The 70,808-nt window shown below is 35.4% G+C and overlaps 7 protein-coding genes across 14 annotated transcripts; 5 read left to right on the plus strand and 2 right to left on the minus strand.

Moving 5' to 3' along the window:
* Positions 1-3,638: 3,638 nt before the first annotated feature.
* Positions 3,639-4,058, plus strand: LOC131023545 (uncharacterized). Its single transcript, XM_057953091.1, has one exon. The coding sequence runs from the start codon at positions 3,639-3,641 to the stop codon at positions 4,056-4,058; it is 420 nt and encodes a 139-aa protein (XP_057809074.1).
* A 28,043-nt stretch (positions 4,059-32,101) lies between these two features.
* LOC131023546 (uncharacterized) lies at positions 32,102-32,581 on the plus strand. The gene has a single exon (XM_057953092.1). The coding sequence runs from the start codon at positions 32,102-32,104 to the stop codon at positions 32,579-32,581; it is 480 nt and encodes a 159-aa protein (XP_057809075.1).
* A 2,691-nt stretch (positions 32,582-35,272) lies between these two features.
* On the plus strand, positions 35,273-41,090 carry LOC131020102 (uncharacterized). Of its 2 annotated transcripts, XR_009100609.1 has the most exons (6): positions 35,297-35,944; positions 36,468-36,504; positions 37,977-38,213; positions 38,308-38,355; positions 40,046-40,166; positions 40,421-40,531. XR_009100609.1 is itself a non-coding variant. In XM_057948768.1 (5 exons), the coding sequence occupies exons 1-5, from the start codon at positions 35,640-35,642 to the stop codon at positions 40,820-40,822; spliced, it is 1,029 nt and encodes a 342-aa protein (XP_057804751.1). In that variant the 5' UTR covers positions 35,273-35,639; the 3' UTR covers positions 40,823-41,090. The 2 variants fall into 2 exon arrangements, 1 of the variants encoding a protein (XP_057804751.1); XM_057948768.1 differs by lacking the exon at positions 40,046-40,166 and having other exon boundaries at positions 35,273-35,944; positions 40,421-41,090.
* A 387-nt stretch (positions 41,091-41,477) lies between these two features.
* Positions 41,478-43,040, minus strand: LOC131020103 (L-ascorbate peroxidase 3-like). Of its 4 annotated transcripts, none has more exons than XM_057948773.1 (9): positions 42,883-43,040; positions 42,681-42,805; positions 42,548-42,594; positions 42,451-42,474; positions 42,290-42,338; positions 42,130-42,212; positions 41,982-42,061; positions 41,806-41,908; positions 41,478-41,733 (listed from the first exon to the last, which is right to left on the minus strand). In XM_057948773.1, exons 1-9 carry the CDS (start codon positions 42,972-42,974, stop codon positions 41,551-41,553), a joined length of 786 nt encoding a protein of 261 aa, XP_057804756.1. In that variant the 5' UTR covers positions 42,975-43,040; the 3' UTR covers positions 41,478-41,550. The 4 variants fall into 4 exon arrangements, with proteins under 4 accessions (XP_057804756.1, XP_057804753.1, XP_057804754.1 ...); XM_057948770.1 differs by having other exon boundaries at positions 42,409-42,474; XM_057948771.1 differs by having other exon boundaries at positions 42,548-42,597.
* Positions 43,041-45,068: 2,028 nt separating this feature from the next.
* Positions 45,069-51,836, minus strand: LOC131020101 (cell cycle checkpoint protein RAD17-like). Of its 4 annotated transcripts, none has more exons than XM_057948765.1 (13): positions 51,678-51,836; positions 51,282-51,506; positions 49,731-49,788; positions 49,211-49,290; positions 49,080-49,127; positions 48,940-48,996; positions 48,697-48,799; positions 47,608-47,918; positions 47,177-47,528; positions 46,732-46,857; positions 46,056-46,254; positions 45,915-45,975; positions 45,069-45,488 (listed from the first exon to the last, which is right to left on the minus strand). In XM_057948765.1, the coding sequence occupies exons 1-13, from the start codon at positions 51,834-51,836 to the stop codon at positions 45,285-45,287; spliced, it is 1,983 nt and encodes a 660-aa protein (XP_057804748.1). In that variant the 3' UTR covers positions 45,069-45,284. The 4 variants fall into 4 exon arrangements, with proteins under 4 accessions (XP_057804748.1, XP_057804747.1, XP_057804749.1 ...); XM_057948764.1 differs by having other exon boundaries at positions 45,069-45,500; XM_057948766.1 differs by having other exon boundaries at positions 45,069-45,500; positions 51,282-51,681.
* An 81-nt stretch (positions 51,837-51,917) lies between these two features.
* LOC131020104 (rac-like GTP-binding protein RHO1) lies at positions 51,918-55,192 on the plus strand. Its single transcript, XM_057948774.1, has 8 exons — positions 51,918-52,058; positions 52,144-52,507; positions 53,272-53,359; positions 53,490-53,599; positions 53,733-53,796; positions 54,431-54,495; positions 54,628-54,693; positions 54,804-55,192. The coding sequence occupies exons 2-8, from the start codon at positions 52,409-52,411 to the stop codon at positions 54,903-54,905; spliced, it is 594 nt and encodes a 197-aa protein (XP_057804757.1). The 5' UTR covers positions 51,918-52,058; positions 52,144-52,408; the 3' UTR covers positions 54,906-55,192.
* A 4,905-nt stretch (positions 55,193-60,097) lies between these two features.
* Positions 60,098-64,669, plus strand: LOC131023726 (la-related protein 1B-like). Its single transcript, XM_057953290.1, has 6 exons — positions 60,098-60,811; positions 61,003-61,519; positions 61,597-61,741; positions 61,827-61,917; positions 63,641-63,712; positions 64,008-64,669. The coding sequence occupies exons 1-6, from the start codon at positions 60,401-60,403 to the stop codon at positions 64,155-64,157; spliced, it is 1,386 nt and encodes a 461-aa protein (XP_057809273.1). The 5' UTR covers positions 60,098-60,400; the 3' UTR covers positions 64,158-64,669.
* Positions 64,670-70,808: the final 6,139 nt, after the last annotated feature.

Here is a 70,808-nt window from a genome sequence, read left to right on the forward strand (position 1 = left end):
TCTCATGAGCTATATGGTTCTACAACAGTACAACTTATTCAATTAGAAATCTGTTAATTTTTTAGAGGAAAAAAAATTGTTAATGTATACGTATTATAATATTTATGGCTCTTTAATTTCTTTTCGACACGAATATTTAAGAGACTAAAATTAAGAGGAAAATGTTATTTTTAATTGATCTTAAAATATTAACTTCTGCCGGCGCCGATAGAGGAGGCGCTAGCGAAGCAGAGATCTGAGGATGCAGAGGTTGAGGGTGATGCGGTGGAGGCACGACGGTAGTGGAGGCAGTGAAGGGTGGAGGGCGAATGGTAGTGGTGTTGGTGAAGGTGGTAGAGAGATGGGAATACGAGAAGGGTATTGCTCATAAAAATCAATAGCCAATAAGTAAGCCGACTTTACGAGAATTGGCCATTGAGATCGAAGCGCCAGCCATAACATCCAAATAAATTTGGCTCACGTATATTGTGGATTGTGATTTAATATATTTGTTCCGTTATTATATTTTAAAAAATCACATTGACTAATAGAATGTTAACGGTTTCACACAAATAAAATGTTAAGTGACTTTTTGACCACAAATACAACCTTTTTGAATTAGTAATGAAATATTAAGATTAATAAACTCTGATTGAGCTCAGTTAATCCGAATTCTATAATTAATTAATAATGATTTCCTCTCAGTTTTTAGTAAAAATATATGGGACCCTTATTCCACTTTAATTATTTTAACGCTCACATAAAAAACGGGACCTTTATTTCACTCATAATTAATACATCCAATTATTTTATTAAAATCTGTGTTACTCTCAATTGAATACTAAAAATTGGGATGGGGGAAGTAATTGTTTATTGAGAAAGCCGTCAGAGTCAGAGGAGTCTTTGCCAAAATATATTTGGGGCTTAGTTAACTCCAATTATGATGAATTCATATTTACTAAATGATTAATTATTATTTAATTAACATTTAATCATTTGTTGATTTTTTGTGTGTGTATGCTTTAATAATGTCTTTAGATAATTTATAATGGAACTAATATATTTTAAAAATCATTAACATTGTTTTAGTTTTGTATTAGATTGATTCTAAAAAAAAATTGTATTAGATTGGAAGTGTAGTTTAAAATATTAGAGTATCAATACGTTAATTTAGTTCATCTTTATGTACCTTAATAGTTATAACATTTTTTTAAATATTCTCATATTTTATATATGGTACAAATATCCTCTAAGGTATTCATTTTTTAATATTCTCATATTTTTAATACGAAGATGAAGAAAAATATGTAAATTGAATCAAAGTTGTAGGACTCGCAACTTTTCATGAGTTAATTATTGTCTTTTATAAATTGACCCACTTTTAACTGGACAAATCAAAATATAAAACCAAAATATAAAACATGCCACTTTTAACTAGAGAAAGAGTGTATTTGGCTAAAGATATAATTCTAAACTATATTTAATTTTGGGGGTATACCTCAAAGGGTATTTGAACATTATCCTAATTATATAAAAAAAAAGTATTTTGAATTGACTTGGCATCGCCATAAAAGTTAGCACCAAAGTGATTTTGAATGCAGATGTGGGTTACAAACATAAGGAACACTCTTATAATGTACTAAAACTTTTCAATGTCAAATTCTTTTGCAACTCCAATCATAATACCACTTTTTCTCGGATATTTTGAAACTGAGTTGAATTATCACACTTTTTACTCCAGAATTTTAAACATGAACAAACTTCAATGATTGTTACTTCAAACTTTTTTCAACAAAACTCACGCCTTCCAATCGATGAATTAGTTTTTTCAGAAAATAATAAATATATATGCAAGAAAATTAAAAGGGCACTTTCAAGGGCCTATCAGTGAGCACTATGAATATTGAAATGTTTGAATTTGAGTTAAATTCATAATTAAGCATCGATTTTTGCTGACAGCCATTGAAGGTTTTTATGATTGAAAGGCTACCAAACGGTATGTTTTGGTCTATTTTCTCATTATTTTTCTGGTTAATATGGAGTTCATACAATTGGGCGAAACGAATTTCATTCCAATATAAACATTAATTTATGTATGCATTCTTTATGAATTAAACCACAGGAAAGTAAAGGATTTAAATTTCAACTTAGTAGACCAAAATAAAATTCAACTTAGTAGACCACCAATTGCCGTTATAGCATGGTTTGTTGTTTGTTTTTTTCTTTTTAGAAGCGGATCTTGTAAAATATATAAAATCTAATATATTAAGTAGGAACCTAGTTAATTAAACCATTGATCTTTAATGATACGATACGATTGTCATGAATAGAAGCATAATTTTAATACACCAAAATTATAATTAAATAGCAAATACACCTTTAACGTTTATTAAAATTCACAATTATTATATATCCAGAAAATATAAAGAGCAACTTATCCACTGAACCAAAGCTCATTCTTACACCTTTAACGTTTATAGTAAAGAACAAATAGATCTCTAACATTATGTTTTGTATAGCTAGATCCTTAATATATTTATAAATTGTGGTAAATAAATCTCTAGCATTCACAAATTGGGGCAAATAAGTCCATCTATCTAATGGTTGTGAACGTTAGGAACCTGTTTACCCCAATGTGTAAACGTTAGGGACCTATTTGATTTTCAATGCAAACATTAAGTGTATTTTTGCTTCTTAGCATATATAATAGCACAAAAAAAATTATTATATGTATTTGTATCTGTCTAAATAAATACTATACAACTTTCCTAACATATAATCTATCTAATTTTCTAATCAAAATTTTGATTTAAATGTCTAAAACATAGAGAGCTTAAACAGATAATTTAGATAAATAAGAATGAAAAAAAATATGTGGAAACTATATAGGGTAGATGATTGAATTATATTTTCATATTATTTTTAATATTTTTATATGAATTCTTCAGTCGGTGATGACCACTAAATTGGTGCGCGATTCAATATTTTTCCAACTTTCGATTTTTGGGTAATTAAGTTGGAGTGCTTTGCATGTCAATAAATTCATGTTTTTCAGTGGCCATCTCATAATAACCCAAAAGTTCTCTTTCCCATCGCAGAGAAAAGTTTTTGAGATAAAAATCAGTGAAAGAAACTATAAGTTCAAGAAAATAATGTACAATTTTAATCTTTTCTTTTTTTCGTTTTTGAGTCGGGGGCAAAGAATGGAGATTGAATTTGAACCCGATACATCTCCCTTTGCACATAGAAGATTTATCGTTAAGAATCCTATTTTGATAAAATTACATAACTTATAATATATGATTGAAATCAAAAGTTGCAACTTACAGATGTGCACACATAAAATCTTAGTAATTCAAATTTGGAGATTAATTTATTCTACGACATATATATAGTTCATTCTATATATATTTGATTTATGAGGAAATGCTGTGTGTGAATTTAGCGACATTCTATAAAACGCATTATCTCCCCTAGTGTACTATACTCCCTTATTTAAGGGCACATTGTCTCTCTCTCTCTCTCTCATATACTTGGCCGGCCACTATACCTCCTGAATATTCCCAAATCCCCAAATTAATTTCTTTTCTAATCAGTGATTCACATCTCTCAATAACCGATCTCTCCAAAAATAGAAAACCGAATAAATTGACACAAAAATGGCCACTCTGCAGAAATTCAAGTTCCTAGCAACCCAATGTGCCGTCGCTGCAAGTCCGACCAAGAGCCCGACGACGAGCCCGGTAATCCACCTCCGCCGCCGCAAAACCCTCCGAATGCTTCTCGGCCGCGGAGGGAGGAGGCTGCCCCAGCGCTGCGATGACGCCTCGCCCGATCGCAGCGATGAAGAGCGCTCGCCGGAGAAGAGCGTGAGCCACAAGCTCAAGGATTTGTTCGTCTCGTCGCCGCCCTCATTCAGCGAGAGGGCTTCCGAGAATGCTGGGGAGAGGCTGCTGCCGGCGGGCGGAGGTGGAGGTAGGAGAGGCGGGGCCCGCTCTCTGCGGCCTCTGTCGGCGACGTTTCGGCAACGGTTGTTGAGGAGGGCTTGGCGGCCGGCACTTGTCGCCATACCTGAGTGACAATTTATTCTATTATTACTAAAATTGAGTTTTTTTTATTCTTATAATGCTTTCAGGAATCATAGTTAAATATTTTGATCGTTTAATTTCTTAGAGAATTCAGACATTTCAAATCATAATTCTTGTCGATGTAATTTTTTTTAGAATTACTCGTCGATGTAATTTAGGCGTATCCAGTTTTAGGGATGTAATGCTCTTGTTATAATATTTCGTATTAATTTGAGTTTATTCGATTGAAATTATAGGTATTTTAATCTTGTCTATAGTGATTCTGATATTTCAATAACATTTTAAAAGATTTAATTTTACTGATCAATTCGTTCTCGTTTTCGGCTTTTTATAATATTATTACTATTGTTCTTCAAAAGTTTTTCGATTTGTTAAGCTTTAAACCCTGGTTTATAATTCAAACAAATTAAAACAACTTACATGAAAAAAAAAAAATCTAAAGAATAATAAGAGTTAGATAAAAGTCAATTCTTTCACTAAAAATCATTTTGCACTCCCACGCTTATCAGTTATCAGAACACATCATCAAACAGACCCACATAAAAATATAATAAGCATATAAACATATATTAATAAAATATAAAATTAAATATTTTAAAAATAAGATGATTAAATAAATTTAAAATAAATCAATTCACAAAGTAAGTAAATAATAAAATAATTTGAATTATTTTTATCTATCTATCCTATAACTTAAAATAAACTCCTATAAATCAATCTAAATTTTTGCATCAATAAGTAATAATGTCTCAAAGTAAGTTGTATATATATTTCTAGAACGTCGATTATCTTTTTCTAAAAATTGTACCAAGTCCATTATATATATTGTGTAATGCGTAACATAATTTAGTTGCATTTTGTGTCCATAATTTAAAAAAAAATCGTTAGCATATTATATTTTTAATCACTTCAATTAATCATATGAAACAAAAATTATTTGTTTCGAGTAATCTTTAAATGCATGCATAAACTACTTCGATAATGGAAATTAATAAGTGAGTCAGTCTCTTGTGCCGCCGGCTGCTGGCCTCTTTTCCTTTTTTAATTGTTTCTATAAATAAATGTTGATTGAAAATAAATACTCACTCCGTCCCACCTCCATAGTCCCTTATTCATTTTTTAGATGTCCCACAAATGGTCTACTTTTCAAATTAAATTAATTTTTTTTTTACCAAAGTAACCTTATTTAAATATAGTCAAACATAGAATAAATAAGGGCAAAATTGAATAATTACATATATTTTGTATTTTCTAAGTACTATTTGAATTTTTCAAGTACTATTTATTGTATTTTCTTAATATGTGTGAAAAAATGAAGTGGACTATGGAGGTGGAACGGAGGGAGTATTAAATCCCTAAAATTCCTAATTAACAATTAATTGGTAATTATTATTCAATATTCCTCAAAAAAGATTTATTTAAGTATGCAATTAATTAATTAATTAATGTTTATGTGATAAGTAACCTCCCAAAGAAATAAACGAGTTCTTAACTATCATCATATAAACAATAATTGATTTAATTCCCTTTTTTTTTTTCGAGGGAACCCTTTGTTGTGTTTGTTATAAGCTGATATTTATGTTTTCAGTTTTGTTGTGTCAATCCTAAGTCGTGTTAGGCCATGAAGCATGATTGTAGTCTGTAGATGATGGAAAAGCATTGTGGCTGAACATTGTCTACACCAGATCCCCACCCTATGCACTACAAGTCTACAATAGACAAATATAAATGGTTTCAAGCTTTAGGAGAAGTTCACTTTTATAGTTTAAAATTTGATAGATAAAAATATTAAAATTAATTTTTTGTTTATTTTGATGGATTGAAATTTTGAAATTTGGTAAGGTTTTTGATAATTTCTATTATTCAAACTATCTTCTATTCATAGTAGTACAAAAGATAATGCTCAATCATATATCAAACTAGTCATTTTTCATATTCACAAATATATAGATTATGGAGTCACTTTTAGGAGTTAAAGTCTGAAATACTATTTGTTATATGGGTCACTCATTCAGACGAGGCACATGTTTTTTTGACATACTAACAGAGCTTTTGCATCATTCCTAGTTTCCTACGATTTTTGACATGGCACATGTTATAACATTCAATATCTTTCAAATGGGCTTTAAGTAAGACTATAGGGGGTTAAAATTTAAATGTTAGAAATATATATATATAGGGGTGGACTAAAATAAAAACACATCTTAAAATATAAAATGGAAATTATTTTCAGTCCTTAGATCATCAAAATCTACGGTTGATTCATCACCTTGTTTGGATGAATTCATGGTCTTGAGTTCAAATTCTATAAGTGGCGAAAATTTTATTTTTCGTAATTCATATATTTTCACAGCGAATTCATACATATTCTATATAGAATTCATATATTTTAATTAATTCGTATTTTATATTTTAAGAGCGCATGTTTTTATCCTAACTTCTCCCTATATACATATATAGTTTGATTATTGATAATTGGGTAAAAGATATTCATATTCAACTGATTATCAAAATACTAAAATTTATATACATATATAGTTTGGTTATTGATAATTGGGTAAAAGATATTCATATTCAACTGATTATCAAAATACTACTCCCTCCGTCCACGAAACAAGTTCCCACTTGCCTCTAAATTTTTGTCCACAAAACAAGTTCCCACTCTCCTTTTTGGACATATATACCCTCCCTTACTTTTAAAATTACTACACTTTATTTATTGGGCTCACCTTATTCCACCATTACTTATGTAATTAGTCTCCCCAAAATTAATTATTATTATTATTATTATTATTATTTTATTATTATTATTATTATTATTATATATTAGTAGTATTAGTATTATTATTATTATTATTATTATTATTGTTGTTGTTGTTGTTGTTATTATTTATTATTATTCTTAGAGGAGGGAGGAGAGGAGGGGGAGGAGGAGGAGGAGGGGGGGGGGGGGGGGGGGGGGGGAGGAGGGGGAGGAGGGGAGGGGAGAGGGGAGGAGGAGAGAGGAGGAGGAGGAGGAGGAGGAGGGAGGGGGGGGAGCAGGAGGAGGAGGAGAGGGGAGGGAGGGGGAGGGGAGGAGGAGGAGGAGGAGGGGGAGGACGAGAAGGAGAAGAAGAGAGGAGGAGGAGAGAAGGAGGAGGAGGAGGAGGGGGAGAAGAAGAAGAGAAGAAGAAGAAGAGGAGGAGGAGGAGAGGAGGAGGAGAGGAGGAGATGGGGGGAGGAGGAGGGGGTAAGGAGGAGGAGGTGAGGAGGGGATGTTAATTATTATTATTGTTATTATTATGATTATTATTATTATTGTTATTATTATTATTGATATTATTATTATTCTTGTTATTTTTTATCGTCATTATTATATTATTATTATATTATTATATAGATTATTATATTGTTATTTTTTATCGTCATTATTATTATTATTATTATTATTATTATTTTATTGTTATTGTTATTGTTATTATTATTATTATTGTTATGATAATTGGGTAAAAGATATTCATATTCAACTGATTATCAAAATACTAAAATTTATATACATATATAGTTTGGTTATTGATAATTGGGTAAAAGATATTCATATTCAACTGATTATCAAAATACTAGTAGTAAAATTTAATTCAATTTTAATCAAATTAATCAAACTAAATTTAAAATTTCTATTTGATTCGATTTGATCTTTTGATTTTAGAAAATTATGCTCACCTCTGCATCTAGCGGTGCACTTTCCCCTCGAGAATTGCATAAACAGCTTCAATTGCGGCTCATTTGGAGTTTACAAAGGTGTTTTACTAAGTTTCCTTTAAAATATGTTATACGCTTCAATATTTTATTTTCAAAAAATTGATAAGATAATTTTAAGATATTATAAATCATGAAAGTGTTTCAATAATAAATGAATTTAGACTTAAATAAAGAACTGACAGTCGGAGAGAAAGAACTGAAGAGAGAATCAAAGAGAGATAAATTGAAAAGCTATTTTGAAAATAAGATTATATAATATAGTGCCAATGAGGCCTAGTTTAAATGGCGAAATTGAAGCACTCAAATACTTTCCTCTGTGAAAGGTATTAAGTTCAATTCCGTCTTGTGCGGATAGTTTTTTCACTTTTGCGTGGATAGTGATCCTGCCTGCGTGCGGTTATTTTTCTATTTTTGTGTAGTGTAGAGGTCCCGCCTGTGTGCGGGTTGCTTATTTGACTTTTCTGTGGCGTAGAGATTCCGTCTTTTTTCACTTTTGTGTGGTGTAGAGGTCTCGTCTGCATGCGGATTGCTTACTTGACTTTTGTGTAGTGTAGAGATCTCGCCTACGTGCAGATTGCTTATTTGATTATATCTTTCGGGCTGTCCGCACCTATTTTCAGAAATCTTACTTGTCGAGTGGCTGTAACTCAAGCCTTATGGTTTTGCTCCCCAAGAAAGAAAAGGTCCAATCGGTCACTGATCTTAGACCGATTGCTCTCTCCAATTTCTTCTATAAAATTATCCCCAAGATCCTAGCCACGCGTTTGAGTGTGGTGGCTGCCAGATATGTGACCGCTAATCAATTTGGCTTCATTAGTGGTCGTTCAATTCATGATTATATTATGCTTGGTTCGGAGGGGGCAAATTGCATGTGGCGCACCGGTGGTGGCATTAATATGGCATGTAAAATTGACATCACTAAAGCTTTCGACACTCTTCGTTGGGATTTCTTTCTCAAAGTGTTGAAAGTGGGAGGCTATGTGTGACGCCCCAATTTTCTTATTAAATAAAAGAAGTACAAATAATAAGATTTCAATATTTAAATAACTAAAACTCAAATCCAACTGAGAACAGTAAAATAAACATCATAAACAAAATGAGTCTTTATTCCAATTGACAATAAAATATTATTCTTCTTTTATCTTTGACCATCATTCGCCCCGCCTCTCATCGCTCGAGTCATCTCCTGAAAAAAAGATATTGTTTTGGGGTGAGTACAATAAACTCAGTGGGGTGCATTTATCCATATTATAAGAATCACAACAAAATATGAGTGCAATAAAAATTGTCTGCTCTTTCATATTGCCCGAAAGCAATAACTTTCTGTCTCTTAGCCCGAAAGCTATATAACTTTCTGTCTCATATAGCCCGTAGGCTATAACTTTCTTTCTCATATAACCCGTAGGCTATAACTTTCTTTCTCATATAACCCGTAGGCTATAACTTTCTGTCTCATATAGCCCGTAGGCTATAACTTTCTTTCTCATATAATCCGTAGGCTATAACTTTCTGTCTCATTTAACCCGTAGGCTATAACTTTCTGTCTCATATAGCCCGTAGGCTATAACTTTCTGTCTCATATAGCCCGTAGGCTATAATTTTTTTTTTATATATAACCCGTAGGCTATAACTTTCTGTCTCATATAGCCCGTAGGCTATAACTGCTTCTCACACATATAAATTGAGTAAAACGTATAATAAGGATAAATGTTAAATGCAACGTTATAACCCCACCTTAATTTTCTCTTTGTCACGTGTAAAGTAATTAAAGATTAAGTCTTGCGCGCCTCGCCTAAAATGAATTATAAAATCATAATTAAAAAAAATACTTACAAATGCATATACCTTATTAAATATAATTTAAAAAGTGTAATTCTTGAACAATATATATATATATATATATATATATATAAACTTATTAAACAAATAAGGCATTCCAGCTGACTACTTAAACATATGAACATATATACACTATGTAAAATTTATCATAACATATAGTAATGTCTAATTTAATTTCCAATGAAACAAATCTAGTTTGTAGCTACAAACACACGTCACCCACTTTTTAATATATATACATACACTTATGGAGAGAGAAAACATAGTGGTGATGATTGATAAGAAAGCTTCTGACAATTCTTAATAAGGGAGAAGAATTCTTTTACTATAAAAATCGGCTATTGCATAGGTGTGGCCCAGAAACTAAAATGCAAAATAAAGAGAAAATAATTATGGATATAACCAAGCACATAGATATTTAAGAGAATATAAGGGTTATGACAGAAGTTTGTCTCTCACTTTTCTTCTCCTTTTTTTTGGCGAGAAAGGCAACAAGTAAAAATAAGGAGGCACAGACTCGGGAAGAGAGAAGGAAGAAGATGAGAACACCAACACAGATTGAAGAATTACAAAAATAAACACAATTTTAGCAGAGAAGTTGTCGGTCACTGGCATGAGCCTCGGTTCTACCTTCTGTTCTAAAAGCTATAAGAAAAGAGAGAAATTTTCTGACCTCTACGCTGCTTGATTGCTTTTGGTGTGAGAAGAATGATGGTAAAGAGGGTGGTATTTATACAAAAGCTTCCAGGTTTAATTAAGGTATAATGAATCAATCAGTTTCGGTCTTCCATAAATGGCCTATGTCTGAAAGGAAAAGTGAATTTCAAGATCCTTCGTTCACGCAGCTGTGAAGAAGAGAGAATAGGAAAGTTGCAGAGAATTACTTGGGGCTCAATTAATGGGCTTATGAACAAAATAAGAATTGGGCTTTAAGAATAATACTTGGGCCATATATAAAAAAAAATAAAAATAGATGGTATCTTATATAAAAGAGAAATCCTTAAAAATAATAATAATAATAATAATAATAATAATAATAATAATAATAATAATAATAATAATAATAATAATAATAATAATAATAAATGCTTGAAGTGATTAAATGCTCATGCTCATGCAATATCTAGGCGCGGCTTATAAGACTTAAAATTTAAATTATTGAAAAGAAATAAAGAAGAGAAGTTTTTTTTTGTAGTTAAAATATTTTGGGGCACTACACTATGATAGTAAGTTTCTGAGGTGGATTGACATCCTTCTTTGTTCGGAGCGTCTGTCTATTTTATATAATGGCAACTCTCATGGCTATTTTGCTTGCTCCCGGGGGGTGCGACAAGGTGATCCTCTGTCGCCTATCATGTTTGGTATTGCCGAGGATGTTTTGAGTTCTCTTTTTCACAATTGTGTTGTTTCTGGTCATTTGGCTCCCATGAGTATGAGACATGGGAGTCCTTTTCCTACGCATCTCTTATATGCAGATGACATTCTTGTGTTTTGTAAAGCGACGGTGGATAATGTAGCTATCATCAGGAACATCTTGCACTTTTATGGTTCGCTCTCTGGCCAAATTTACATCCCGGCTAAATCCAATATCTTCTATTTTGATAAAGTTCCTTATTCTTTGAGACGGACCATTGGCCGTCACCTGGATTTTCTGATGGGTGCGCTGCCTTTTCAGTATCTGGGGGTGCCTCTTTTTGTTGGGCGGGCTCGTGCCTCCTTTTTGCGTCCGATTCATGACAAGATTGTGAATAAATTTTCCAAATGGCGGGGGAAGCATTTATCGATGGCGGGTCGGATTTATCTTGTTAAATCGGTTATTCAGAGTTCTCTAACTCACTCTATGATGATTTACAGGTGGCCTCGCTCCCTTCTGAAGGATTTGGATGCCCATTGTCCCAACTTTATTTGGACTGGGGATGCTCAGAAGAAGCCTACTTGTACGGTGGCTTGGGCTAGGGTTTGTGCTACCAAAGAGGAAAGAGGGCTGGGTGTTCGCTCTTTCTCTTTGATAAATCGTTGCTTTCTCATGAAAAGGGCCTGGAAAGTGATTTGTGGTACGGATTTTGGTTATGACATCATGCGCGACAGGTACCTTAGGCCGTTCGGTCAGACAAAAGCGGTGGCAGCTCCTTCCTCGATTTAGATGAGTCTCCACCCCGAAATTCCTCAGTTAATCAATGATGCTTATTGTAGCGTGGGCAGTGGCCAATTTGTTAACTTTTGGACGGATGATTGGCTGGGTTTTCTGATTGCTGATAGATGTGGTGTGCCTCACTTCATGCGGGACTTTCTTACTCATTCGGTTGCTGATTACTTTTATGATGGTATCTGGCATTTCACTCAGAGTTTCGCGGATGTCTTCCCTGATATTGTTTGTGAGATCCTTCTTGCTCCGGTTGGTGACGAGTATGACACCAGATACTGGAAGCCATCTCTTCATTGGAATGTTACTTCGGCCTTGGCTTTTGCTCATCACTGTCACAAATTTCCTAAAGTCAAATGGGGTACCTGGCTTTGGGAAAAACATATTCCTGTCCGTCGTTCTCTGGTTAGTTGGCGGATCCTTCATGGCAGAATGCCAACTTTTGACAGGCTTATTCAGCATGGTTTGGTTATGCCCAATCATTGTGTTTTTTATATGGCTGAGAGGGAGTCCATGGATCATATTTTTTGGGAGTACTCGAAGGTGCGTCCGCTTTGGCACAATTTTTTGGATTGGTTTCAGCAGTCTCATATGTTAGGTGCTTCGGACCTTCACAGCTTCTTTGTTCAAGCTTGGAATCAGAAGATGAGTTCTCAGATTGCTTGCTTCTGGAAAGCGGGTATCATTACTTTGATTTGGAGTTTGTAGTGCCAACAGAACAGATGCATTTTCGAGGATGGGAGCTTTGCACCTATGCGTATCCTACATGTGGTCAGGGTCGCATTTTTGGATATGGAGAGTAATTTCAACAAGTTAGGTTCAATGCATAATTCTTGTGATGATCTTTTAATGGTTAAAAAAAATGGTGTCAAGTCGCGTGCGTCTCCTCCTCCGGATTTTATCAATGTTTATTGGTGGCCTCCCGTCAATAACTGGATTAAGGTTAATACCGACGGCTCGGCTCTTGGTGCTCCTGGTAGGATCGGTGTCGGTGGTGTCTTCAGAGATAAGTTCAGTTGGGTTCTTGGTTGCTTTCATGTGAAAGGTGGCATCGGCTTTGCTTTTGAAGCTGGACTTCTTGTCATAATTACGGCAATACAGATTGTTCATGCTTGACATTGGCGTCATCTCTGGATTGAGTCGGACTCAACTTATATTGTGCATCTCTGCAAGAGAGATCGCGCACAGTTCCTTGGCGTTTTGCTACTGTCTGGAAAAGGATTCTTTTGCTCCTCTAGGATTTCCAACTTCAAGTTTCCCATATCTATCACGAGGGTAATAAAGTGGCTGATATTTTAGCAGCGGATGAGCGACAAGACGGCTGGTGGCCTCATGAGATTGATGTGATTCATGCTGCTATTAGATTGGATATTTCTTGTCATAGTCACATTAGGATGGCGGGTTAAGTGGATGTTTCTACCATCGTTGCGGCCGTGGGCGTTTTGGGGGTTTTTTTCTATCTGCCACACTCTGGCTTCGGTGTGCGTTTGTCTTTGTTTTTCTTTTGATGTGCTTTTGTTTTGTGTGTTCTTTTGTCTTGCAATGTTGGGGGGCCGAGCTGCTTAGGGGTGATGGTCCGGCCGAAACTTCTGAAGCTGTCTCATTTTTGCTCCTTCACCATTTTTTCTTTGTTAGACGAGTACTCTTTTTCCCTTTTAAGGATTTTCCCTTACGGGTTTGACTTAAAAAGGTTTTAATGAGGCTCGGCCCTTAGTTTGCTTCTCCTGTGCTCTCAAGGGTTTCTAGGTTCTTTTTTCTTTTTATTTTTTAATAAAATTTCAATTTAATAAAAAATATTACATAACATAATAAAGTTATTTTTAAGAAAGGGCTGGTCGGGGAGAGCGGGTTTTGGGAGGGAGAATCGTGGGTGTGGGCGGTGGAGTGGAGCAGGGAGTTGAGGGAGAGAGAGAAAGGGCTGGTGGAGGAACTTATGTTGGTTGTTTCTGAGTTTGCTCATTGCACAGGTTCAATCGATGGATGGAGATGGACGGCGACAACGGATGGTTTTTTCACAACCAAGTCGGCATACGAACTTCTTGCAGCGACCAAAGAAGAGCAACAAGTCCAGCCAATGGAGATGGCTCAGGTTTGGAAGGCTCCAACGCCGCATAAAGCCAAGGTGATTGCTTGGAGATGTCTGAGAAATAGATTGGCAACGTGCGATAATTTGCTAAGAAGAAATATTCAGATCGGCATTGAGGAGAGATGGTGCAACGCTTGTGTGTCGTGCGAGGAGACGGCGGAACACCTGTTTTTACATTGCCCGAAAACAGAGGCGGTATGGGACCAGATTCAACAATGGCTCGACATCAAAACGGCAAAACCTAGAGGTATTCTACAACACTTCATCTTCTTCATTTCCGAGTGAAAATGGAAGAAATGCAGAAGATTGCTCAAAACGCTGTGGGTGGGAACAATTTGGCTGTTATGAAAAAGCATAAATGAAACTAGATTTCAGGACAAGGTATGGGATATTAATAGACTTGTATTGCAAATTAAGGGTAGGCTTTGGAGTTGGAATGAGGTGTTCAAAGTTATGGAGTTGGGAGTACCATTCACCTCATGGTGTTCTAAGGGATTCAAACTCTCCATGTTATTTTAATGGCATCTCTGGTGCCATTTTTTGCCTTTTTAATGAAAGTTTCCTTTTTACTGATAAAAAAAAAATTAGTTATTAGGTCATAAAAATTAAGATTAAGTTGATAAACTAATTCTTTTTAGAGCTTAACTATTGTTTGACATCCCTCGCTCAAGGTTACTCTTTTTAACTTACAAGCTCTTATGAAAATATTATAAGCTCTTAATTAAAAGTTTCATAAATTATTTTAAAGAGCTTATCTGTTCGACGTGGCACCCTAAAGTCTTGAGCGGAATATGAAATTATCTTAATTCTAAATTCAATGTATTATGTCTGTCCCACTTATCTTGAAACAATTTTCATTTTGGACGTTCACCTATCTTGAGATATTTTTTTATTTGACAAAATTTTTACCTTATATTCACTTTTTCACTTTTTCACTCTCACACTAAACACTATTTTCTTAATTTTCGTGTCAAATAAAAAGTTTTAAGATCATCGGGACGGAGGGAGTGATACGGAGTACTATTATTTAGTGTGGACATGAATATCCATGATTTTAATTTTGAACTTTCTTCACACACACACAAAAACACGCATTCTAATAAAGATATTTTTGCGCTTATAAATCGAACTACAGTTTTAGAATTGATGTGGTCTCCTGTGAAACCGATTTTTTTTTAAAAACCACCTTCACAATGACACTACTTTAACATACAAATGATACTAGTGTCATTGTGAAGATGGTTTTTTTTAAAAATCGATTTCACAGAAGTTTTTGTGTATTTTAATTGGTGCAAGGTTTTCCAATATACTATATCGAACGTAGATACGCATGTCGCTATACAAAGCAGGGTACGGTGCGATAACAAATTGATGTGAAAGGTGGATGCTGCCGGCCATTAATGTAAATTTTCTCCAAACTCAAACTCACACTCACATAATAAGTCTATGAATAATTTATACTAAAAAAATATATTATCACTGTAAAACTCTAAATTACTTTTTCACTGTTAATTATATTTTAAATTATTAAAAATATTTTTTTAATTTTAAATTATCAATTTTATATTAATTGTACTATGCACAATCTATTCAACAAAATTACAAGTGTGGAATTACAGTATTGTTGTGCTTGTTCCAATATTTTACTTCATTCTCAATTAGTTCATCTTGAGTGAGATACTCAAAAAATTATAAACTTTAAGTGGAAGCATTGTGAATCCTGAATATTGTTAGGTTTATAAAAGTGTTGAGTGGACATGTATTAGTCCATCTTAACTAATTATTTTTATTGTGTTATTAATTAACATGTTGATAGGTGAGAAGGAATTTATATCCTATTACTTTTATGGCCATTAGATTAAGAAGTAACATCACTTTACGGTGAATTCGGATTCGAACTGGAATTTAATTAATAAATTGTAGTATATAAAATTATTCATTGTCTCCACAATTTACTTTGGAATTATTGTCAAAAAATACCCCAAATTTGTCAGTTTTCTAATTTATATCATGATATTTTTTTGTTAAAAAATACATGGATTTAAGATTGATCCCACGATTTACGGTTTCGCTCAAATCTAATCTGAGGTGGCAGTAAGAAATTGCAAGTCGTGAGACTATGCAGATTAGATTTGGACGAAATTGTCATAGTCTGCTTATTATTGGTTTGCAACTTTGTTTAACCTCTTAACCAATGAATTATTCATATTGGATTTGGGTAAATTACAAGTCGTGGGACGATTAAGAATCAATCTTAAATTCATATATTTTGTGGTAAAAAAGCCTATGATATAAACTAGAAAATTAACAAACTTGAGGTATTTTCCGACAATACCCCATCTACTTTCTACTACGTTTACTGCTTTACAGTAGTCCAACATACTCTGACTTGCAAAAGCAAGAACTTTCCAATTTCGAGATGGGTAATAATGTTGTGTGTAGTAAAGATTAAATCAATGGAGGCATATAGGAAGGAGGATTGATAAACACTTATTTTGCACAATTTTTGGTTGATCTTATTTGCATGTTTAGTGAGATTATGCACTTGCGTGATGTCTTTTGATTTATTTTCGTTATTATATGAAGATGATACATTTGAGTATAGTTTTATTTGTTTGGTGCAGTTTTTGATCATTTTTGGAGCAGTTAAAGTCACAGGGTCGAGAGTTATAGAGAATATGTTGAATATTTAAGGAGTTTGAACTTGAAACAATAGGGCCGAATGGCCCTACTGAGCATACAAAATCAAAATTTAGCCTCAAATCTTAAAACATCAAAATTTAGCCATTAATTAGGCGGTATGCCTAATTTGCCCCTTTTCCATCGCACTCCAATGGCTGCCTCTTCCGCCGCGCTGAACTCAAACGGCCTTCGAAGTGAAACCGCCGAGCTGCTCCACTATCATCCGTCCTTCAATTGCCGTCGCAGAGTTCTGAGCCTGCCGTCGAATGCTCTCACGAAGCGGAGTTTAATCTGCCAGCGCCGCTTTCGCCGCGTCGGAGTGGTGAGATCGTCTACCACCACGGCGGAGTCGGAGGCTGACTATGCCGCCGGTGAGGAAGGTTGACTACGCCGCCGGCGGAGGAGCACCAGGTGTCGGCAGATCTGATCTGATCTGTAGGCGGCGACGGCAGATCTGATCTGATAAGGCGGCGGCGGATCTGATCTGATGAGGCGGCGGCGGTGGATCTGATCTGATTGTTGCGCCGCCTCCTCCATCGGCAGATCTGATTTCCGCCTTCTTCGATTTTAGCCATCGACAGATCTGATCTGATCTGATCTGTGCTGCACGTATGGCACTTATGGCACTATTAGTGCCATAAGTGCACACTTTCCCCTAGGGTTTAGATATTCAATTTAGGGTTTAGATTATCTATTTGGGGTTTAGATGTTCCATTTAGGGTTTAGATGTTCCATTTAGAGTTTAAATTATGTTGTTGTTTCTGTATTTGTGCTGCACGTATGACACTTATGGCACTATTAGTGCCATAAGTGCCAACGAAAATCCAAAATAAAACCAAGTAAAATAGTCATTTTTGCACTTATGACACTATTAGTGTCATAAGTGCCAACGGATATTCAAAATAAAACCAAAGTAAAATCTTGGCACTTAGGCACTAATAGTGCCATAAGTGCCTAACCCGATCTGGCACGCGACCGCGTGCCTGATCCTACCCGGTCCGCCTCATTAAGGGTAAAAACGTTCAAATTAATAAAAATGGCCAAATTTTGTGTTTTTTCAATGTGTGGCCATAAATTGTGTTTTATGCTTCATTTTGGCTACTTCAAAATTTTACTCTTTGAACTTTACAATTCATTTCGATACGAGTTTGTGGGCGAACTGGCCAAAACAAAAACACTATCACAAATGCAGAAAAGTCTACGCAGGGATTTGATAAGAGAGTCATATTTTGAGTCAAACTCTTTTTTTTTTTAGCTTGATCCACTTGAGGACTTTCAAATCTAATTCCCACCTATAAATACCCCTCCAAAGCTCTATAAAATATACACATCTACATTAATTTACACAATGTATTACCTAGGTTTTAGATCTATTTTATTTTCTTAATTCTTCAAATTTTAGAACTTCTGGATTTGCTTTCTGCATGGATTAAAGATTCAGGATTGTTCACATTGAATTCTTTTTAAATTTTGTCAATTTATTTAACTCATTTGTTTTTTCCTTTAATTTTTTCTTTGATTTATTTAATTATGTCTAGCTAAATTTCTTTTCAAATTCTAGGATTTGTATAGTTGATTGAATTTATGTGTTTGATTTATTAATACTAATTTTCCTTCCGGTCTTCAATTCTTGATTCTTAATGCTTATTTCTTGTGAAGTATTTAGCCAATACTTTGCATGTTTGATTGTTTAGTTTTAGATTTCAATATGATAATTTATTAATTTTCAATCGATTCATGAATTAATGCTTGGTATAACTTTACCTTAAGTCCTCATAAGAGATGGATTGATTATAGGAAGCAATTATTTGTGTGTTTTTAATTTGAAGTTGATATATTTTCTTGAGTCTTCATAGGATATAGATAATTTATTCATCAACTTTCATAATTAACTCTTTGTTAAAGGCTATGAATAATTGAGTGATCTTTCATCATGACTAGTATATGCTCATTCGTGCGATGCACGACAGACATCAAAATTAAATGATAGATTTAAATAATAAATAAATAAATACAAAATATGTTTTAAAATAAATTATAATAATTCACATCAATTACTCAATAAAATTCTGAATTTAAAAATATAAATTTTCAATTTATACAAAGTGTAATGATATTATAGTTATTAAATAAATTTAAAAATGATTCGATAATGAAAATTTGCATTATGCATATTATTATATAGTATTATTAATCATAATAAATATTTTTCACATATAAACATAAATAAAAAGTTGTAAATTTTTAATGAGGAGATAGAAAATAAAATTTTTAAAATTTTTCATAACTTATTCATTTTAAATTCATTTTTGATAATTTTTATACTATATTAAATTTAAGATACATATTGATTTTTTTTCATGAATCAAATTTGATGATGTTTAGAAAAATAATTAAATTATAAAAAAATAAAAAGAAAAAATAGTAAAAATTTTGATGGAAGAAGAAAGAGAAAAAGAGAAGGAAAACATGGAGGGAAAAAACTCATCTTTTATATATTATATAGATAGATAGATTGGACTAAACTGGTAGTTAGATTAATAGATTAACTTAATAGATTTAATTGGCATTATCACATTCCTACTGGCAGTCTTTCATTCTTAAGTTTTTATCTCATATTTTATTTGCTTTTATTTTTTTTCTATCTAGATTGGATAATCACATTCCTTTGTTAAGTTGTCTGAATATTAATTGGGTGTCTGGGTTTAATTTTTCATTGTGTTTTCATTTATCAGTATTTGTGGATACAATACTCTACTCTCAATCTTTAAATAAATGTCATATGACACAAAATTACACATACCAAGAAAGAGAATAATTTTACATGCATACTCTTAGTTATATTTCATAACTTCAAGGTTTCATTTAATTAAAATATTAAGATATGGGTAAAATTGGAAGTTTAGCTCAATTTTACTTTAAAATTTCACAATATGACACTTAAAAAGGGACAAAAAAATTCTACATTATGACACTTATTTGAAGAGGGAGGCAGTATATGCATGCTACAATTATACTATTTAATTATGATATTTTATTGTTATTATTTTAATGACCAGGGATTCCGTAATTGGTTAGCAGCTTCCAGGCATTGGGATTAATTTTCGATGTAGGTTCCCAAGTCCCAACTTAGTTGGTTCTCTAATGTACTTGCAGAAACACTGTTGAAACTCTTGCAATTAATTATGATAAATCCGTAAAAATATTACTTTTATTAAACAAAATGATTGCTAATATAATATAATTTTAATAGAAATAAATTTCGAATTTCATCATTAGTAGAGAAACACTTCTTCACATTACACTCAAGAAAACGCTGCTATATATTTTGTAAAAGGTGGGTATTTTTTAATTTTTTTTCTTCTAATGGATACATATCATGCTGCCTTAAAATAATTATCAATTCTATTGAACATGATCAACACTAATTAAAAATTGTAAAATTGGACTTAATTGCAAGAATTAAAGAAAGTTTAATAAATTTGATAATGGAACATGTTCAATGGATTAGAGGAGCTAAAGTGAATGTCCAATTTTCCCTTTCGCTATTTGATGATTTCCAATAGTGTATATGAATAAGAATTTTAAAGTAATTAATTTTCGATAGATGGGCACACTAGATGCTGAAAACCGAAGCAAGAACATGTAATCAATCATTTTCCTTATTCCTCATATTTTTCTTGAAAATGGTGTGCATATGTCGAGTGATGGTGAGTTTAAATAAAATTAGAGGCATCAACTTGTCAACTTTAACGCCACCTCATGTCATGCAAAACACTCTTCTTGCAATAATAAGTCGCTTAATTGAAAACCCGTTGAATAATTAAAACTAGGAAACAAAATTTGATTCTTGGAATTAAATAAGTGTTTGAAGAAAATGAGGTTTACGCTTTTTCCTTTAATAAAGTGGTGGACCAGAAATATTGAAAGTGTTCAAGATAACCGGGATAGGACACTTGAAAAGATGTTCAAGAAAATACTAGTACTACTATAAATTCAATAAAAGTGGTAGTAGTATTATATAAAGCTCATTTTATGTAGGGACAGTTTCATAGCTGATTTGTTATAACTTAAAATGTTTACTTATTTTTTTATGTTTGAGTGACCTGGGCCATATATGCTTCTAAATATTTCAGATTTAAGGTGTATTATGAGCTAAAACTAAATTAATTAATCTGAGATTATTTTTAAGTTAATTAGCCTAGTATTGTAAGGTCCACTGAGTTTGATAAGAATTAAAGAATGATGATGATGATTATTACTCCCTCCGTCCGCCAAAAGTGGACCACTTTGGCTGGGCACGGTATTTAATAAAATTGGTGATAATTTTGATGTAGTGGAGAAAGGGTCCCACCACTTTATGAGATGTGTGGTTGAGATTGAATTTGAGGTGGTTTTTTTGTAAATAAAGAGTGTTTGTAAGGATAAAAGATTAAAGTGGATGGTGGGACCATTTCCATAAAAGGAAAGTGGTATACTCTTTGTGGACGCCCGATTTAGTAAAAATGGTTCACTTTTGGCGGACGGAGGGAGTATTATTATTATTATTGTTGAGTGTCATGCGATTTATATCAAGAGTGGTGCTAATGTTTTGTCGAAATCAGTTTAAATAAAAATAAAATAAGATAGTGTGCAATTACAAGCTATGTTCGTAGATCTATCTTACCGTGAATTTATTCAACACGATTTGTAGTTTTATACTTTTCAGCAATAGACTTTACGTTGCAGACATTTTCCACATACTTTCATTCAATTATTCGAACATGATTTTCACTTTCTCAAAGTTCGGATTTTGATGTAGCTCATCAACCTACCTGCAGAGTTTGAGCAAGCATGATGTTACATTTAATTTATTGCAATAAAATCTGTCGGCCAAATTTTGAAGAGAAAGTAACAACCAACGTATCAGAAGCCAAGGCAAAATAGTACTTACAAAAATATTATTATCTGACAACCAAACTAATTAATGCTACCTCTCAAAAATAATAATAATAATTAATGCTAAAGCCAATTCTAATTTGCAAATCAGTCTAATTTTGTAAGTTGAACGCAAAAAATTAGCACGCTAGTTGGACATTTTATTAGTATATTAAATTTTGGTATAATCAACCATAAAAAATCTTGATATAAGAAATAATTAGGCCCATCATATATAGTTGTTTTAGAGACTAAGATAGCACTAAAACTAGGATAGTGAGATTGCATTTTGGGCCTCTTGTACCAAATGGGCATAAGAAATACTATGGACTAAAATAAACTTATCTAAATTCGAGTACTAGGAAGAAAAAAAAAGATATCTTATAGATGCTACATAAGATAGAACATAATAAATGAAGTTACAAATTATCTATATAGTACATGTAAGTAAATTAATGGATTTGTGTATATATAAACACGCATTGTTGTGCAATATGTATTTCACATGATATAAAGTAGATCAAAATGATACTAAAGAGAATTCCAAAAGCAGAATAGGATATGCAAGCTTTTACAGTTAGGCTTTGAAGCTGACTGATTTGCCCAACTCCAAATCCTATTCATAAAATGTGGTCCAATTTTTCCACTTTGAAATCAATAAAACCCTCTTTTTCCCTAACTTTATTTTGGCTAGTATCCAAGCAATGTGCACCGGTATTATACTATCTCATGATATTTTATAATGTGACATTAGATCCTTTGAGTTTTTCCCTTTTATTCTTCTCGAATTTGGAACTAATCGCCAGAATGTTTTTCTTTTTCTGCATTTTTGATTCGTTGATGTGATTGAACAGCAACTAGGATAGAGACATATCTATTATTCTTCCTAATGTGTGTATGAATGATGAATATTCTAATATTATGACAACGTATGGTTTTATTATTTGAAAACTCTATTACTCATTTTTGGACACTATCTCATTATCAACTCCTTATTTTGTATCCCTACTTTACAATAAAGTGGACTCATTTCTCAATACGCTCATCTAACATTTATTAAAACTCGTCACAAATAATTATGCACACTCTTACTAAATCTTAAACTATTTGTCCTGTCACCATTGCACGATCTTTAAATTTTTTTGTTTAATACTGTTAATCTATAAAATAAAATTAAAAATAAACTATTTGTCTTGTTCCAAAAATATCATGAATTTTCAATAATATCAATCAAACACCGAAATTATTAACATTGTATCAAAAATATTTTCACTAACAATTTTTGTTGACCAAATTACTAAATTTTAATAGGAAGCTTGTAGTCTAGAAGTCCTATATTGGGATACTAGATTTGAATTCTTAGTCCAATAAATTAATATTACAAAAGAATAATGAAAAATATAATTTAAACTAGGGCATTTTATTAAATCCAAAACAACATAACGTTGGATTTAAAAATTTGGAGTTTCACACTAATTTATTTTAAATGAGCTTTGTTGATTCCAAAATTTAAAGCAATTCATCCTAACACACATAAATGCATTTTTTTTTTAGTTTTGTATCCTAATCACTTACTTTTACAATGCTCAAGTAACACATATAAATGCATTTGTTAATATATAAACCTTTAGGGGGTTTGTTTTGAGGTATAAGGATGGGATAAATTTTATTTATTACTTTATACTTTTTTTTATTTTTACGTAACAAAAAAATTGGGCAAGTGGTAGAAAATTTCGGGCATCATTTCTTTCTTTGGATAATGTATAATTTTATACATAAGGGAGGGCATTATAATTTGAAATAATATACTCGCATGACCATTTTGAAAAAAGAAGCACAATATTTGGCCACTAATTGAAAAACACAAAATCTGGCCAATTTTTTATGTTTTAGGACCGTTTTGCCCTTAATTAGGGTGGACCAGATTCGTGTTTGCGCGTGGGTTAGGCACACATGGCACTATTAGTGTCATTAGTGCCATATACTCAGTGTTGCACGAATGGTACTTATGGCCATATTAGTGCCTTTAGCGTCATACGAATGGTACTTATGGTCATATTAGTGTCATATATCTGTGTGCTGATATTATTTAGATGAGTACGATTATATGACTATTTTGAACACTTCCCCGTAGGGTTTAGATTCTCCATTTAGTGACGTGCACGAATGGTACTTATGGCCATCTTAGTGTCATTAATGTCATATACTCTCTTATGTAGTGTTGCATGAATGGTACTTATGGCCATATAAATGTCATTAGTGCCATATATTTATATATTTTTTTTTTCCGGTTGGCACATATGGCACTAATAGCATCACATGTGCCTAACCCGCGCGCAAACCCGAATCCGGTCCGCCGTAATTAAGGGCAAAATAGTCTTAACACGTAATAAATGGCCAGATTTTTTTTTCAATTAATGGCCAAATATTGTGTTTCCTTCTTTAAAATGGCTATTTCAAAAGCGCTTTCTTATAATTTTATACCACCTTAATAAGGAGTGAAAATAAATATATTATCATTCAAAATAAATACAAACATAAGAAGTGTGATCCGCATTTTAAGTAATAAATTTATGTTCAATTATATAATTGTCCCTCTATATAGTTGATCCGCATACTCAGATCAAAACTCTATTTTCCCCCAACATTTATAAATTTGTTAGATGATAACTCATCAATAGTGGGTTAAAAACAAAACACACCCTTAATTTATTTAGGCATTCAAATAAAGTGTTCAGTTTTTCATCTTATTATTCAACTCGTGTCAAAATAAATTAATGTTAAATCCTAATTTTTAAAATTCAGTGTCTAATAGTTTATAGTTTAATATAATAATTGTCATAATTTGATTTTACTAATAACTAATTCGGCTCGTAATTAACATTAATTTATTTTATTAATAATTCAAATTTAATGTTACATAATAAGATGCGTACGAGCGTTGTACTAGAATCGTAGTGATTGACTCCGATCGAGAACTGAGCGACGCCGCTCCACCGGGCCACCGCGCCTTCTCGCGGTACCACCACCACGCTGCATCAAGCGTTGACTGGAACACCCAGATCGAGTCGCAACCTCAGCCACCACCATCTTCGGCCTGCGTCCCCTGCACCCGCCGAAAGTGCATCTGAGCCTGACCGCCGGAGCTCTGAGCCTCGCCGATTCCTCCGAGCAGAAGAAGGCATCTGTGCGGCGGACGTGGAACTGATCTGCCAGTGCTCGGCCACTACACCACCAGCCACGCACTGCCGTTCCAGATCGCCGGTCGCCGCGCTGCTGCTGCTGGATCTGGACGCCGCGCTGCTACTGCTGCTGCTGGATCGTGAGTTGCGGGCGATAGACGGACGAGCGCTGCTGCTGGATCGTGCAACTGAGATCTGCACGCAGCCGCATCGCCGGCAGTCAGTCCTCGCCGGTCATGTACCCACGGCAAACTACCTCACGCCGCTGATCTTCCGTCCGTCCAATGGCGTCAAACGGCGGCAATGGCCCCTCGACCGTTGGTTGGTTCCCGCCGCTGTCTTTGGCTTCCGGTAGAATCAGTTAACCGGGCGACAGAGGGGCGCTCAATCTGCCGGTCGTCTCTACCAATTTTCTCCCAAATACTACTCGTTACTCGTTCGTTGTTGGAGAGCACTCCGACACCGCTTCTCTGGATTGAAGTTCCGGTGTGGCTGCTACGCCTGTTGGTGCGTTGCCTGCGGAGCGGATCTTCCCTCTTCGGCTTGGGGGGCCGACCTCGGCTATGCCGCCACTAGAACACTTCGTAGGGAAGGGTCAATCTAAAGCACAGCAATCCAGTCGATCTTTTGCGGATACTCTCAAACAGACAAAGGGAAGTCGGCAAGCTGATGTTCCTGCCTTTGACTTCACGGTTCTACAGCCTTCTTTGGTGAACGACAAACCCTGTCTTATCATTTCGGAAGGGTTCCATCAACGACAAGTGCGATCATTCTCTCATGCCCTGCATGGCCGGATTATCCTTCGCAAGGGGGATCGTCCTCGTTTTGCGGCTGATTTGCATGATGAGTTACAGCAGTTATGGAAGCTGGATTTATCTTGGGAAATTATCCCTCTGGGTAAAGGTTACTTCACCCTGAAATTCTCCTCTGCGGAAGATATGGCGCTGGCTTTCGCTAAAAATACATGGAAATTACGTCCGGGCATCTTGCATTTGCAGACTTGGGTCCCAAATTTTAATCCATACAAGGATTCATCCACTAAAGCACAAGTTTGGATTCGTGTTTTTAATTTACCTCACGAGTATTGGCATCCGGAGGTGCTTTCTGGTATTGCTAGACACGTAGGGGCACCAATTGTTATTGATGGTTTATCTGCTCATGCTTCTGTGGGTCATTTTGCGCGTATTTTGGTTGAGATGGATGTCTCCAAGGCTGTGCCTGATTTTTTTGATGTCAAATGTGGGGATCGGGTTTTTGTTCTCGAATTCGGATATGAAGACCTACCATATTATTGTCACTCTTGCTGTGTTGTTGGCCATGCTACTACCTCTTGCAGGAGATCTACAGAGGGGATGAATGATACTGAGGGTCAACCAGCTGGCAAAGGTACTGACCCAGCCCCTGTTCAGCAACAACGCTCCAAATGGAAACAAGTGGATCGTAAACAGGCCTGCTCTGAGGCTTCTCTTCAGATGGTTGTTTATGAGAAGGGTGGAATCCTGAGCCCCTCGAATCGTGACTCTGCTCTAGGGGATGACGAGATGGACACCTACCCGGATTCAACAAGGGAGGAAGTCGTTGGTTCCCTAAATCTTGGATCTCATGCTGCGCAGGTGGACCTTCACAACCCCTTTGCTGCTCTGGAGACGTTGGATGCTGAGGTTCAGTTGGATAATGAGGTTGTCTCTGAAAACTCGGTTGGTGATAACAGGGCGGACAAGTCTGTTGGTATGGAGATTGTTCCGGTGATGAATGACACTACCCGACATCCGGTGGAAACTACTATAATGTCAGATACACAGGTTGATATTGTCACTCTGCATTGTAGTAATACAGACATGGCTTTGACTGTGACGCCAGGAAAGGCGACAATGGAGGATCCCCCCATAATTCGCAGTCGTGGGCGTCCGAAAGGGGCTTCCAAGAAGGGGAAGGTTTCTGATTCCTCTATCAAGAACCGGCTCCGCCGTATAATCAAGAATGGTATGTCCTCGGACAAACAAGCAACTGGTCGTGTCGCTGGTGCTGTTTTGCAGGGAGCCGTTCTTGACTCTTCGTCGCCAATGGAGTTCATGAAAAAAGTGCAACATGCTCATTCTGAAGGCGTGCTTATGCAAAATTTTGTGATACAGTCTTCTTCTTCTGACGCTTCTCGTGCTATGTCGACCGTGGTTTCTAAAAGATGGGGAGATATGCTTGACGACGAAGATCCTTTTGATGAGGATGATCCTCTAAATATGTTCTCTTAGTCTTGTTTGTTTTTCGGTTTCTCGTGGCTTATCGCGGGTGCTTTCACTTGTTTTTGTTCTTTCTATTTTACTTTTAATAAAATTTCTATTTCAGCAGAATCGTAGTGATTGGTCAATCAAAAAGATTAGTGAGGATATTCCTACAGTGTCAACAATTTAAGTAGTTGATAAATATTGTTACGTTCAAGACATTTTTAGAGGAAGACACATAGTTTCGGGTTTGATGTATTCTCCGTCTCCCAAACATCTTCCTCTCTTTTTATTTTGATCCGTCCTCAAAATATCTTTTTAATTTACTTTTAAAATTAATTTCACTCATTATTACTCTTATAATCTTCATTTTTTGTAGGATTCATTCTCCACTCATCTAATACACAATTAATTTTTATTAAAATCCATACCACTCCTTTAATAAGATGTTTGAGGGACGAAGGCAGTAGTTTTATATATGAGCCAAATGTTTACGTGGTCACCACTAAAATGACGTCACATTAGTAGGTGAAACAACATAATTTTATGCTAGGAAAGAATTAATCGACCATGTTCTAATTGCAAAAAATATTAAAAAGGAATTTTGTAATTGTAATGATTTAACAACGTATGGTCATCGCGAATTGAAATAAACAGTGTTATTTGCGACAATTTGCTCTTACTAAATTAATTAACTTTAGCAACAAATTAAAAGTCTGCTATGTAATATTCTTAATAATTATCAGAAAGATTTTTTTTCCCCAAAATTCACTGCAACAAAATATTTTAATAGTGACATAATTTTAAAAAATTATTACTCTAAAAAGTGTAACTAAATAAAATTGTACTAATATCGTGTGATAGATAGTTATTATGCACATCACAAAAATAAAAGCATATCACATTATATAGTGACATTTGAAAATGCGTCAATTTGTGCAGCTAACAAAATTTACTTATATTTTTATGTATAACAAAAATATATAGATACATGGGTAGACGTAATTAAATTTGATTATACAAATGATGTAGCAAATTTTGTGTCAGATCTCTTGAGATGTCACTCAAATTGTGTTACTACTTCAAAATTAATGATTTACCAGGCTTTTACCCACCACTAAAATATTACTACTAAATTGATATAATTTGATAACTGACTAAAATAACAAATTTATGCGAAATTTAGATTTGTTTTCGCTAATTAGCTGGTAGGCCTTATAGAATACGACCCAATCAATCAAAGAAAATCTCAGTGTTCTGTATTATTCCAAACACAAACAGATTGAGAGAATTTCTTTAATATTTTATCAAAGTGACAGCCGAAGACCTAGTGGACTAATATTGCGTCTATAAATTCGATGATCATATCCTCCCAAAGTCCAAACACCGCCTTTAATAACGCTATATCGATGCTTAAAAAAAAACCTTGTGTGACTTTCATTTTATAAATTAATAAATAAATAAATAAATTTAATGACTGTATCACGATGAACTCAGATTCAAAATATTTGCCCTTAAACATTAAACACTTTACTACTAGGCCAACGTATGCATATTGTAAGTTTGTTTTTTATTTCCATACATCGTTGCTATGGTTTTTTTATTTTTATTTTCTGACTACCTCTACCGCACGTCCTGATCTATAAATAGGGGATTGTATTGGCTTTAATCAATATTTGATCAAATTATTGAAGAAAGCCGAATTTGGTAGAAATTACTATTATTACGTGACCAACTGGATAGTTTAGTCCATATGATAGCTTCTGAAAATAACCTAAAAAGCGTGGGACTAATTTATTTATTAAAATTTAAAGAAAATATTCAAATGTATGTTCAAGTTTTAGATGTAAAATTAATTAATTCATAATGAAAGGTTGCGCGGCTTGTGCCTATTGACAGAGACCCCTAAATTGGGATTCTAGTATAAAAACTAGTAATTTCTTTTTTGCCTGGGAAAGGGAAATTTTGGAATTTGAATCTTGAACTTTACTATTAATATACTATGCATACATATTTCGCGAAAATAACTAATCAAATGCAAATTGAATTATTTATTTGTATCATATGACTATATGAGTCATCACACATTGATTTAAATAAAAAGTAGGATTAGCCATGTTACACCATCGTCATGTCTCGATCATAATGATATGATATTACATATATATATAGGATCAGGCCAAAGGGATACTATTGTCAATTTTAAAATTATAGACAAATGTACTTGGACAAATGATTTAATTTGTAGGTAGAGAATTTTGTAGGTATCCGCAGACAAATAAATGCAAGCAAAGTTATTTTTGTGTTTTGCTACAATGCTAAGCCTAATATTATTTAGTTTTGTGAATTTGCGTATAACATCGAGAATGAGGTCAATTTCATCTGAAACGGTATTTTTACTTGACTCCATATCAGATATCAAGCCTAATGTAAAAAATTCTACTTCTTCCTCCGTTTCATTGCACTTGACTTATTTTTTTAACATAATTATTTAAAAAGATAAAATTATAATGTGAAACTATATGAGTTCATATTTAATGTAATATAAAATTAATTATCTAAAATTTAAATAAATCAAATAAAATGGGGAAAACCCGAAAAAGAACAAATACCAAATCAAATGGGTCGGAAGATATAATAATTAAGTATCTTAATAGTTAACAATAATAATTGTAATAGAAAATGCAGATAATTGCAATGTCATGGAGTCATATATACTTTAGGTGAGAACACGAAATTATTGTTTTGGCCATCACAATTATGGTTTAAGAATGAAATTGGATTAAATATGGCATCATGATGTGGTGCTACATTCATACGTCAAATCTACAAAGAGAAATAATAAACGTGGGCCACTTCTTTGCTTAAGACTAATGAGTGAGTTCGGTATTAGTGATGAAGAATCTTCTACAGTCAATTACTAAAAATATAGAAAAATAAAAAAGGTTCCTTGTAATTAAAGTCAGGTAGACTTTAGTAATGAAAGGAAAATGAATTCTTAAATGAAGAAAATATATAGGTAACTGATGTCACAATATGTTAGATTATTAGTAATATACGTTGCACAAAAGCTATTACAATTATATAAATGGATTGATTTATTGATAAAATAATTAATGTTTCAGGTTAAATATTTATTGATCTTAGATAACATGGTTAATTCTTAAATATAAACTTTAAAGTAAACATAATCAGGACAATTATATGCCTTCTTTTGTGGTTAATGCCTATTTATTTTTCTATCCTATCAAACAAAATATATAATTATATCTTATCTTTTTGGCACATGATTTTTGCAAATGCTATATAATTATAAGATCCAATTAAGTGTGACGGTCTGGCCTTAAATCTTCATTTTACATATATGATACTCCAATAGCAAAATTAATAACATATTTAGTTGAAGGACAGTGACATTATTAGGTATATGGTGTTAACTTTGGCGTATGCAGTGAACCAAGTGAATTCATATATTCTGAAAACAGTTACTGAGTTCCTGCGAAATGCTTCCATTCTTGTTAACCTATCAAGACTTCTAAAATTAATACTATGTCCGAACTTTTGACGCCACAAAAAAAATATCATTGATTTGTGCTTTATTGCACTTTGGTTCATCAAGCATAGAGTAATTATCGGCCGATCTTTCTCCCTTCATAAGATATACATTCTCAACATCAAATACTTCACATAACAACAGTTGCGGTGCCAATTGGAAGTGTTGCTTCGTACGTAATAAAATGTTGTGCACGATGTTGGAACTACATGCATGCACAACAACACATAATATAAATAACATGGAAAAATTCAATGAAGAATAAGACAGAAGAATGAATTTTTTCACAAGTTATAATTATAATTTTTGGATGTCAATATGGATAAATAATCCACTATTAAACTAAATGACAAAAAAGGGGGTAACCCAATCTGAAAAAGAAAAGCAAAAGAACTAGGATAAAAATAATACAATAAAAACAATGAAAATCTTCCTCACAGCACTCATGGCTAACCACTAATAAGCTAGCAAGAAATCCAAATGTTATCAGGAATGCTATGAAAACGTACACTCAGCTAAAGATGCACGATATTCTATCCAACATTCTCCTCTGTATAGAACGTCATTTTCTTCCCTTGCTCACCTTATCCCATAACTCCACTTACCTGCACTTTAGTTGTGGGAGTTAGTTGAATTGAACCCATCAAACTAAGAACTAACTTTGTTCTCTCCTCTAGACTTTGACTCTTTATTTGAAGGAGGTTGTTAATTCTGCCGCAATCATTAATTAACGTGAAGAAAGCAGCTAAATTAAAATTCAAAAATAATAAATTACAAATTAGAGTTAACAATGGCTTTATATCGATCGTATCTTTTTTTTTTTTTTTTTTAAACCAAACCTGTGTTGTATCTTGTAACTCTTGTTGACTGGATTAGACGCCATGTTCGACATATCGAAATCAGCAAATTAGCATATCATCTTTCCTTATGAAGTATATATTAGACTATTCATAGTTGTGACACTCATCCAATCTAACCTGACTCAACTTTTTAATAAAATATTCATTTATCTCTTATCCACATACACAACCTAATATAATTTCTAGTCATATTAGTGATATCAACCAACCTATATATTTTTTTTCACTTTATTTTTAATCAGTTAGCACCTATAATATTTTTTTATTATATTTATAAATTAAAATGTGGAGTCGGATAAGATGTAAAATATGCAAAACTTGAGAGTTAGGATAATCTTGCGAATTTGGATAAAAATAATTGAAATTATTTGAATCCATAATTTAAAATAGAAACAAATCCGTGATGAAAAAACTAAACAAAAATTACATAATATGAAATTATGAAGAAGACATAGATTTAGTTTTTGTGTAAGGATATAGCAAACTTAAGTTCTAGTTATAGAGCTGAAATTAATAAGAATGTCAATATGTTTTTATATATAAAAAGAAATTGTACTCCTTTTGTCCCCCAAATAACTTCTTATCCATTTTGAAACATTACCATTAATAATACTTTATTTATTCTTACTTTTCAATCTTTCACCATTTATAACACATTTTCACCACTTTCAATACTAGTTATTACACTTTTTCTCCATTACTAGTACACTTAACAACTTTTCTTTAAAACTCGTGTCGTCCCCTACCAGAAAATTATTTGGGGGACAGAAAGAGTAATTATTTGGAAGGCAAAGACACCACATAAAGCAACTATGACAACTTGGAGGATGATGCTCAACAGGCTCCCGACCCGTGACAACTTGAAAAAAAAGAGGATTCTCACGACCGAGGAAGAGTCCAAATGCAACGAGTGTGGGATGGGGGAAGAATCGTCAAATCATTTGTTTCTTCTTTGCCCGAAGATAGAAGAGGTTTGGAACGAAATTCAGAGGTGGTTGGGCATACCATTGGCACAACCGAATCATATCGAGAGGCACTACGATATGTTCATTAACCTGGGGAACAAAAAGAAGATTAGAACTCTACTTTTAGCAATTTGGGTGGGAACGATTTGGATGAGGTGGAAGAAGAGAAATGAGAAATGTTTCGAAGGCAAAGATTGGGAGTGCAAAAATCTTGTTTTGGAGATTAAGATTAAACTGTGGTGTTGGAATAGGATCTTTAAGATTGTTGAGGAGGAGATAGATCTTGATTCTTGGTGCTCCAACGACATTATCTGTAAAATATTCTAAGACTTTGCCTAGATACAACTGGTACCGTCTTTTATATTTTTTATCTGTTTTCTGATAATAATAATAAAAAAAAGAGTAATTAAATTTATTCTAAAAAATCTGAAAAATTACTCCAAAATTAACACATGACAACTTAAGAAAGAAGATATATATAATATAGTGGTGACCTCCGGGGGTGGATCAAAAATTGGGTCAAAGAAGCACACCCTTTTAATAAACATTATTCCAAAATAACATTAAAATAAAAATAAAATCCTACAATATTAAAATTTAAAATCCTCGACGACGTTGAATTTGAGCAATCACGCTCACGTGAAACTCCAACTCTTCGGGTTTCATTTGCTACATATCTTTGCCCATGAGAATGGAGTACGCCAGCTCCTGTTAAGTTCGGGAGAAAATATCTATGACTTTGACCATATTTTTCATGGTCGCGATTGATCTTTTTTGCTCGTCCGACGACTCTTCCTTCTTCTTTCCTTTGCTCTTGTCTCTCTTTACCACCTTTTGGCCTTGGGACTTTGTTACTACAAGGTGCATATGAGCGTCATTTCCACTGGAGTATAGCTGCCTCGTTGCTTCGTTGTCGTCGGCCTGTTGGGTATCTTCGCCACATCATCGTCTATTTTTATTCAAGTTAATTGCCTCAAGACCCCCTGAAGTGAGGCTTTTAATTCTTGAGAGAACGATGAAAAAGTTCCACCGGACGATTTTGGATTGCCCGACGATAGGCCGGATTTTGGGAGTGGTTGCTCCACCAATTTCCCCAATCATCCTTTATTTTTTTTTAGTATAATAAAAAAATTTGAAATAGAACGAAGAATGAGAAGAAATTTGTATAAAAATAAAAGTAGAGGATTGTATTATTTGGAAAAAAAAAGACGGAATAAAAAAGGAAAAACACAAGAATATGTCGTTGCATCAACGACCACAAAAAAAAAAAAAAGAAAAAAAAATTGCAGCAAAGAATGTCGTTGCTCAGGTTCTTTCATTCCCCCCCCCCCCCCCCCCCCCTATTTTCTTATGATATGAATTCGTGTGGGCAATACAGTTCTCTTTCGCACACCGGGTGTATATTTTCGCGTTCAGTGCACACCCCACAGACGTGGCAATAACTGCCCGTTTCTTGAGCTCCCCTACGAATGCTCTTAAGTGATTCAGACTCTTAAATCTCGATTTATTAGTTGAATGAAAAATATTTTACTAGTTGAATTACACTTTATCGTCATCAAACGTTATTTAAATTACCTCTGAGATTTTAGGACATTAAAATACGTAATAGTGTTATTGTCTAGATTTTTAAGCACCACAGTTTCAAAAATTTTATATTCTCATTCAATAGATGTCGCCGTCAAATTAAGACACATTCACAACTATTTTTTGTTAGAAAACCATTAATACGGGTTTTTTTTTTTCTTTTTAATTCTGTTGTGCAAGTGCGTTTCTACACGTAATTTGTATTGATATTTTCTTTGGGAAATGATAAAAGAAATTTACGATTTAATATCCATCTTGCAATTCTAACTTATTTTTGTGCTTCTGCTATGTAATCATTTTCTTTTTGCAATCACGATTTAGTATGTATTTGTTTGAGCATAAAACTAAAATTACACTACTAAAAATTTATAAATTTTATACTTAATTGCACACTAATAATGTCATCTATATAATATATAAAAGCGGAGTTTCTCCCCTCCATTTTTCTCTCTCTTCTTTCACTAATTTTTTTTCACTATTTTTCTATCTCTTTTTTTCTTTAATTTTCTTTTCTAAACATCATCAATTTAATTCATGAAAAAATACTTAATAAATTTATGTTCGTGAAAAGATCTTTAATATGGTATAAAAAAAATCATAAAAAATGACTTTAAAATGAATAAATTATGAAAAAATTAAAATTAAAATTATTTTATTTTTTCTCTCTGCATTAACATTTTACAACTTTTTATTTATATTTGTGTATGAATATATTAATTTATTTATTATGACGATTAATACTCTATAATAATAATAATAATAATAATAATAATAATAATAATAATAATAATAATAATGTGTAATGCCAATTTTCATTATCAAATAATTTTAATTTATTTATCATTATACTTTATACAAAGTTGAAAATATTCGTTTCAAATTTAAGATTTTATTGAGTAATTGATGTGAATTATTTTAAGTTATTTTATTATTAAAACATGTATGTCATTTGTTTATATTTTAATTTTATTTAATACTTTTTTTATTATTTATGCATGTCATTTAATTTCGATATTCGTCGTGCATCGCACGAATGGACTATCTAGTTTATACTTAAACATCGGCACCCCAGTATCTTTTTTTATTCATGCAGACATCCACCGTCTGCGTCATCTTTACCATTTACTGTCATTGGAAAAAATGAGGGAAGTTATAACTGAAAATTTTATAAAAATTTGGTATTTGTGTACAAAGTAGAGTAATTATTTTGGGAAAGTATTTCTGACATTTCCTCTCTGTCAAAAGTAATTCTTCCTCTTTTCGGAGGAGTAATTTGATAAAATTTATTTTAAAATTATATTACCTATTTTTCCTCAAAAAAAAGAAATTATATTACCTATTATGGAATAGGCTAGTCGCTTTACTTTGTCCTTTTACCTCTCTTTTCATGTTTACTTATAAAAGTGACATTTTATTCTACGGAATACATATTGTTATTGTAGATAGATATATAGATTTCACAATTTTACTATCAAAAGACTTTAATTTAATACTACTTGAATTTCAATTTCAATCTAGTGTAATTTTACTCCAACGTTCGAAAATCCCGAGTCCCCATAAAACTACTAACGCCGCACTCCTTTGAAAATTCTGCTTACTTTTTTCCTTTACTCGGCCCTCTTCCACACGCGCCACCTCCCCGCGCCGGCCGCCTCTTCCCGGTTTCATTCTCCGAAAGGAGATCTCAATACGACTGCGGAAGTTGCTAGAGAAAAAGTCCTGAGCTTTATTTATGAACTGTGCAACTAAATTCACTCAGCCGCCACAGAAAGGGGAATAGTTTGAGGAGAAAAAAAAAGGTATGGGCGGGGTGACGTCATCGATCGCGGCTAAGTTCGCCTTCTTCCCGCCGAATCCGCCTTCGTACACGGTGGTGGCCGACGAGTCGCGCGGCGGAGCTCTTTGCATACCGGAGGTTCCGCAGAGGGAAGGCGTCGACGTCTTGAAGCTGAGGACGCGCCGGGGGAACGATGTGGTAGCTGTGTACATCAGCCACCCCAAGGCCACCGCTACGATGCTCTATTCCCACGGTAACGCCGCCGATTTAGGTCAGATGTATGAGCTGTTCGTCGAGATTACCCTCCGGCTACGCATCAATCTGATGGGGTAACTTTTGATTTTTTTACATTAATTAATTACTTTTTGGTAGTATTAGTTCAGGTAACGATTATAGACTTGGAGAGGTGAAAAATAAGGAAGAGATTTGAGGTGATGTTTATCATTTCACTGACCGTAAGCTCTTGCAAGTTACGTTTCAATACTTAAGAGTATACCTGTCGAGCTGATTTCCTTGTCAAACTAGTTGGAATGAGTGGACGGGACCGTTAAGTTGCAGGTGGCGGAATCAACTTTGAGTGCACTGTTTAAGCCTGGACAGGTTTCAAAAAGTATCTCGATGACTGAATACTTAGGATAAGCATATGTTAGGGTAAACATCTATAATTAAATATAATAGTCTTATGAACAAATATTTGAAAATTTTCATTCAGAAATAACTTAAGCAGGTTCTGAAAAAAGCATTGCACAGTGTAGTCGTTACTTCCATCTCGGTTCTTATAATTAGTTATCAATAAGTGTTAATAGGGGAATCATGGTTACTTTTCTTACTTGCTTATTCTCTTTTTTGCAGGTACGACTACTCAGGTTATGGACAATCGTCCGGAAAGGTAGCTGCCTACTTTGAACAGCAACACATTTTTCTGACGTAGTAGGCTATAGTTAGTGGGACCGTCAGATTGCTTGCTAGTACAATTGCTTAATCCTTTTGGAATCAGTTTTTCTCGAGAATTTAGGAAGGTTATATATAATGATAAAATAATATGACATTTTTCATTTGTCATTCTGCTAGATATGCTTCTCCTAAGCAATGAGCTGCAAAATGTCTGCAATACCATTTGCTTGACTGTGATGATAACAGTGACCAATTTAATCCTTGTTTCATAGTCAGCAGTATACAAGTTACAAAAAGTAATTTAGAATGGATGTCTGCAAATAGAACTACATTGATGAAATATATCGAGGAAGATTGTGTCCATTGATATGGTTGTTCGTTCTTGCCTATAGTGTATATAGTAAGCGACGAGGTGTTAGATGGACTTGTAGTTCAGAAATGTAACCGCACTCATAAGAACCCAGATGCATCCTCGTAGAAGGTCAAATTTGAATTGTAGTCCTTAATTATACTGCCGCAGAAAAGTTTTTGTGAAAATTTCATGGTTCCAAGATGTTCAATTGCGTATTGTCTTTGCCCCTCCTCTATCTATTTTCTGAATATGGATTCAACTTGGAAATGAAAACTGGCAATAGATTCCCTTTTTTCCCCAAAAATCACATCTCATCAATTGCTATGCCCTTTTACCTGGCAATCGCCACCTCATAATTTCAATAATCTAGAGACAAGAAAATTGGTATGTATATGCTATCAGAGTTTCGATGAGGATGTCAATTATTAGTTGTGATTATTGTGTTTCAGTTAATTTTACGCATTGTTCAGCAGCTCTATGCACAAGCATCAGCTTACCTTTTTTCAGGATTGAAATTGACATCTCGGCTGGATGTGTGACACTTTCTATGCGCAAGGCAGCTTAGATTAGTGTTTTAGCTGTTTTTGTTTCAGTATATTTACTGTGGTTCAGATTAGGGAGTATAACTACTATTTATCGATATGCTCCATATTTATTGCCAACTTAGTCATGTCATCAAGGGCTTTAAGTGGTTACCATTTCACAGGGGATAGCAATTTCTGGATTTATACAAGTAATAATGTATTAGATGTGCTCAAAATTTTGTTAGATAGTTTTCTTGGTATTTGTGTTGTCCTAGTATACTTGGAAGGTTCATGGGGCAACTGACTTTCTTTGTACCTGTACTGGGGTTTTATCTTTTATGCGTGTAAACTGTTCTTTTTAAGAAAAAGATTAAGCACCAGTGGGAGCAATAACTAAGGACTTGGGTAAAAGAGTTGGTTGAGTAAATACAACATTCTGCAAAAGACTGTTCATTCTTTGATCTAACTAAGCATTCTAAATAATAAAGTTTATCTGAATATCTTTATCAGCAATTCTGAATTTCCCTCTAAGTGCTTATGCCACTAGCTCTTGTCATGATATGACACAACCCTTTGTTTTCTGTGAAACAGCCATCTGAGTGTAACACATACACAGACATTGATGCTGTATATAAATGCCTGAAGGAGAAGTATGGGGTTAAAGACGAACAATTAATACTCTATGGGCAGTCTGTTGGTAGTGGTCCCACTATCGATCTTGCATCACGATCCCCAAACTTGAGAGGTGTTGTTTTACATAGCCCAATATTATCTGGTTTAAGGGTATTGTACCCTGTAAAGCGGACATATTGGTTTGATATTTACAAGGTAGTTATTGATCTTAGGGTCCATTGCCTCTTTCCTTATATTGATAATTGGACATTTCTACCATTAACACTCGTTATTTCTTTCTTAACTACAGAATATTGACAAAATTGGCTCAATAGAATGTCCAGTTCTTGTTATTCATGTAAGTTGCTTTTTTGTTTGTTTCTGCCTTTATCCCTGTTTCTTGTACATTCTTGCACATAATTATTTGATCTATTAAAACGTGTTTATTGATAGTAAGAAATTGCTTGTTCGTTGTTGGTTATTGATAACCCCACCTCCCTAGTATTGTGTGTAGTTTGTAATTGTGATGCATCGACTAGCACTTATTTAATATTGTTCATGTCTATGGGTTACTTCCTATTAGTGTCGGTTGAAACATCAAGAGTAGATATTGATACAGTATTCTTATCTGAATCATATCAAGGTTCTTATCTAGGACCAGAAACGAGAACCTTGTAGGCTCCTTTCCTCATAAAACTTTATGTATCCTGCACAACTTTTATGTGGGACAAGGGCATGCTTGTGACTTCTGGTTTGCATGTGTAACTAATAACTTAGGCTGTTATTCTCCCTCAGAAGAGAGTCCAAGAGTAGCATTAATTCTTTCAAGTGAATTTATAAAAATTCAAATTGGCTGAAGTGGGATCAGGGTAGGACTTGAGAGATAAACAAAAGAAAGAAGAAGAATAGAAGATTAGGGAACGAGAGAAGCAGTAAATATGAAAAACTGAAGGCAGAAAGAATTGAGAAAATAAACAACCTAATGAAGGAAAAAGAAGTAAAACTGAGAATTATAGAAGAAAAGAGGAACTAGAAATTGAGTTTCAGGAAAGATGAAATTAAAAAAAAAAAAAATGAGGAAATCTGAACCTGCAGAGCTAGAACTGGACTTGTAGATGTTTTGGGAAAGTAGATGTGCGTGGACTGGTCAGATGAACTAGAGATGCTGCTATTGGTTGCTTAAACATCTTCAAGAAATTGTATACCATACATCAAGCAATTTTCCAAGGTTTTTCCTGAACAAAAAGGGCATAGGCAATATGGTATTTGCCAATTAGAGGCAAGTGCCTTAAATATAAAATATTTCTAGGAACACGATCAATGCATCAACTACTTGACAAACCTGAATAAACAAAAAGTAAAAAGTAGGGGAAGCTCATTATTCTGTCTTTAAATATATAAACAACTACGATCTTGAAGCAGAATCCTTGCCTTGAGGAATTAGTTTTCTCCCTCTCGACTTTTTTTATCTTTTAGCTGTAGTGGCAAAGTGATAAATTGATAATCTATCCAGGACTCATGAGAACCTGATGTCGTGAAAGTTATCTTATTTGAGGTATGAGGAAACTACTAAAACACTAGTCGTGTATTCTTAATTGATTTGGCATCATATTTAGCCTTCAGTATGGTTATGATGTTGTATGGCTCGTGTCTTTTAGCAAATGTTAAGCTAGCATATAAATTATCCAACAAATGTCACTTTTCAAATATGTTTTGAGCAAGAGAAAAGATTATCAATGTTCCAAGTCCAAAGTTGGACAATTTGCTAGCTTAGTTTGCCGTGCTCAATTGGGTAGTTGAATTATTTATCTTGTAGGTGAACTATCAGTAATGTGATGCTAGTAGTAGAATTCGCATAAGTTCTTATCTCTCTGCTGTAGTGAATAATTCCTCAAGCCATACTTAGTGAGGGTCAATTTACTTGGCATACTATTGATTTTACATGATTTCATTCGTAGCTCATTTCAATCAGATTGAGTGTGGGCCAAAGAATCCAGAATGACTGAGTATGTAAATTCTAAATCATGAAATACCTGATGACTTAACAGACTGAGGGGAAGACAAGACGTATAATGCAGCAAGAGCAGTTTTGTTAAATATATAGCTTGAGGAAGTCCATCAACCCATACAATTAGCACATTTCGTTGACATATAACTTACATGGTCAGAGTAAGTTATACGCTTGCATAATTAACTTCTACTTTACACTGAAATTTATGGCAGAACCTAATTGACTGTTCTGCCACGTGGGGTATTTGCCTTGGTTTAACATTATTTTTACTGGTGACATGATGATGGGGGAATTTGTGCATTAATTGTTTCGTCTGAGATATTTACTGGACTTGAAATGCCAATAGTTTAAGGTGATTTTAGTTTTCATTTGCATTGGGGAGAATGTTGCTAAATATTGGTTCGGATAATAGGGTACTTCTGATGAAGTTGTCGATTGCTCCCATGGGAAGCAGCTTTGGGAGCTTTGCAAGGTAAAATATGAACCTTTATGGATAAATGGAGGTGGACACTGCAATCTTGAACTATACCCTGAGTTCATCAAACATTTAAAAAAGTTTGTTCTGGCTCTTGGGAGATCAAAACCAGCTGTGAATGGTGCGGTAACGACATTGCTAAATTCAGACAGTAAGCTTACAGCTGGTGAAAGCAGCGGCACAGAGACATTTGATTTGCAACCAGATGTTCCAGAAATTTCTAGAAATAGTTTGGATAGCCGGCTTGACAAGTCCAAGAAGACGAGCAAGCCTGAAAAATCTAGAATGAGCACAGATCGTGTCGACAGATTCCGGAGAAGAAAAGGGTTGATCTGGTGACATGTTAGAAGACATCAGGTTTTGTGCAACCTGAGTTCCTCACTCACCTGGGAAGGTAATGTTAGTAACACCATTTCTGTGTGCTGATTTAGTAACTTACCTCAATCATATTTGATCTGATCTTGTCAAAATAAAACGGCATTTGTTTTAAATTGTAAAATTTTGTATTGATTAGATGCGAGCAGCTTGTAGTTTTACCGCTTTTCCTAACTGCAATTCTGTATATTTATATCAGTGGTTTGTAGGGAAGAAGTTGCTATGATCTTCAGTTTTTGAAATTTATTTAGGTTTTTAGTTTTTTTTTTCAGAAATAAAACTTTCCCCATGATTAAACAACGTGGATTGTAGCATTCTGCTCATTTTAAAAATGGTAACTATCAATCAATATTCATCATATTACTTCCCTGACTGTCGTCTGTGATGGGGACCACAAGTGTTGTTGAGAACATTCTGTATGGAATGATGCTTCTTGAAATGGCTGAAGATTAGTTTCCAGATAAAATGTAGGAGATGGTTTGATGATGGAAGAGACGAGAGGAAAATGTTTGTGGTGCATTCCACCCATGTCTAAGGTGGTAGATATGTTGGAAGGAAGTATTGAATCCATAAAAATTCCACACTTTTTTCTCCTACACTCTTCCTAGGCATCAAGTTAACATGAAATTCTGTTTATTGAATTTCAATTTGTTGTGAAATGTATTTACATGGAACAAATATGACATTACTGATCATTTAGACAACTCTGTTTTGTTTATTTCATACAAGTAACTCAGAAACACCACCGTGACAGCAACAACAGCCGCGATCATCGTCTTCTTCATGGCTAATCTTAAAGACGATGGTGGACTGAATCCCAGCTCGGAGAGCCTTTTGTGCGACGCAGCATAGTCCCGGAAGAATGCTTCTTCATCCTGCCATGCATCAATGGATAATAAATAGTAATAATAAGAATGAGTAGTGTCAAATTGAACAAGTGTTGGTACCTCAGCATAGAGGGTCACAAATTTCCTGAATTGTGGATCCTCCACGAGAACCTTATCAGTGGGTAGTTTAAGCAGGCCTGTAGAATCGCCTCTAAGAAGCTCCCTGTTGATGATCCAATTTAGAGAAGTTGATTGGCATTTGGAATAAAGGAGTGGAGTATTATCTTGATTCTTACAGGAAGTAAGAATTGTCAAATTTGAGAGGATCGCGGGTCCAAGGGCCTTGGAATCCAGATCTCTCAGCATGTGCTCTTCCCTGTTATAACAAAGCATTTGATGGGTCCATTCCATCCAAGATTGAGAAATTTGAGATGTAAAAAGTACCAGTGTATGGCCCCCAGATAGTGCTACAATATCTTGGTCGGATAGACCCATTCGATTGAAAACATTCCTTAGGTGAGAAGCACCTATAAATATGAGAGACATGAGTTTTCCTGCTACTTTTGGAGTATCAACAAATAAGTTTTCTTCCATTTCATATAACCTTGTTTGGCGTCGGGAAGGCGGCCTTCTTCCGGGGAGGCCATAGAATCCTGCCAAAACAAACCTACTCTTTCAAATGGAAGAATTTCAGGGGAAAATGATGATAAGAATTCAGTGCACCTTTCGGCCTCCATCAAAGTCGATGGTAGGGCCTCCAGTTACCTCAACAGCAACCACGCCAGCAAGCTCAAAACACACAACACAATGCCTGTCATTACCAATTTCATCATACTTGTTCCATTTATAAGTATATATATACCTGGTAAAGATCTGCATATGAAACTCGCGGGTGTTTAGCTTTTACTTCTTCTGTTGTCAAAATCAAGAATGGAAATTAATCTATAATTCATAAGTAATGTAAAACGAGGCCCTAGTCCTAGTCCTAGTCCTACCACAAAGATCAATGGCAATTTTGAGACCAGTATTGGCTGCATGATTGAGCTCAGCTTGGTTCCTGATTGAACCATTGGGTCCTCCAGTCTTTGTTTTTGCATCATATGTGCCTGCATCGTGCCACCTACAACCATATATAACTTGATTTTAGCTACTTGTAATATAAATTTGAATAAAAAATTGATTGAATAGTGTAGTTACGCCAAGCGAAGCATGATGGGGGCACAATTCTTGGAAGAGATGAGGGCTCTTAGATCCCTCCGCGCCCTCTCCATCTCTTTACCATCTGCCATTGCTCAATTCAACTTAAATCAATCAATATCAAGATTTTGTATGACTCCCTTCTTAAATTGTTTTTGCAATCAACAAAGTCATGGAATAATAGATCAACACAAGAAAAGAAAAGAATCGAGCATCTCTTATTTTTGTTAATTCTCTCCCGAATCTAGGGATTCAGATTTCTTGTAATAAAAAATTCTTCATCCAAATTTGCGGCAACATTATGCTTTTGTCTGTTAACAAGTGTCATAGAATTTCAAAGTGTGTGATTATAAATATACACTAATTCTCACAACATTCTTCTATCTGTTCTAAATTCCAATGCATGCTTTTGATGAGTTGCATTAATGTATATTTAATTATGTTGATATTTCTTATTTTCTCAAGTTTAATATGTTTAGATTTTGGAACTCAATTATATTTTGTGTTTTATTAGGTGTTCTGTTGGGATTTATGAAAAAGAAGGCAAAACGTAAGAATAATATATATGGTTTTGAAAGTGAAATTTAAAAAGTTGAAGTCTTGAAGGTAGAAAAGGAATCAAAACAGAAGAAATCAATAAAGTAGACATCTAGTTTATGATTTAGATTGATATACACTGATGCAGGGAAGCGTATATAATTAAAGCATTAATCCGCTGATTTGTCGTTGTATACGAAAAGAACATGGTGACAAGAGAAAAAACCCTAATTTTCTTATTAAAACCAAAACGTTTGATAATGATAAACAAAGCCCTATTTATATTAAATGTCCAATAAATAAAACTAATTAACTTATAACCAACTAAGGTTAATTAAAAAAAACCATGGCAAAGAAAACAAAATAAATAAGCAAATATGAATTATAAATTATAAATCGGGCCTTTAATTTGTTGCATATTTATTCAAAATTCATATCAAAATTAAAGTAATAAGTTTAAAAATCAAATGGCCAAATTGTCACAAGAATTTGGATTATTTTTATATAAGCCTTTTCTCAATCTAATTTGTGGTCGTCTCAAGGTCAAGGGATGGTATGTTGAACTTCAAATTGTGAGTTCACAGCACATGTTATTGCTTTATTTCTCTTGAAGAAAGAAACAGCAAACCCATAATTTCTGTTCAGCCCATAAAGAAGTGCAGGAAAGATAGGAAATTATCCTCTTCAAAAGAATATATAAACTCAACTACGGACACATTAACATTTTCTGGTTTATTAATATGCAAATAATAGCCTAAAAATTCAATCTGTCGATGTTTTTCTATAATGTCAATTCAACCAAAATTTAGGTAAAATGGTCAAATACTACCAAATTTAATGAGTCAAAAACAGCTGACGAAGCAAACATGCAAATTCATTAGCAATTATTATCAACGACCTAAACTTATAAAATAAAATAAAGCATAATAAGAAAAAAAAATTAAAAAATGTTGAAGAATTTTCCAGTCTGACTATCCATCGTCCAAGAAACACGAAGATACATTGCATGTATTATATATATAACCAGAAACAGTCAGTAACCTTGTGTTTAGTATCCCAAGCCAACTTTGGCAACTATTCAAAAACAGAGACCCAATTTCACTCTCTCATGTAATGTTTATATTTACTATTTCACTGATTCAATAATTTAATACTGTCCTTATAAAAAGTACTCTCTTCATCCCACAAATCTTGAGTCACTTTTCTTTTTCGGCCGTCCCATGAATCTTGAGTTATTTTCTTATATGGCAAAAAAAATTTCCTTTATTCACATTTTCACTTTTTCACCTACCACACTTTACACACTAAATACTACTCCATTTTCTTAATTTTCGTATCGAAAAGAAATGACACAAGATTCGTGAGACGGAGGAAGTAGTGTCTATTTTTAAATGGCATGGATTTTAATAAAGTAGTTGAATGTGTTGTGAATGAAGTAAAAATCTCACTTTATTATAAGTGAAAAATTTACCTAAAATAAATTGGATACACTTTATGAGAACAAACAAAAATAACAAATTAAAACATTTTATGAGGACAGAGAATTACTCAATAAGCATGGCATGTAGTTGCAGTAATAGAACAAATAAATGGAATGTTCATGGAAATTATTTGTTAAACAATTGAAAAAACAGATTAACACGAAAAAAAGTAACAATACACCTCTTGTCCTATTAAACGCCATAAGATTAAATGACCAAACAATGCAGATATCATGGAGCAGTTAACAATTCCTCACTACGAATGTCGTAAGTAATATTTCGTCAAAAAACGATGAAGAAATTTCCTAAAGTAGACCTGATATATACATACATCATTTACATATTAACAAAAACAGAAAGCTGGCGGCGGTAAAGCATCGAACGCTACCACTCTTCTATTTCATCATCGTCAACCTCATCATCTAAGCTCATATCGCAGCAGTAATCTTCAGCAAAGTTAACTTCATTTAGGACTTCAGCATCTGCTGCAACTCTATGTCCAAGCCATTTGAGTGCAGGATTATATTCAGTTGCTAAAGTAGAATGGCTGTACAAACTTGCACTGATAGGAGCATCAACTCTTTGACTCAGTATTTGACTCTGCAAATGCATTAACGAGAGATGAAAAACGGTATGGATTAGATATAAACCAAAGGTGTAAGTACATTTTTTCCTAAACACTACAAGTCAACAGATCATCGCGGCATAAAAAAGGTTGATGACACAAGATGAAGGATGTTTAGGTTGATACTCTGAGAAACATACTGAATGGATGTGGGGAAAAAAACACACACACACAACTATGAGTAAACATCGGACTGGTTCTTTCCATAAGCAATTATCTGATAACAAAGGAACCTAGTATATACATTTGAAAATCTAATAATTTAATGGGAAGTTGGTTATCTCATTTCCGAGCACAAGAGCTAGTAGAAATGTCTAAAGATCAAATTCAAAGATATCATTTTGACAATGATATAGATGTCACCATTATTATGTCCTTAGCTAACATACCTTATTGTGCTTCAGAGATTGATCAACCTGCCAGAGCACAGGACGGCGAATTGCATGCCACCTGCATAGCCAGAAATAGAATGACCGCCATTAGCATCTTGTTCACCAAATAACAAAGAACACATTTCTCAGGAACTATACCGAGAAGATAGGGGACTGGTATTCCCAAACAAAACTCCACGAACAGCAACTGAAGCAGCGGCAGATTGTAAGAGGTTCTCAGCTTCCCAGGTTTTACTTAAACCTCCAATGGATGGGGTGAGAAGCAAGTCAGTGTCGCTTAAATATGCTCCTACAACCCATGCATCCTCAATTGCCTCCTCATTCACAAAATCTAAAACTGTGATTACAATCATCAAACAAAAATAAAATCACCAATAGTCCAGCTCACTCTAGTTTACAAGTCTTTGGATAGTCTAACTCTCACATAGAAAATTACATAAGTGTAATCTGGAAAATAACACAGATTTGATATCACAGGGTAAATATAGAAACAATTGGGCCTTGAAGTATATAACATATCCTCACACATGATTTAAGACATTACTAAAATTTTCAAATGGAAAAGGAACTACTCCCTCCATCCACGAAAAAGTTGCATACAGTTTCCTTTTTGGTCCGTCCACAAAAAATTTGCCACTTCCATTTATAGTAATAGGACTCACACAACTCCACTCACATTTAAAGTGGAACCCTTATTCCACCAACAACTTCACTCACATTTTATTAAAACCCGTGTTGTCCACAATGTGGCAATTTTTTTTTGGACGGAGGGAGTACTATTTTAAAGAAGGAGATAGCATACAGCATGGATTACCATTCTCATGGAGAAAATCAGTAACAAGCCGCGCCTGCCCATGTGCTTGACAAAGCACCAGCTCTGGATCATCCATTTTGATCTGACACCTGGTAAATTTCTCCTTTAAAAGAATTGCATCTGTATCTACAAAACGATGTAAAAAAGTCAGTACAGCAGCCACAAATTTCTAAATTTGTCTATTTTCTTACATCTAAAAATGGCTGTTGAAGGATTTTCTTTTCAAGATTTTGACTCATCTACAAAAGAAACAAGTTCATGTATCCTAGTATTTTTGTGTTTTAAGATACTTAGGGAAGGTGGGTCTAGCTCACACCATGATGGTGATGGTCAAACTCCACTATGAAGTTTTAGCTCACACGCATTAATTTGCATTTCCATATATCTCCATCAGTCTTCAACACTTGAAGCATATGATATACACAAGCCAATTGCATTGATATACCTGGTGGAACTACACTTCCAGTCTCCCTCTTGTTGTGCAAAAATTTTCCCAGTGCATGAAATAGTGACAGAGTTGCATCTTTCCCAAATGGCAGAACTCCATCATCAAAACAGCCAGTCTCAATCTGTTTTTTTTCTGGATAAGTTGTGACCGAATTCGGAACAGATAAATAATCCATGGGATGTGGTTTCAATGAGAAGTACTGCAAAGATGTAATAGCATTTCTTATATCTCCTCCACTGGCTTTTGCTATAACATCGATATGCTCATCATTCACTTTGAGTCTTTCCGATCTGCAAATTCTTGTAAGTACTCTTTTGATGGAATTTACAGTGATTGGATTAAGCATCACCTGAGAGATTGAGTGGATGCAATAACATCAGCAAAACACAAGTAGTAGCTCTTTGATATGACAAGCTGAGAAACACAACCTTATAAGCCCCTGCATTTTGAAGAGATAACTGGAGCTCTTCCCAATACCGGCCATTTTGTTCTGAAGATTCAGATCGGCCATAGTCATTGATCAATATGGCTGTTGGAAGACGGACAGATTGCAGAAGAAGATACAAGCACCTCTGAAGTCTTCCATAGGAGACCTTTCCATTCACCATAGGGAGATCATCAATTAACAGTACAACTGATGCAGGAGATACTCTGGTTAAGGATGAAGAAACTAATCCATACTTCCGTATCCTTTCAACAAAACTTTCAAATTCATCCAACTTTGACATATACTGAATCCCTATATCAGAAATAAAATTGAATAAAACATTATCAAATGTCAATTTTGGACCTTATCATATGTAACAACAGATGGATGTGAAGTATCTGATTCAATAAAGCATACTGCATATATTAACGTGAAAAACTAAAGAAATGCAAAGTGAGAGAGAGATTGAGAGATGCAACCAATCAGTCTCCTGCTAAATCACAATCCTACCTTATAGATTGATGCTTAATAAAAGTGCAGCAACTTTAAATTGTATTCAAGAACTTTAACAACACTCAGTGCAATGCTGAACTATCTGGGTCAACCTACTCATAAAAAAAATACAAATTTATACCACTATTATAACATGTTTCTTTCCCATTTTCCCATATTTTCTTGGACAAGGAAGGCAACAAAGGAGAAGCACGGATAATCTTACATCTCATTTCAAACTATTAACCTAAATCATTATAGGTCCAAGGGGCAATTAGTCATGTATTTTACTTTTGTCTTCAAAACACCAAGAAAGAAAGGAGGTTAATTCTCTGGGATTTTCCCCAGATAAAATGAAATTAGTTAAGGACAAATTTGGGTTGCACCCGGTTCTAACTTTCACATGATGTAAGCCGCAGGCCCTCAGTTCCTATATGTTGTATATCTCAAACATTTATGAGGCTAACATTACTGTTTCCAAAACATACCTACACAGCTACACGTTTAAAATCTAGCAGTACAACTATCCATGCTCAGGTGCTTAATATTTACAGCTCGGATGGTACATATGGAGACTGGATATAGACAGTGAGAGTACCTGAACCAGAATTATGCACATGTTCCTGCCATATCGTGGGGGTAGGTGTTCTCCATTCATACACTTCCATTCCAAGATGACATGCAACAGCATAGATGGTAGCCTACAATATTATGTCATTGATGAATAAGCATTATTGAAACAACCAAAACATTCTCTTAACAAAGACAATGTATATTGTTCCACATTGCATAATGATAATGCAAATACTTGTCAGAACTAGGTCACAACAATAATGCTTACAGATTTTCCAACTCCCGCTTGCCCAGAGATGAGGATCACATTACTGCATGAATTATCCTGCGCATAGTAAGAAAGAATGCCTGTTACTTTTAAGAAGACAGAAGAAAATATGTTCTCAATGGTTATGTTAGAAGAGATACCGCACTATTTTTGAATTTCTCCTCAAACCATGATTTAACTTCTTCAACCTGCCAACCAAGAAAAAACCATGCACATTACATAACTTAGGCGTGAATAAGTTAGGAAAAAGTAATCGTAAAGTGGTTTGCACCTTCTTCTTATGAACGGCCAGCTCCGCTAAGCAACTAGGCGTATACTTTTCAACCCACAGATCCTTGTTACCACTGGAACCTATGCAATACCATGTATTTACCAAAGATCAGAGCGACAGCAAGTAAAATTACACATCCATCAAATGAATGTAGACAAACCAGCCTATTTCAAAGAAGGAAGTGACCTGTATTCAATACTTCAAAGTTCAAAATAAAAAATTTATAGCAACTGCAGATAAATCAAGATTCAGTGCTCTCATACAACAAGCAAATAAGGATATAGAGATAAAGGGGAAATATTCATAGAGTACTAAAAAATAAACACAAAATGAACAATGAGGACCTACAACAGCATGGTCATGATAGCAAATAATATATGAGTATATTAGTAATAACAAAGGAAGGACCATTAATCACAAAGAGTAATCCTATATACTCTTCATAAAAATAGGAAAGGCAACCTCAATATAAATAGTGAGAAAATGCAATCTAATAAATAAAATCATAATAATAGCATACCAGATGTTACCTTGAACTGAGGGAACCCTTGATCAAATTCCTCACAAATCTGTTTGACCTGAATTCAGTAATAGCATGAGAAATTATGTAGGATTTCAATATTAACCAAGAGAAAAAGTAATTATCGGAACTTTTCAGATCTTTTATCACATTGTATTATTTTCAAGGCTTACTTTTCTCAACAGCCTGAGCCTACATTCACCAGCATTTGACAGGTTACAGAGCTATAGGGATGATATTGTTTCTCAGAAACAAATCATCCACGAGAATATGACCATAACCAAATATTCTCTAATTTCCTAAACTGACCTTTTCATTGATGGGGACATTCACCAGGATTGACGGTCTGTTCTAGTTCTCTTTCTCTAAAGCACATCAACTAAGAATTCTTGATTATTGAATTAGAATGAGATTCAAAGTAACTTTTACTAGGTCTAGTAACCAATGCACTGGTTTTAAGCAATCTTTCTTACTCACTAGAAACAGGATACCTTTTCCAAAAAGAGAAGCTTATATATGTTTCATAAGAATTATCATATATTTAATTCCCTCTTCATCAATAAGAATAAAGAAACTGAATAAAACGTAGAACAACTTGATGTCCTTACACATAAGATGGGTTGCCAAATATTTTAAACCTTGACTGTTGCTATTTTCTAGACTAATTGAACCTAAGTGGTTATCTAATTAGAAAACATGGTTCACACTATCTTCAACTTTACTTCATCCAGGTCAACTGATACGCATCATCAAATGACAAATGACTTCAATAGTCACAATAAAATATCATTCTTGAGTAGGATCTATTTTCCAACTAATCCATCTATTTCCAAAATAACAGGAAAACTATGCATTATTGTGTGACTGTGACTAACCAAAACCCAGAATGAGGCCAAGAATGTAATCATGCAGCACTTTGGTGGTAAGCTTCATGCTCTCTCAGGCCAGTAAGAGACCCAACAGCTCAAGTGGCTACTGCCTCAATTTTGATTGACAAATCTATGAATTTCATGCTTCAAAATATGTAAGCTCACAGGAATATCTCAAGATGCATTTGCCTAGTTACAAAGGTGCAAGAAAATATCTTATTACTACAATTGCAGTTCTCTCAGTCTCACTGTCAGCCACTAATCAAGACCATGACTCAGTTTAGGATGCTTTTCCATGGTCTTCTTAGTTCGTTGTGAAACAATGTATCAGTCGGCCAATGAGAATGGACCAAGAAAGGAGCGACCATAGGGTAACACAGTGAATAAGTAGAATCCCATTTATATTCTTCGAGTCTTAACATAGCCTGCATAAACTAGCCAATGCTAAAATTTATAATGCACCGGTTAATGTTATATTTGAAATCCAGCATTGCTGAATACTTAGCCCTCCACTAATAGAAATTTAGCTCAACAAAATTACCCAGAATCTACAACGCAAAAGAAATGCCAGGGCTGTGAATTAAAAACAAAATCGTTAAGCCAGTAATTTTTTCAAATTGAAAGAAAACACCCGTAATCCAATATAAAGGTAAATGAAATTGCAACAGATGCCAGAACGTACCTCATCGAAATCAATGACGCTAGAGTTGTGAAATGGCGATGAATAAGACCTGGAGACGGAAACCTTCTTAGCCCTTTTAGGGTTTTTCCTAGTTGGAGCTGATCTCGAGAATCTGACATCAGTTTTCGACGATAAGTTTTTATCTTTAACTTGATCATCATCGGATGATGAAATGACAATGGTTGAATTCCGTTTCCCCTTCCCCATCGAAGGCCAGTTTTGGAACTGCAGTTTGGCAATTTTTACAAATTAGCAGTAAGATTTTTTAAACCCTAGAAAACGGGTAGAGGCAATTTTGGGGAGTGGCTTCGGTTTTAAAAAGCGCGGGTTATCAAATTAAATTAAAAAGGGTAAAAAAAGAAACGCGGGTGGTATTGAGAAGCGTGCACAGCGTACCGCATAAGCTTGTATTGTGCAGTTGAATTTTATATAAAAATATACGTATATTAAATAAACCAAAAGACAGCGAGATGATAAAACAAACATCACGGGTTGAAATATGTTTTGCGGAGGAAAGGAAAAAATAAAATATAAAGATGTTTGATGAATGGACATAGTTTTTCATAACAAATTCTCACTAAAAATTCCTAAACTTAGATCTAAACTGCAAACAGAGTATTAAATTAGAAATAAGCCCAAAAAACGTGGAGCAAGAAGTAAATTTGAAGAAGTGGAAAGTTTTTAAAACAATGTTGGAAATTGGGACCCAAAGAGAGCAGCGAGAAAAACGGTGGGGAGGGGGAGCGGTTCAACGGCAGTATTTCCCGGCTAAATAAGGTATTATGCGTGATGGCCACCCATTTTCTTATCACACCAATTTTCTCTGATCAATTAACCATATTATTCTTCTTTCTCTCTCTAGATTGTGATCCCCCATTTACCTTTCCAACCACATTCTTCTTCCGTACATGCTGCCCCAAGAGTTAGGGTTCGAATTGGCTGATTGTCTACTTGTCCCATCTTTCAAGGGGAGGAACAATGGGAAACCCGGAAACTGTTTCTGCTCTTTTTACGTGTGTATTGTGCATTTCTGGTAATTAGGTATAGTCGGTCATTGCACATTGCCTAGAGGGAGAGTGAGAGTGAGAGAGAGAGCGAGGAAGCGGGGATAGTTAGATTCCGAAAGAATGAGCGCTTCAAGATTCATCAAGTGTGTGACGGTGGGTGATGGTGCGGTTGGAAAGACATGCCTCTTGATTTCCTATACCAGCAATACCTTCCCCACGGTCTGCATATTTTTCCTAAATGATCTTTGTGTTTCAACTATTCACAGGATTTGAAATGTCCCCCTTTTTTGGTGTTATATGTATTCTTGTGGAATAGATGAAATGGGAAATAGAAAGTATGGTTCCCGTTGTGCTTTTGTGATGATTATGAACTTGGATTAGGATAATTGATGAAATTTTCTGGCGTTATTCAATGAAAAGACACAAATATGCATAGAGGCACCTTATGTTTCCATATCGTTACTGGTGATATGGGGATTGCTCTTTCTCCGAAGTCGGAAGATTTTGGGAAAACTAGTACTGTTTTATCGATTTTGACTTTTTATTTCATAGTTGTGAGAATCATATTGAGAGTCGAGACAGAGAATAGTTACTTGACATGGGATTTTCCTTATTGAATAGGTGATTTTTCACTTAAAGATAGACAAGCACATTGATATATTACCATCTTTTTGCTAATAATTAGAGAACTGATTCTATATTTTTCTGTTCATCTGGATCTTGTCCCCTTGTCGAGTGAACCATAAAATTGGTGCTACTTATCGAAACAATTATGTTGTAGATCTCAGGGTAATTTCCTCTTGTTACTTGGCCAGCCCCAGCATTTATTTTCTGATTTATTTGAAACAATTATGCCGTAATGGTCCTAGAAGCTAATTGCTCTGGTGTTGATTTGCATCTGATATGAAGCTATATTCTTTATTATCTGAAATATGACCCATCATATGTTTTTAACATTTTTGTTTGTTTTTTGTATGGCACAGGATTATGTGCCTACTGTGTTTGATAATTTCAGTGCCAATGTTGTCGTCAATGGAGCCACTGTTAACCTAGGCCTGTGGGATACTGCTGGTAATTAATAGAAATATATTCACTGTACTTCCGAAGATGATTACACCTACAATTGTATAAATGAATTTAGTTTTGTGTTTCTTCTTATAGTTCTAACATATGACCCTAAGGTTATTATTCTGTGCAACAGGGCAAGAGGACTATAACAGATTAAGGCCTTTGAGTTATCGTGGAGCTGATGTTTTCATTCTGGCATTTTCTCTTATCAGCAAGGCAAGCTACGAAAATGTTTCCAAGAAGGTATGGATTTGATTGCCCGTACAATATTTCTATTAATCCTTTTTTCTTTTATGCTGTCCACTCTTATTTGCAACAATATCTTTATGTTAATTGTCCTTTTCTTGTTGGGGTCTCTGGTGCATTTCTAATTCAGTGGATTCCCGAATTGAAGCATTACGCTCCTGGTGTCCCTATAGTTCTTGTTGGCACAAAACTTGGTAAGATATCAAATTTCAAAGTGCATGAACCAGTCTGTTGTTTGTTAAAGATGCTTCTGCTATTGTGTTTGTTGAAATTGAGAATATTATGATTGGTTTTCTTAGAAGCATGACAGATATATCTTGTCAGCTTCAAGTTCTCTGCCAGACTGCCATGCTTTTGTACAAAACACTAGCCATTCTGTTGGAATAGTATGCATGACCCAAGAGTGAGAGGAGACTCTTTTGTTTAGTTTTTATAACTACAAACTTCCAGTTTGTAATTATCATGCACCGCTATGTGGGATAAAAAATATTTAAGTGAATGTTCCCCCATATTTTAGCCCGTGATACTTACGATAAGCTAAAACCGTTGCTAATAAAATTTTAGGTGAAATCACAAGCGTTTGAAATCACCGTCCTTTCTTGCTTTTAGAAACTGTTTATGTGATAGTAATAAGAACTTACCCTTAGTTTGGTCCCCTGCTGGACTTTATTCATTCAAGCTGCTCACATCTGTCTACCTTGTTTGTTGTGATTGTATAATTCTGGCATTTCTTTCTAGATGATCATTTCTATTCTTCTTTAATGTATAGCATAATTCATTCAACAAAGGTCTTATTTGTTGTTTGTTCACGACTTGTGATGGATTCAGATCTTCGGGATGATAAGCAGTTCTTTGAAAATCATCCAGGCTCTGTACCAATCACCAATGCACAGGTGAAACTCTGTGGCTTGGGTTATGCTTATGTCAGCCTTCTTTTTTTTTTTCTTTCTAGTATGTATTGCTGGTTTCTGTGATGGCTAGGCTCTATTGCTGTAGATTTTATTGTTGTCAATCTAAACTTACAGGGAGAGGAGCTGAGGAAATTGATTGCGTCTCCGTCTTATGTTGAATGTAGTTCAAAAACACAAGAGGTACGTTGCTATTAGTTGCCTACTTTCAGAGAGCTTTTACTAAAATCACTTTCATCACGATGTCAAGATATGAAAGTGAACCTGTTTTGTTGCATTCTTTTTCAAAACAGAATGTGAAAGCAGTTTTTGATGCTGCCATTAAAGTTGTTCTCCAGCCACCCAAGCAAAAGAAAAAGAAGGGAAAGGCTCAAAAAGCCTGCTCGATATTGTGATCAGCTTGAGGTGAAGATATATGTCCACCTCTCGTCGTTCCACACCATCTACGTCCTTTTCTCTTCCTTTTGCGTAAGAAGTAGGAAATCGCCGTGTATTCCTTTGCCCAAAGTACTATTGATCTATGTGAAAGTGCATGTGGCTTGAATTCTACATAGTGCTTTTGGTTTTGAATTGCTAGGTCGCACTTTTAGGCCACTTCCTGTTTTCCTTCGTTTTTGTTTATGTATCGACCAGACATAAAACTCCTAGTATTGATGCTTGTTGAATTGTTTCTTCTACTTAATTTGTGTTTTGTAATCATGAGTTTTGATCACAAGAGGGTGAATGCGATTTTTTGGGGTTCTACATGTGTAAACCTAGAATATAGGGGGTTGGCAATTAATTTGTTAATTTATTTTCAAGGAAAATAATTCATCTCAAGTACTAGAGGATTGCGTTATTTTTCAGAGATTAATGTACTATTTTATGACAATTATTTATGAAGCAATTGTTATGATCAAATTAGTTCGGAACGAATTATTCTGTAAGAACAATGCACAAATATAGTACTCGGTGGCTCGGTCCACTAAAAATGTACAACATCATCTGATTTAATATTTCATAAAGAGTACATCAATTTTTTTGTGGACATAGATTATACTTTCTCATTTAACTACAATTACTCATTTGTATATAATCACTTAATCAACCATAACCATTCAATTCTATATGGTGAGACCTTTTATCCACTAAAATCTATCAATCATTTTATTAAAACTCGTGCCGAACTCAAAGTAGTACTCCCTCCGTCCCAATAATGAAGACACACTTCATTTGGGCACGGAGATTAAGGTGAGGTAGATTAGAGAATTAAAGTGATGTAGTGTGTTTAATTAAACTTATTTAATTCCTATCTAATTATTCAACTCTTTCTCTCTCTGCTTCTCCTTCAAAGCTCCTCGGCGGAATCGCCGCCGACCACCGCCGTCTCCACTAACGCCGACCACCGCTTTTCCCAGAAATTAAACCTATAAACTTCTCTCTTCTTCCCTTCTCATCTCATCTCAGAAATCGAACCAAGAAAATTCCTTCTTCTTCCCTTCTCATCTCAAAAATCGAACCTAAAAAATCTGGAGATGGTGGTGGAGATAGGACGATTTTTGGGACGATTTCTGAAAATTGGTGCTAGGGGTTTTTAGGCGGCGCCACTGGAAATGACGGTTGCAGCGGTGGAGATCTGGGGTTGGAGAGGAGGGAGGTGGTTGCGGCAGTGGAGATCTGAGGTTGGAGAGATGGGCGGCATTTGCGGCAGGGAAGATCTGAGGTTGGAGAGGAGGGTGGCGGTTGCGGCAGTGGGTGGCGGTTGCGGCAGTGGAGATCTGAGGTTGGAGAGGTGGGCGGCATTTGCGGCAGGGAAGATCTGAGGTTGGAGAGGAGGGTGGCGGTTGCGGTAGTGGAGATCTGAGGTTGGAAATTGCGGCAGTTCCAGAGGAAGAACGATGGTCGTGGCGAGAGGTAAGAGAAGACGGAACTGCGTTGTGGTGGTTTGGTGGATCTGGGTGACAGAGGAAGGGCGATGGCGAAGGGTGTTTATCGGAAGGACGGTGGTCGTGGCGAGAGGTGCTCGACGATTCCAGAAGGCGACGACGAGGGGTGATCGGCTGTGGTAGTGGCTCGCCGGCGGCGACTCCGCCGAGAAGGGGAAGGAGGTGGGCGGCTGGGAATGAAGAGAAATTAGGGAGATTAGGGTTTGTACTAATTTATACCATAATTAAAGTGCAAGTATCTTAAGCCCTAATTATTTCCTTATTTGGAAGTGTGTCTTTATTATTGGGACATCCCAATAAGGAAAGTGTGTCTTCAATAATGGGACGGAGGGAGTATATTTTTGGTGGATAAAGATCGTAATATACAACAAGAGATGATATTGTATAAAAAAAAATGTATAAATCTATATAAAAAATGAACTTTGTATTTAATCAATAAAATAATTGTACTTAATGTATAAAGTACTCCCTCCGTCCCCAAAATAAGTTCCTCTTTGGGGACGGCACGGGTTTTAAGGAAAAGTGATAAAGTGTATTGATAGTGGAGAAAAATATGTTATGGAGTAATTAGTATTGGAAGTGATGAAAATGTGAAAATGTGTTATAATTAGTATTGAGAGTGGTGAAAAAGTGAAAAGTAAGAATAAATAAAGTATTATTAGTGGTGGGGTAGTTGTCCAAAAATGGAAAGAAAGAAAGAGAAACTTATTTGGGGGACGTCCCAAAAAGGAAAAAGATGAACTTATTTCAGGGACGGGGGGAGTATAATATTTGCACTTTCATGATTTTATAAATGCATTGTAATTGTGTCCTTATGAGCTTCGAATCTAAGACTATGAAAGTATAAATATTTTTATATTAGATTCAAATGATTCATAATTTTTATATTACATGAAGTTTATAACTAATCCAATAGAAAAGGCGACCCTCAAATAAATGAATTGAACCAGAGGTTGTATATAATTTTAAGATTGCAAGGTTTTCTTAGATTGGATGTATATAATCTCTTTGATTGGATGTGTTTATAAAGTTGTCGCTAAAATTCTGGCCAAGAGATTAGCTAAAGTGATCGGTAAAGTGATTTTGGAGAATCAAAGTGCCTTCATGGGCGACAAGCAAATTCTTGATAGAATTTTAGTGCTGAACGAATCTGTGGACTTTCTCAAGAGGGAAGATGTTAGCTGCATGATTTTCAAAGTAGATTTTGAAAAGGCCTGTGATTCGATTTTGTGGGATTACATTGATGAAATGTTGGAAAGTATGAACTTCAGTTGGAAATGGTGATCGTGGATTAAAGCTTGCCTTTCTTCAGCTACCATGTCAATTCATGTTAATGGTAGTCCTTCTGGAGAGTTTGCTTTGCAACGGGGAATCAGACAAGGGTATCCTCTCTCTCCCTTGTTTTTTCTTATTGCGGCTGAAGGTTTTAATTGCCTTATGCAAAGGGCTATTTCCCTGAATTTGTACGAGGGAGTTTTTATCAGGAAAGACAAGGTTCTGGTGAGCCACTTGCAATATGCCGATGATACCATTATCATTGGTAAAGCGACACAAAGTAATGCTATGCTAATAAAAGGGATACTACGACTCTTTGAAATATCATCAGGTCTTCGCGTCAACTTCTCGAAGAGCTCCATTCATGGCATTAATGCTGAGCCCAATATTACGTCTACCTTGGAAGAGATTATTAGCTGCAAAATTGGTAGGCTGCCATTTCAGTACTTGGGCCTCCCTATTGGCTCAAATCATAGAAAGAAAGCGGTGTGGGAGAAAGTTGAAGAGAGGTTGCAGAAGAGGTTAACAGGTTGGGAGAACAGATGTCTCTCCTTTGGTGGTCGGATCACCTCTTGAACTCGGTCTTAGATGTTCTTCCTCTTTACTACATGTCTTTCTTCAAAGCCGCTGTGAGCGTTATCAAGTCTTTAACCAAATTGCAGCGAGATTTTCTCTGGGGTGGGAAGGGGGATAGAAGAAAAATCAGCTGGGTGAGTTGGGATAAAGTTTGTAGAAGTAAGGTGGATGGAGGTCTCGGGGTCAGAAACTTAAAAAACTTCAATCATGCCCTCCTTTGTAAGTGGGTGTGGAGATGGATTAATAATCCGAATGCATTGTGGGCGAGGGTCCTTAAGTCCATTTATGGGAACAGTCTGGGGGGATTTAGGAGAAGGGTTTCGGTTAACACTGAGTCTTTTTGGTGGAGAGATTTGAGAGGTCTTCTGAGTGGTCTAGAGGGTAAGGTGTTTTTTGAGAGCTTTAATTTCTCTCTTGGTCACGGGATGTCCACAATCTTTTGGGAAGATCCTTGGGTTGGGAGCGGGATTCCTTTGAGGATTAGGTTTAGGAAGTTATTTGCTTTAACTGATCAAAAAGATTGTAAGGTTGGAGAGATGGGATTTGCTAAAGAGGGGGTCTGGTGTTGGGAGTTTTCTTGGGCAAGGGTGTTTAATTTTGGTGAATTTGTTGAATTCCTTGAATTTTGGTATTTGTTGTGCAGGGTGTCTATTGATCAATCAAAGGTCGATTCTCTGGAGTGGATTAGGTCCAAATCCGGCAGGTTCGCAACTAAAGAGATGTATGATCGTTTACACAAAGAATCATCATCCGAGGAGAGTGATACATCAGCTTTTCAATGGATTTGGACGAAGTTCGTTCCTAGTAAAGTGTCAGCCTTCATCTGGAAAGCAGTCCAAGATAGAATTCCCACAAGGTCTAACCTTTTGAAGAGAGCGATTGAAGTTGAAGACGTTGACCGTGGCTGTCCATTTTGTCCGGCGCCGGAGGAGACATCCAACCACATCATTCTCTCCTATCATTTTGTTGTTGCTATCTGGAAAAAAGTATGCGATTGGTTACAGATTCCCTACTTATCTACATCTTCCATTCTCGATCATTTCTTCGAATTCATCAGCTTGGGCAAGAACAAAACCAGCAAGCTATTTTACAACTGCATTTGACAATGTGTGTGTTGGACGGTGTGGAAAGTTAGGACGCGAGCATTTTCAAGAATGGAACCCCAGATGTTGCTAAAGCTGTGGAAGAGATCTTCTTGTTTACATGGAAATGGATTAAGGCTAGATATGAGCGCTTTTGCTTCTCCTTGCATGACTAGATACTTGACCCTGCTCATGCTTCTCATAGTGTTGTCTCTCTGATTGTGGTGGTGCCTTCCGTTTGCGCCGTGCTGTGTATTTTGTGATCGAACTTGAGTACTTCTTGTACTCTTTTGGTTTTAATAAATTTTTTTTTTGACTTTTCAAAAAAAAAAAAGATTGCATGTTATTGCGTTTTCATATGCCTCGTTTTACGAGGCTTCTTTGCGATGTGTCGAGTCATAAAAAGCGCTAAAGTGATATCGTATTGGGAGAGAATCAATAGATTCATTTAAAAATTTACTTTTACCACTTATAAGTTATTTAAAAGTTTATTTTATTTTCAAAAAAATTGCCAACCCCTAAATAATTTATAAATTATTTTTAGAAAATTATAAACTCAGGCGAACACAACCTTAATCTTTGCAAAATCAACTAAAAATGCTTTGAAGGCATAAAAACTCGGTCAAAAACATGAGTAATAGTTGTATTAAAAAAAGTAATAATGTGGGTAAAAAACCTAGAAGAGAATTTTATTTTCTTTTCCCTTTTATATTTTCTCTCGTAGAAGACACAGAAACCTAGGTGGGGGAAGGGAGGTAGTAATACTCAATTTTCACAATTGTGATTTTGGTTTCCGATCGGAAACCAAACCCCATTTTTTGGAATTTGTTTACGATCATCATCTAGATTTAATTTTTATTTTATTTTTTTTCAATTTTTTCTGAGACATAGATTAGTCAGGTCGAATAATTTGTTGATTTTTAGCCCTTCGAGAAATTGGATTCGCATACTGTTGTTTGAGGAGCTTGATTTCCTAAAAGCATCGAAAAAGCGGCGACAGTTAAGGTACAGGAACCCTAAATTTTGATTTGGATGGCAGCGGCGTCGAAGTCTCCTTCTACGCTTGTTCAAGCTCATAATTCTCGCCAGTCCCGGTGGCCCTTGGCGGCACGTGGCGTGCATTCGCCTCCTTATCAAATTGTCGATCAGGAACAGTCTGTAACTTCATGTCTTACTATCCCTCACAGCAAAATAGTGGATGCATTTAATTCTTTGGTTGCATATGAATCTGCTGCTGGCGTGGATGATCAGGTCGAAAACAGTGAAAATGGTGGCGCAGAGAAGAAGCCGGTCTGGAACAAGCCTTCCAGTGGGGCCGCTGCGGTGGCTGCGGAGGTTGGTACGGTGATGGGGGCGGAGGCTTGGCCTGCTCTATCGGACACTGCTCGTGGATCCCCCAAATCTCCGTTTGTTTCATCAAATGGATCAATTATTATACCAGAGGTTTCATTATCCCAATTTTATGTTTCTGTTGTTTACACTGATATTGCCTTTCTTGTTCCTTTTATGTGGCCTAAAATGCTCGTTTTATTCAGATATTAACGTGTTACTTTATGTGTTTAATTTGGAATATTATGATTTTTTCTTCATTTGCGGGAAATATTTTATCTATAGAATCTATAATTCTTTCATAGGGAGTACTACCAGGCTCTTTGTCTCCTAGAAAAGGACCGGACACTAGCATATCTACTCAAATTCACATGGCTCCTGGTGGCCAGAGGTCTACGAAGAGTGGCGGTGACAGTCCGAACCACAACAGAATGGCGGCTAATGGCAGCCTATCTCAGGCTCCGTTTGCTGAATCACAGCAGCAGAATGCTGGAAATTCTGTTACTTCTGCTCGGGAATATAATAAGGAAGAAGCAGCACATTGGGTCTCTGGGCAGAGAGGAAGATCATTTGGTGGTAATGAGCTGCATGCACAGCATGGTCCTTTTAGGGGTAACAGTGGGCCACAAGCTCGACCTGATGGTTCTTACCATCATAGACACGGTGGAAGACGTGATCATCATCGCAGGGAAAGCTTTGGATCTCAAAAGAGAGATGGTTCTAGGCCCTTTGTACGTGGGCCAGCTCCAAATCGACCTTTTCTACCTCCCCCTCGTCCTCCAGTACTTATGCGACCTTTTGTAAATCCCATGGTTTACCATGGTATGTTTGCTGCTATTGTGATAGTGTTTCGTTTTCATGTTGCTTCATTTCAGCTGATGTTTTGATGAATCTTGCAGAGATGCCACAGGTATACTTCGTCCCTGGCCCCCACCTAGATTCACCCAGGCCCATGCCTATGGTCTCATATTCGCCAATGTTGTTTCCTATGCCCGATCCTCACTTACTTAACAAGATCTTGAACCAGATAGACTATTATTTTAGGTATTTGTTACTTGTGTTTAGCTTTCATTACTTGGTTTCTACTAAGTGGAGCCTTTTATCTCTTTTTCTCACTATTGCCTTGTAGTAATGAGAACCTGGTGACGGACACATATTTGCGCAGTATGATGGATGGTGAAGGATGGGTGTCTGTTAAGGAAATAGCTCGGTTCCAGAAAGTAAGCTAGTGAAACTGTGCCTTACACCATATTATTATTAGTCTTCAGTCTATGCCCCTCTTGTGGTGTTAACCTATGTTGTGTCTTACCTGCAATAAATTTGCAATACATATTGACTGTGGAGTTTTTTCTATGGACATTGAATAGGGGTGAATATACTTGGGGTGCGTTCTCTTTGGTTGCAAAATTATCATGGGAAAATGAGGGATAAACAAAATTTCACCCTTTAAATTCTTCCAATCTTTTCCCTCATTTCCTACTTGACCCTTACTCATTCTTCCTTTTCACTATAAAGGAGGGATAATATTATCCCTCCAAAAATGGTGTGATAATATTATCTCACCTTTGTAGTGAAAATGAGGAATAAGTAAGGGTCAATTAGGAAATGAGGGAAAAGAAATGAAGGATTTAAAATGTGAAATTTTGATTATCCCTCATTTTCCCATGATAAATTTACAACCAAAGAAATGAAGGATTTAAAGGGTGGATGTCTGTGGCTGTGTTATTGAGATTGCTATTGTTCCTTAGACCTATTGCCAGCCCTGACCCCTGTCATGGCTGGTCTCTGATGAACAGCCAGGATAAATGAAATTTAAGGTGTAAAGGATTGAATCGTGATCCAAAATTAACAAATGTTAATTCAAAGGTTGAAAACATGTTGGAGAAACTTTTCAGTATATTCATTTACTGATTAAAGCACCTATATATACACAAGAGTCCTAATTGAACTAGGAAAGCATTTACTTGCTCTACAGTTTATACCATATATACAAATCTAATTCAAAGGTAAATTGGTAGCTTTATCTTAGTCTAAATAGCTATCTGTGCCAATTTTGGCCTTATTTAGGTTGTCCTATCATATGGCTGAAAACACTTATTATTGATATGTAAATTACTTTAGAACGCGACTTATTTGTACTCACTACCTGATATGAAATCTTATTGCGGTTTATGAACTAGGATGTTTGGATATATATATATATATATGCAATAGAAGAAATCATGAAAGAGTAGAGTGCTGTAACTTTCACTTGTGAAATTAAAGGGGTTCAATTTGATGTTTGAATTCTGGCAAAACTTCATGGTGAATAATATATTATTGAAAAAGTTGTGACACAGGTGAAACCTTAACTATTTACTCTGATTCTTCTACAAATTGGTTTTTGGATGATTAGATAAAAATGTGAATAAGATATGTTTGGTTCTTAAAAATTAAGATTATTTATTCTTAAAGAAAATAAAACTAACTACCTAGAAATATGGTAACTTATAAATATCTGTCTTTGGGATAGTATTTTGTAATAATATATTAGAATTCTGGTATGCCCTAAATAAGAGTACTCTTTTGCAGCTTCACTTCCATAATTGCTGAATTTTAGAACAGAAGAACTTTTTTCCAGACTGACTTTGTTTGGGAGGCAAAGTGGAGGAAGTCTGTTTTACTTATGTGGCTTATAGTCTCGAACTCTCGATTATATTTCAATGGATTATGTCGATTTCATTATGATGCTGGAAGTTATGGTGTCCTTAGATCTTACCAACTATGGGATTATGTTGCATCACACTTTTATTTTATTGATTCACAATGTCTGAATTTGCTAGCTATTCATAAGCTCACTACTCTGCTCGTGCTTTTCTATGCTTCTCAGTTGTTATTCTTGTCTGATGGGATGGTTTTTAGCATTTGCTGTAAATTTCGGTGTATGTTTTGTCAATTTTACAGGTCGAGCAGATGACAGACAATATTCACCTTATACTAGATGCCATGCAAGCTTCCAATGTAGTGGAAGTGAAGGTAAGATATATGACCTTTTGTCTTTATCTGAGTGTAGTTTTATCTACTACAACTAACATACTAATACTATATATACAGTTTAGTCTGGATCATATTTTCTAAGAGGTGGTTTAAGTCTGTGAGATCAATCTTTCTTTGTATAATCTTTTGGATCTTATTTTCTTATCCTAGTATCATTCATTTTTAGTATGCCACTAATTCTGGGAGGGCCGACTGTTATTATTGATATATTGTCACCTAAACAATCTTTGTTTGTTGGTAATGTTGGTTTTCCCCCTATCCTTTTGCCTTGCAGGGCGATAAAGTGAGGCGCAGAAGTGATTGGGTTAAATGGTTGATGCCCCCTATTCAATATTCCACCTCAAAAAGTCCCTCAGATTCTAGTCAGGATAATCTTGCAGCACATATCAACAGTGTATCATTGCGTGAAAAATCTACCAACTAGAGTCATGCTCTGCTTAACGTCGTCTGGGATCTTGAACGTGCTCAAACTGTGTACCGTGCATTTATTTTCGATGCATTTGAACGGAAAACAACCCTTATGTCTCACGACTCTCACCTCCCTCTTGGAACAATTTTTTATTTTTTATTGGAGAAAACAGGAAAGAACCTGTCAGCTTATGCCGTGACTATTATCTTAAGCAATGGGTACATTTGATTTTGGTCACAAATGTGTGACGGAATGATGTCTCTCTTCTTACAAACAGAGGCTTCACTTCTTGGTGAATCACAAAAAAAGAGAGAAGAATTGATAGAAAATTATTTTTAGTAGGAAATTGAGACTTATAACCTGATTATTTTCAGGTTCAATTTTTGGTTTTCATCGAGTGTTTTAGTTTTTAATTTTCTTCTTGTCTAGCTTTATAATTTCTCATGTTATGTATTTACCGAGTATGAGTTGACTACGGTATGTACAAGATAATTCTAATTTGTTAACCAATGCTTGGGTTTGTCGAAGATTTTTTATCTCCCTCCATAGACAAATTCTCCTGCGAAATATTTTGTATTTTTTTTATGGGAATGCAATTTGATTCTTCCAGTTGGATTTGATGTGATTTATGAGTATATACGTATAGGATGTATTACAGTGAGATTGCTAATGAGGTAGTACTCCCTCCGTCCCACCGAAAGTGGTGCGTATTCCTTTTTGGGTTGTCCCACCGAAAGTGGTCCATTTCATTTTTTGGTAATAATTTTACACTACAAACAATATGGCCTCACACACATTTACACACCTTTACATTACAATCTTATTCTCCTTAAATCACGTGCCCAAAAGAAATGCATCACTTTCGGTGGGACGGAGGGAGTATATATTAACGAATATCGATATTAAAAAAATTATAAAATTTTCGTTCCCTCCAAAATTCGATCGGGGTTAAAAAATTTGCCCTCTAGATAAATACTAATCATAGGATACATGAAATCAACACCCACAAATCAATTTAAGATCTCACCCCATATAGGGGATTTCATTATAACGCTCTCCTACATATGTGTGTGTGTGTGTGTGGGCACCAAGATTGTAACATGTGCCAAGGAGCTTCCAAAGCCTTCCAAGATAAAATCTGTATAGGGTAAAGTCGAAATATAACTTTCAGATATAAAAAAAAAATTATTTTTTTTGTTGATTTTCTTTTGATTTTTAAAACATATATGTTTTCCATGCATAAAGTTTTACACAAAAATACATAATCTTACATACAAAAAATACATTAAATTGTAAAAAAAAATACTATATAAATGTTTTTTTAAGGATATAATCTAAAATTCATGATATATTGATATCTAAAAATCAACGTTTATATACAATATAGGTTATTTTAACTTAAGGAAATAAAATATTCGAAAGGTATAAGATTGAATGAACTGTCCCTTCCTTAATTATTGCCAGAGGATGATTATGGAAACTACATATTCAATTAAAATTTGATTATTTCCTTAGTTTATGGAAATGTGTAAAATGACAAAAAAAAATGTCCAATTATATACTCGATATTATGTATATAAGGCAATCACCTAATAAAAAATGCAAAAGCTTGCGTGCATCGTATGAGGCGGGTTTGCCCGACCCGCGCTCCATCACCCTAAACTCGAATCTTCCTCATTTTTTCTCTCTCAAGCATCGGTCACTCTCTTTTTCTCAATCTGACCGACAGCACGTGATAAGGCTAAACTCACGAGCTCTTCGAGTGAGCACAAACTCCAGAATACAGATAGAGAAAACTTAGGAGGAGAGACAACAATCTCAATATTCATTCAAGATAATAGAGAAAACAATGAAACATCCTATATATTTTCAACGGCCTTCTGGGAAAAGTAGAAACAGACACCTAGGGATTGAGCGACACAGTATCAGATTTTCTAACAAACAGGGACCACCGAATCAGCTTTCTCTACCCCACTACATAGTCCTTCAGCCAAAGGGGTTGCTGGGATACTCGTTTGGGCTTCTTCCCTTCTTGGGGCTTCTCTGGTTGGGCCGCAAAGTCACGCTCATCAATTGGGCCTTGGGATGTAACATTCCCCACCGCTTCTGCAATCACCTTGTCCTCAACGTGAAACTGAGGATAGGCGTTGCGAAAGTCTTCCAAATCCTCCCAAGTAGCATTCTCAGGAGGTTCTCCAAACCATTGAACCAACACTTGATGACGCGGTCCGTCCTTGCTCAAGACGCGGCGTTGGGAGCAGATGGCTAACGGAACGGCGACCGAATGAGAATCGCGCGATTCTGGTGGAAGATCACAGGGAACTTCTGAGATGTCACCCTTGTAGGGCTTGAGTGCTGACACGTGGAACACCGGGTGGATGCGGCTGGTGGGAGGCAATTCGAGGCGATACGCCACTGGACCAACCTGCTCCGATATGGTGAAGGGGCTATAGTACCTGCGCGCTAGTTTGGGCGCTACTCGGCCGAAAACTGAGGTTTGTCGGGTATGGCTGTAGACGCACCAGGACAGAGTCGCCGACGTTAAACTCGAGCTCGCGACAACGTCAATCACTATTCTACTTTATGTGGGCCTGCGTTTGGCGAAGAGTGATTTTCAGCTGACGTAATAATTGATCTCGTTCCAAGAGAAGATCCTCGACAGCTTGAATCTTCGATGCTCCCCGGACATAAGGCGGAATGGTCGGTGGCAGTCGCCCATAAAGCGCTTGAAATGGGGTCATGCGAATGCTGGAACAATATGAGGTATTGTAGGAAAACTCTGCCCAGCTCAAGTATTGCGCCCAAGATGTTGGCTTCAGGTGAGCGAACGAACAGAGGTACTGCTCGAGGCCGCGATTGACCACCTCCGTCTGACCGTCCGTATGCGGGTGGTAAGCGGTACTATGATGCAACGTAGTTCCCGACAGTTGAAAGAGCTTGTGCCAGAATTTACTTAAGAACAGAGGGTCGCGATCGGAGATGGTTGAAGTTGGTAATCCATGATACTTGACAACCATTTCTATAAAGAGAGCAGCTATGGATGTAGCAGTAAAGTGTACCGGCAATGGTCCAAAATGGGCGGACTTAGTGAGACGATCAACCACAACAAAAATCGTAGTGAAGTGGCGGCTCGGAGGGAGGCACGTGATGAAATCCATAGTGATGTCTTCCCAAACTTGATTCGGTGTAGGGAGAGGTTGAAGCAACCCTACTGGAGGTAGGGTTGAGTACTTAGTGTGTTGGTACGTGATGCAGGACGCCACATATTTCTCTACCGCAACTCGCATCCGAGGCCAAAAAAATGTTGTAGCTAAACGAACTAGAGTGCGCTTCACTCCTCCGTGACCAACAGTGGGAGTGGCATAGGCTTCGTGGAGAAGGCGAGGAATGAGAGAAGACTCGGGGCTGATGTAGAATCGATTGCGGAATAGCAGAATTCCATTGCGGACCGTAAAGTGGGAATTCAGCTTTTGAGCCTCAAATTGCTCGTGGAGGGCGATGAGATCAGGCTTTGTAGAGTTTTCCAAGCGAATGATGTCACGGAGTTCAGACATGGGCATGCTGGCGAAGGTTAGCGCAAGTAACTGTGGTGAAGGCTCGCTTTGATCCTCCGGCAGTCGAGATAGAGCGTCGGCTGCGCAGTTGGAACTGCCCGAGCGATACTCAATCCGAAAATGAAATCCCAGCAGCTTACTGACATATCGCTGCTGTTTCGGGGTTTGGATTGTCTGTTGCAAGAGCTCTCGAATACTCTTGTGATCCGTTCGAACCACGAAGAATCTCCCCAGCAGGTATTGCCTACCCCCATATTATTTCTTAAAATAGAAGCGAGCCATTATCGGTGGGACAACCCGAAATGAAATACGTGCCATCAATAGCGGGACAAAGGGAGTAATAAAAAGTAATTATTATTATGAAGAAGTGTAATGCTTTTGAAACATTATATTTCTTCACAATAATGTTTATTTTTATTCATAAGAACTTTTACTTTTAGTTATTTGCTCAAGTAATAATTTTTGTAAGTAAAAGTAATTATTGGTGTGAAGAAAAGTAATGTTATTTTCACACGTTAATACTTTTATTCGTAACTATTTGGCCAAGTAATTATTGTCGTAACAAAAAGTAATTATTGTTACAATGCAATGTAATATTAGGGCTGAGCAAAATCGAACCGGAATCGCCAAACCAAACCAAAAATAACGGTTTGGTTCGATTTTTATGTATGAAACGGTTCGGTTCGGTTTGAAATTAAAACAACCAAACCATTTCGGTTCGGGTTCAGGTTTGAAAAAACGGTGCGGTTTTCAACCCAAACCCGCCCGAATTAAATATTATTAATAAATTATTAAATATATATTTTTTAAATAAATAATTATTAAATAATTAAAACTTAAATTCATGTTTTAGGGTTTTACACTTTAGTACTTTACACATATTAGATTATAATTGTATCATCTAGAATCAAATATTATTAATAATTTATTAAATATATATTTTTAAATAAATAAAATAAAATAAAATGGTTTATGCCAAACCGAACCGAAAATTTACGGATCGGTTTGGTTCGGTTTCGGCCATCTAAACGATTTGGTTTGGTTTCGAATTTCATGGGCGGTTTGGGTTCGATTTTTTTTGGTATGGTTCGGTTTTGACCCGAACCGCCCGAATGCTCACCCCTATGTAATATTTCTAAATTATCACATTTGTTTACGATAATTGTTACTTTTATTCATGATAATTTATTACTTTTATTTGGATTGGCTAATGTCGTTGTCTTCATTGGAAGTGTAGTAAAGGATGAGAGGTGTGTAAGAAGCTGAAATCCTCTCATCAATGAAAGAGAGCTTGAAATCTCTGATATGGGAAGGTGGACTGAAGAAGGCTTTATTACTTGTGTGGATACTATTTCAATCTTCATTTTGGGTGAGTATTGGAGGAGAAGGAAAGATATTGATTGGTTCAATGTTGGGGAAATATGAGACCAGAAATTTGTGTAAAATATTTAAGTGTTGTTGTCAATGTGTGCTGTACAGTTAATTAGAGGGGGGTGAGATTTTTTATTGTAGTTATAAGAAGCTTGCCTTATTGTGTTTGTGCATAGCCAGATTTAAGATCTGGAGCTTTGCATATATGTATGTATTTTTATTTATTTGACGAAGTAAACATTATCATAATAAAAAGTAATTATTGATATGCACAAATGTAATATTTTAAAATTATTCCATTTGTTGTAATTATTATTGTAACAAAAAGTAATCCTTATTTTAATAAAAAGTAGTAAAAAACATAAAGAGACGTAACCCAAAAGTGACTACATTCAAGGAGAAACAGAAAACAGACCAGACAAAAACATAAAGAGACGTAACCGAAAAGTGACTACATCCAGAAGACAAAGGAAACGAAATCAAACAGGAAACAGACCAAAGCAAACTAACTATCAAAATGAAAACTGAATCTAAAGTTAAGATAACCAAGCTGATTCATCCGAACTAGAGCAAGAAACTGCCAAGGAGCAGAAGTGCAATAAAAAATAGTCAACGTATGGACCTGATACCCTCTCATCTCCATAAAATCAGTAGGTCGGTTTCCCTCGCGGGGGGTGTGAGTGAAACGGACTCGCTGAAGTTGGGTAAGCAATCAGATCCAAGCAATAATATGACGAATACTAGCATGACCGTGACGCCCAGCAGACATGAGCAACACGATCACCACCGCATCCATCTCAACCCAGATATAAGTAGAAAATGTGATAGTCAACCTAATACCCTCGAGCATGGCAACTAACTCAGCATCAAAACTGGAAGTAGCATCGCAGGGGGTACAGAAGGCAACAATGAGGGTTCCATTATGATCACGAACCACTTCTCCACTAGCACCTCACTGTGTGTGTGAATTGAAGGAACCATCAGTGTTCAGCTTCACTCAAGGAGACTCCGGAGGGATCTAGAGAACCAAAGTGGACCGAAGCGTCCGGCTCACGGGAGGAGCTGAGGGCATGAAATCAATCGGGGGGTACAACCACGCTAATGAGAGACAGTAAGTTTCCCCGCTGCAGCGAGCAGCCGAAGATGTCGAAAAACCTACCAAATCATATGAGAAGCACATAAAGATGTAGTCTTGTGCTTACGGCTATTCCTTTCAATTCAAAGAAACCACATAACCAAAAAGAAATGTGCCTCTTATCCTCCCGCAGGAAGGCGCGCCGCCAGTGACCTAGTCTACGTGCAATATCAATGCTCATGTGATAATAGATTCTTGAATGTTACTCTCATTTAACTTGTGCACTTTGCATACCGAGTGAATTAAAGATACACATTTAACCAAAATAATACTCCATATGGCTTTTAAGCTCTTAAAAACAGCTATATAAGGACTACTCCTAGTTCTCCTGTGACGCCCCAATTTTCTTATTAAATAAAAAGAAGTACTTTGATTAAAAACAATAATATTTCAATATTTAAATAACTAAAACCCAAATCCAACTGAGAAAAGTAAATAAACATCATAAACTGAGTTTTTATTCTAATTGAAAATAAAATATTATTTCTTCTTTTATCTTGACCATCATTCGCCCTGCCTCACATCGCCCGAGCCATCTCCTGAAAGTAATATTGTTTTGGGGTGAGTACAATAAACTCAGTGGGGTGCATTTATCCATATTATAAG

This window comes from Salvia miltiorrhiza, chromosome 4 (genome assembly GCF_028751815.1).
Source record: "Salvia miltiorrhiza cultivar Shanhuang (shh) chromosome 4, IMPLAD_Smil_shh, whole genome shotgun sequence".
Classification (NCBI taxonomy): domain Eukaryota; kingdom Viridiplantae; phylum Streptophyta; class Magnoliopsida; order Lamiales; family Lamiaceae; genus Salvia; species Salvia miltiorrhiza.

Bases quoted from the DNA above. Each gene is read 5' to 3' on its own strand.
- LOC131023726 (XM_057953290.1), top strand. From the start codon at position 60,401: ATGGCAGCGGCGTCGAAGTCTCCTTCTACGCTTGTTCAAGCTCATAAT. The intron at 61,520-61,596 runs GTATGTTTGCTG...TGAATCTTGCAG, and splicing joins AAATCCCATGGTTTACCATG to AGATGCCACAGGTATACTTC. The intron at 61,742-61,826 runs GTATTTGTTACT...ATTGCCTTGTAG, and splicing joins CAGATAGACTATTATTTTAG to TAATGAGAACCTGGTGACGG.
- LOC131023546 (XM_057953092.1), top strand. From the start codon at position 32,102: ATGACAACTTGGAGGATGATGCTCAACAGGCTCCCGACCCGTGACAAC.
- LOC131023545 (XM_057953091.1), top strand. From the start codon at position 3,639: ATGGCCACTCTGCAGAAATTCAAGTTCCTAGCAACCCAATGTGCCGTC.
- LOC131020104 (XM_057948774.1), top strand. From the start codon at position 52,409: ATGAGCGCTTCAAGATTCATCAAGTGTGTGACGGTGGGTGATGGTGCG. The intron at 52,508-53,271 runs GTCTGCATATTT...TGTATGGCACAG, and splicing joins CCAGCAATACCTTCCCCACG to GATTATGTGCCTACTGTGTT. The intron at 53,600-53,732 runs GTATGGATTTGA...TTTCTAATTCAG, and splicing joins ACGAAAATGTTTCCAAGAAG to TGGATTCCCGAATTGAAGCA.
- LOC131020101 (XM_057948764.1), bottom strand. From the start codon at position 51,836: ATGTCCATTCATCAAACATCTTTATATTTTATTTTTTCCTTTCCTCCG. The intron at 49,128-49,210 runs GTGCAAACCACT...CTTGGTTGGCAG, and splicing joins TGGCCGTTCATAAGAAGAAG to GTTGAAGAAGTTAAATCATG. The intron at 47,529-47,607 runs GTTGTGTTTCTC...TCAATCTCTCAG, and splicing joins AAAATGCAGGGGCTTATAAG to GTGATGCTTAATCCAATCAC.
- LOC131020103 (XM_057948769.1), bottom strand. From the start codon at position 42,974: ATGGCAGATGGTAAAGAGATGGAGAGGGCGCGGAGGGATCTAAGAGCC. The intron at 42,806-42,882 runs GTAACTACACTA...ATATGGTTGTAG, and splicing joins CCCATCATGCTTCGCTTGGC to GTGGCACGATGCAGGCACAT. The intron at 42,213-42,289 runs GTTATATGAAAT...TCATATTTATAG, and splicing joins CCTTCCCGACGCCAAACAAG to GTGCTTCTCACCTAAGGAAT.
- LOC131020102 (XM_057948768.1), top strand. From the start codon at position 35,640: ATGGGCGGGGTGACGTCATCGATCGCGGCTAAGTTCGCCTTCTTCCCG. The intron at 36,505-37,976 runs GTAGCTGCCTAC...TCTGTGAAACAG, and splicing joins ATGGACAATCGTCCGGAAAG to CCATCTGAGTGTAACACATA. The intron at 38,214-38,307 runs GTAGTTATTGAT...TCTTAACTACAG, and splicing joins ATTGGTTTGATATTTACAAG to AATATTGACAAAATTGGCTC.